The sequence below is a fragment of the Myotis daubentonii genome, chromosome 2, assembly GCF_963259705.1.
Source record: "Myotis daubentonii chromosome 2, mMyoDau2.1, whole genome shotgun sequence".
Classification (NCBI taxonomy): Eukaryota; Metazoa; Chordata; class Mammalia; order Chiroptera; family Vespertilionidae; genus Myotis; species Myotis daubentonii.
This window is the reverse complement of record NC_081841.1, coordinates 86,501,480-86,573,568: the sequence shown is the minus strand read 5'-3', so window position 1 is coordinate 86,573,568 and position 72,089 is coordinate 86,501,480.

The window sequence follows — 72,089 nt, the reverse complement described above, 5'->3', positions numbered from 1 at the left end:
CTGACCATGTTCCTTATGCTGTACTTTTCACCCCCCTGACTATTCTGTAACAACCAATTTGTACTTCTTAAACCCTTCGCCTTTCTCACATATTCCTCCAACCCCCCTCCCACCTGGCAACCATAAGAATGTTCTCTTTATGAATCTGTTTCCGTTATGCTTGTTCATTTATTTGTTTTTTAGATTCAATTGTTGATATGTATTTATTGCCATTTTACTGTTCATATTTTTTATCTTGTTTTCTTCTTAACGAAGACTCTTTAACATTTTATGTAATACTGGCTGGGTAGTGATGAACTTCTTTAGCTTTTTCTGGTCTGGGAAGCTATATATCCTTTGGTACTAAATGACAGCTTTGCTGGATAGAGTAATGTTGGTTGTAGTTTGCTGCTTTTCATCACTGGCCAGTCCCTTCTGCCCTATTAAGTTTCTGTTGAGAAATCAGCTGTCAGTCTTGTAGAATCTCCCTTGTAGGTAACTAACTGCCTTTCTCTTGCTGTTTTTAAGATTATCTCTTGGTCTTTAACTTCTTGTATTTTACTTATGACATGTCTTGATGTAGGTTTCTTTGAGTTCCTCTTTTTTGGGACTCTCTGCACTTCCTGGACTTGTATGTCTATTTCCTTTACCAGGTTAGGAAAGTTTTCTGTCATTATTTTTCAAATAGGTTTTCAATTTCTTGCTCTCTCTCTCCTCCTTCCCATATCCCCATAATATGAATGTTGGTATGCTTGAAGTTGTCCTAGAGGCTTATTACACTATCTTCATAGTTTCGGAATCTTTTTTCTTTTTACTGTTCTGATTGGATATTTTATGCTCCCTTAAATTCCAAATCGCTGCTTTGACTCTCAGCTTCATCTTCTCTACTTTAGATTTTCTGTAAATTATTTTTTACTTTAGTTAGTATATCCTTCATTTTGGACTGGTTCTTTTTTATGTCCTTTTTCATACTATTAAAGTTCTCACTAAGTTCCTTGAGCATCTTTATAACCATTATTTTGAACTCTGTTTCTGGTAGTTTGTTTGTCTCTATTTTTTTAGTTCTTCTTCTGGAGATTTCTCCTGTTCTTTCATTTGAAACCTGTTTCTTTGTCTCCACATTTCTATGTATTAGGTAGAGCTGCTATGTCTCCCAGACTTGGTAGAGTGAGTGGCCTTGTATATGCTGTAGGGCCCAGTGTCATAGCATCCCCAGTCAGCCAAGATAGGCACTCCAGGTGTGCCCCTTTATAGCCTGTGTGTACTTTTCTGTAGTAGTTGAATATTGATTGCTGTTGGCATCACTGGGAGTGATTAAACCCAAGGCATCAGTAGGGGAAGTGAAAGGGCTGTAATGTGGTGTGGTCTGAAGCTGTCCACCAGGTGCCCTGAATCTGGGGCCTCCTGGGAGGTGCAAGGTTGTCCACACCTTTGCCCTGCCTGGGACCACCTGGCACAAGCTGCAGAACAATCTGCAGATGACTGCTATTTGTGCTTGACTTAGAGGTGCCCAGGAGAAGCCAAGCTGCAAAACAATGTTAGCTATGACTAGTGCTGGGCCTGGGACCACTTAGCAAGAGGCCTGGGACCACAATGCAGAAGCCAGATTCAGCTTGTTTGAGGGATTTTAGGAAAGTCCAACATATGAGGCAAGAGAGGCCATTTGTACGGAAAAACCACTGGAAATGGTTTGGGTAAGCCTGACGTTTGGGTGAGCCCCAGGAAATCACCAGGGCAAGGCAAACAGTGTGAGCCAGGTTGATGGAGACTCAGATATGGCAGCCACATGCTAGTTCTGTGGGAGAAGGGCTTAGAAAAGGAACAATGGCCTATGCTACCAGTTTTGTCTGGTATAAAGCTGCTCCACTCACCCCCAATTCTTGCCCTGATGCCAGGCAATTCATTTCCTCCTCAAATGTCCCCAGTTCATTTCAAGCTGCTGCCCAGCCCTGGAGCTCAAAGGAAGTTAGTCTGAGTAAATCCACAGGTGGGCCCTTTAAAAGGAACTGCCTGGGTGTCCAGCAGCCCTCCATCTCACTCAGCCACAATCCCAGCTGATTTTTATAGCCAGAAGTTATGGGGACTTCTCCTCCTGACTCTATAACTCTGGGGTGGGACCCATGGATACTACTCAAGGGGACCTCCACAGCCAAGATAGCTCTCCCCATTTTAAACCACTACACATGGGTGTGGGACCAGCCCATTCTACATCTCTCCCCTCCTACCAGTCTCAATGTGGCTTCTTCTAATTCACTAGTTGTAGGAATTCCACTCAGCCAGATTTCAGATAGTTCTGAATGATGATTGTTCTGTAATTTTGTTGTAATCTTGATGTGGTTGTGGGAGGATGTGAGTACTGGGTTTACCTATACCGCCATCTTGACTAGAACTTTTCTTTTCTTTTTATTTTTTACCCTCACCCAAGGAGTGAGGATATGTTTTTCCATTTATTTTTGGAGAGAATGAAAGAGAAGGAGGAAGGGGGAGAGAGAGAAATATTGATGTGAGAGAGACACATCAATTGGTTGCCTCCTGCTTGAATCCCAACTGGGGCCAGGGATTGAACCTGCAACTGAGGTACCAAGAATCAAACCCAGGACCCTTTGTGCCATGGGTTGGTGCTCTAACCACTAAGCAAAACTGACCAGGGCTCAGTTATATTCTTAATCCCACTTTTGTAGTCCCGACTCCATCACTTTATAGTTTGACTAATGCAATGATCTCTAAAATGATTTTGCCATCTCAAGACTCGTTATGCTTTTCAGCATCAAAATTTATCTTTCTTTCTTTCTTTCTTTCTTTCTTTCTTTCTTTCTTTCTTTCTTTCTTTCTTTCTTTCTTTCTTTCTTTCTTTCTTCCTTCCTTCCTTCCTTCCTTCCTTCCTTTCTTTCTTTCTTTCTTTCTTTCTTTCTTTCTTTCTTTCTTTCTTTCTTTCTTTCTTTCTTTCTTTCTTTCTTCCTTTCTTTCTTTCTTTCTTTCTTTTTTTTGGGGGTGGGGGTGGGGGGGGAGGAAAGGCAAGAATTTTTTAATTAGGACACAAAAATCACTAACCATAAACCAAGAAAATAAAAGGCTTGGTTTATAATAAAACTAAGAACTGTTGTTCATAAAAACATACAACTAAAATAATGAAAATTAATTCACAGAGTGGAAGATATTTTCAATATATATGTGATAAATGACTCATATCCAGATTCTATATAGAACTCTCATAAATACAAAAGACAAAGACAAACCATCCAATAAAAAAAGAGTCTTGAATGGACATTTTACATAAAAGTATATTCAAATAGTCAATAGTGTGTAAAAAGTAATTCAACTTGATTAGTCACCACAGTATCAAATTTATCTTTCTTATACATTACTTAAAGAACACCTTCCTCTCTGAATTTCCTCTCACTGGATTGAAACTAAAACCTCCAGTCACCTCACTTCATAAATAAGGAAATATATACTAATTAATAACAAGTCACTTATCCAGAACTACACAATTTAAAAACGAAAGAGATGGATTTAAACTCCGGCTTTCTGATTTTCAATCTTACATGCTTTCTACTACATATCTTGCCTCTTGAATAATGCCCAAGCTCTTTATCTTTATTCCAAGCTTTGCCCAATTTAAATCCTATCTATCATGCCAATCTTCTCACTAACTCCCATACTCAATCCTGTCAACACATTATTCCTGAAAGAGCCATTCATTCAGCCATTGTACAAATGTGTATTAGACATTCTGTTTGATGCCTAAAGGGACTAACTTTCACAGGCTATGTGTGAGATGTAGATGGTGGCCAACATACTGACAACATTGAAAGTCAGACTAGGAGTTTGAGATTTCATTCATTAACAGGGTAGTACAACAGACAGCTTTTGATTAAGAGTGTGAGATGACAAGTCTGGCAGAGTGTGCAGAACACATTGAAGTCAGCGGAGCTTGGAGAAGCCCTGAGGTTGCAAAGTGGTAGTGCCTGAAAATAATAAAGACTACAGATGGTTTTCATTTGTCTCACATGTTTGTGCTGTGTTGTGTGTATTTGTATGTGTTTGTTTAAATAAAATTAGTTGTGGATGTTTAAAATTTAACAAAACTTACATAACAATCAATATTTAAATATTCTCTTTAAAAACTAGATAATCTGGAAAATAAAACATGTGTTCCCATGTTGCAAGAATCAAAAGAGATCGATGGGGAGCTCACTAATGTAGGCAGGGCATACTCTTAATCCATAGCTGGATTCACTCATGTATGTTACCTGCCTAATATTTAAGGTGTTGAAATTGAGATTCCTCCTCTAGAAATAAAACTATTTGAGGTAAGGGCTGAGCAAGAGAGTAGCATTAGAAATATCAGTGATGGATTAAGTCAAGAAAAAAAGAGAGAATACAGATATAATTTGCATATGCTTGCAATACCCTTGAAGATGCACTGTAGGCAAACTTGATAAACTGAGTTAGTTCAACATCTTCCCTCTGTGAACATTCCTTATGCCTACTATTTCCTTCTACATTGTTTTCTAATGATCTGTTTATGTGTATTTTCTAGGTTAATAAATAGTGTTTCCCTTGCAACCTCATCTAAAAGAAAACTAAACTAAAAAGCTAGAGATGAAATGAAATTTAGATATAAGAAATAAAGTTTAGCTATAGAAAAAAATTTATGGAACTATTTGTGAGAAAATATTTTTGATAAAAAGAAATCTTACTGTACAAGACTTGAAAACCAGAGTGCACATGTTAGACACACACACACACACACACACACACACACAGAGATTTTAAAACACTGGCAAAATGTCAATTCACAGGAAAAAACACACATCTAATCAATAAGCATGAATAGCTGCTCAATTTTACTCAAGAAAGGGCAAAGTGAAACTATAATCAAATATCAATTTTTTTCTCTTCAAATTTCAAAAATTTAAAAGGGAAGTTGTAACACATAAGTGCTGAAGAGGATACAGGGAAAGTCACTTTCATACATTGCTGTAGGAGCATAAGTTGCTACAGACTTTAGAAAAGTAATATGGCAATGTGTATTAAATTAAAAATGATACACCTTCTGATGCAGTGATTCTGCTTTTGATAATGTTTTCTATAGAAATGTGTGTTCAAGGATGTTCCCTACAGCTTTATATGAAATGTCAAAGCCCTGGAAACAACTTGAATGTCCCTTGATAGGAGAATGGTAGAATAAGTTATGGTATATTTATACTGTGACATACTATATAATAAAAGGCTAATATGCAAATTGTCCTCTCAGGAGTTCGACTGGGAGACCAGGAGTTCAATTGTTCGCAATGATGTGCGCTGACCACCAGGGGGTGGTGCGGAACATGGCCAGTGACCAGCAGCAGTAGTGGGGTGCTGAGGGAGTGAGGGAAGGAGGAGGCGGGGAGCCGGCCAACATGATGAGCCCCGATCGTCAGCCAGGCCTAGGGACCCTACCCGTGCATGAATTTCATACACTGAGCCTTTAGTTGTATGTAATATTAGGTGAGAATGCTGAAATAAATAGAAAAATATTAGCTAGACAGATAGATAGAATGACCTAATTACTAACAATAAACTGTATGTGGTATACGAAGCATAGAAAACATGGAGGAATGTAGAGAAAGGTGTAGAAGTAAATGCAACAGTTCATTGAGGTGGTAATGGGAGAGATTAGTGTAATGGAGGGAGATTATTTAAACTCTTTATTGAATTTAGTACCATTTTACTTGTTACGTGTATGTACTCCATTATCATTAATAAAAATAAAGACAACTTTGAATAAATACTTCATCTTACACTCAGGCAGAGGTGCCCACTACTTGCCTCATAAAACATGAATTTGTCTGTTTAGATAGAAGAAATATGTCATCAGATTTACTACCTATACTACGCCTTGCATAATCCTTTATTTGGTATCTTTCTCTCCCAAATTACCCCACACCTTAGAAATACTGTCTGGAAGCTTTGATGATGAGACGACATGTGAAGAGGTGGCACATTGCAGGGGTGATGCCATTCCTGGCCGTGCTGCGAACAGACAGCGCCAACCTCACCACCAGCTCCTGCCAATCCTGCTATGGTCACAGAGAACTTGTCAACACTGGTCTTGAGGCTGTTGCTACCAATCAATCAGAACTGAAGATTGTATGGTACCCATTTACCTTTCTTGGTAGAGTATAAAGAGCACATATACAGTTTTAAACCAGATATTTATTTGTGAACTGAAACATATTAATAAGCCGATCTGGGCTTTAGTTTCCTATAAAATTGGGCATTGCCTCATTTATAGTTTTCTTATGAAGAATGAGTAAAATCTTCTCCTGGCTGTAAGGGCCCTTCATCATCTTTCTACATTTGCTTATATCCAGTGAAAACTTTTGGCTTAAAATGCTGACTGTTGCTACTTTGCTCTTATTTATGCTTGGTCTTTGTATTTGGATGTACTGCTGAGTGGAAGATATTGATTCATTTTGATCTGGAAAACAATTACTCATCTTCTGTCCATTCTATCCATTGCCTCTAGGGCAAAGGCAGGAGCAGTAGCTCTACTGGTTAGTCTGCTTTCCCAAAACTCATGGTCCATCCAGAGTCAGTTTCATCAGGTGATACATTGTTTTCCTTTCTGGTCAACTGTCACCCAGATATTACTCTTATTTTAGTTTCATCTTTTGCTTTCTTAGCAGATTTTAATATTTTAACTCTTTTGTTGTTGTTGTTTTCAATGTGTAGCATACAAAGACTTTGGCAACTGTCCAAAATATGTGATCTGGGTTCCATGAAGAATACCTTCTTGAGTTGATCAGGGACGTGAACCAATCCAGAACAGAGTCTAGAAAATGTCAAGATATAATCCATCCATCCACCCATCCAATGTTTATGGAACCCAAATTCTGTGGTAGGCCTTGCAACAATGCAGGGATTTAACAGGCCAATAAGACTAACAGGTTTCCTTCTCTAATGAAGTTTCTAGTGAGAGAAGATGGACAAAAAATATTTGACATTAAAAAAATAAATAATGTGATGTTAGGTATTACTAAGTACTACGAAGCAAAGCAGAGAAGGTATGGAAACCAGAAGACTGTTTTTAAGCCAGAAGGTGAAAATGCTTGAATAAGAGGTCTAGAAAACAGGACGTCAGCAAGATTGGGAGCAGTAATCAGGTCTCCGGTGATTGAAGATAACAGAGTGGCCAGCAGAATCCGTGGAAATGAGCCAGATGCAACTGGATGCCTACCCTCAGTCTCTCTCTTCTATCTTAGAAGGAACCTCTCTCAGGATCTGAGCCAACAGACGGACGGGCATGGGGAAAATGGCTTTAATTAAAGAAAGACTGTATGATCGGTAGGAAAGATTTTTTTCTTTACATATTTTGCAGGTTTTCATAATTTCTTAAATTTCAACGAAAGATAGAAGATCGGGTATGGTTATTGCACAAAAGTTAAAAAAAGAAAAAATTCCTTCCTCTGGAAGTGTCAGGATGGAGCCCCTTACAAATTCTTCACACAGGTTGCAGACTCCAATACAATGCTGAGACATGTAATTAAACTACAACAAATTAGGTGCAATTAAGTATTTTCAACTCTCCCACATACCTGATACCAAAGCTGTGAAAAAAGGGTGTATCTCAGGTAATTAATTGCCAAGAAATATTTAATAACCTCTCCTGTGCTACATTTAACAGGAGGCTTGAGTGCTGCGTTTCAACTTAATCAGAAAGTCCCCTGGAGCCATGGGCATGTTGCTGCGGCACACTAAAGGAAAACTCTCAACGCAGGCTTAGTTAATTTGCAACTCTTGCCACACCACTTCACACCTGAATTCTTTATCCTTTGGGCACACATAATATAACCACAATGCACTGTAGTAACATTCACTTTATAAGCAGAACTTTCATCTACCCACAGTTTCCTCTTTTTTGTAAGACCATTTGACCGACTGTCTCAAAATGACACCAAGCAGGCTTCTCTCTTTGTAGCCTGCTGGCCTGAGGACCCTGAAGAACCCAGGAATACTTTCATGCATCATTTTGCTCTAATAACAGAGTGGAAACTCCTTTAATGTGAAGGTTCTCTAGAGAAGGACATTGTATTAAAAGTATTGACTCGGAAGGAGCGTAGGTACCTGGCAACTTTCAGAGTGTGTAATGCGCTGTGCCAGCTTCCTCCCCCAGGCCCTTCCCGCTTACTTAGAACAGGATGGTGGGCAAATGTCAACCTCAGTTGCCACAATTTGCAAAGACGGATTTCCTTGGCTTTAGAGTTAGCATTCTAGATGACAGTGGAATGGGTGTGTTATTTGCACTTAAGGAAATATTTGCTGAGCCAGTTGGGTTGGGTCTGAGGCTTCTGTCCAATTTCTCACAGAAAGGAGGTTAATCCCAGCATCAAAGTTGGAAGGGGCCTTTTAAAATTGAGCTTTGTCAAACCTAAACTTTTTCAAAAATTGCCTTAAAACTGAAAAAAAAGGACATGCATTTTATTTTGTGCTGTAAGATAAATTGGTTTTCCCCATCTCAATGCATTTGGGTATAACTCTGAGAGCTATTTGTTATCTATTTGACTTGAAAAATATAAGAAATATATCCGATTATATATACTTTACCCAGTGCTGCTGGCCAGAACATGAAAAATTATGTACTTTGCTGGTATTTTCTTTTCGACTCCATATACCAGTTTTTCTGGCTTTTCTTTTCACCGGCCTCAGACCTTCCCCGCCCAGCCCCCCCACCCCCCCACCCCGCCCCTCTGTCCCAACACAAATTCTCAACAGAGACATGGATTTATCATTCAGTTTGGTTTCACATGATTGCCCTCAGGACCACTCTGGTTTGTCCTTGGCCAGGGACAGATTTCTGTGTTTGAAAATACTCCAGCCATGAAAATCTTCCGAACTTGCCAGAGAAGATACCCTTTTCTTTCATTCCTCCAGACGCTGATCTGGGAAATTCAGAGGACTGATCCCTATTCTCAGAGCAGAGTATTTCACAGGATGGACCTGGAACCAGTGTCTGCTCCCCAGGAGAGAAGGTGGCATATCTTGGGTTGTGTGAGGACAGGTGAGTTCTGTCCACCAGCATTTAAAAGCTCAGTGATGTGTACGTGAAACAGGCTTTGCTTAAGATGCCAGGCTTGCCCTTTGTCATTAAGACTTGAAATCTTTATGGATTCATGTCTTCTGCGAAGAAATCCAATCCATGTGTGCAGAAGGACACACTCGCTGGAGACTCTGAAGGTTCTCCATTATGCAGTTTTAGAATTTGCAGTTTTGTGCTGCAAAGACCACCAAGCAGTCCTGTTGGGAAACTTGTTACTTGGCGGGCTCCTCTGGGGTTATTGATTCAGAAGTCCTGACAGACGTAAATACCTGGGGATTTCTTTAAAAGTATAGACTCCTAGCTCTACTGCAAGGAAGTTTGATTTGGTTGTTCTGGAATAAGGCCCAGAAATTTATAACACACAGAAAAAAACCTCCCTAGGTGACTAATGCTTTTCACAGCCAGGTTGGGGAGGCCATCGCTCTTGTCACGCTAACCAGCTTGTTTGGGAACTGAACCCTGACCTTAGCCTCATTAGTACCACACACTGGATACCACAGCTAACTGGTTCCTTTTGGAAATTTATAACCTTGTCTCTGATCTTGCTAGAGGGCATGGATGTGAGAAAATAACCCTCACCGTGATTTGCTAGCACATCTCAATGTGTGATTTCAATACTGCCTTTAGTTCCCTACTATACAATTTCAAAAGGTGTTTTAATCTTCAAGAGAATATCTACATTTGAATGGAGAGTAAAAGAAAAGCTTGGTTTAAAAAAATGCCTTTTTCCAGTAAGAATGGTTTTATACATTTTAATGACCCTCTCACAAAATCTGAATTTAAATATTTTTCCTCCAAGCAGGAGTGACATATCTTTTCATGACTTACCACAACTTTTAGAAAGAAATATCCTTTTTTTTGTATTTATTAATTTAGTATGAGGGGTAAGTAAGTAGGTCCTGGACAAAGGCTGTGTGCAGTGCACTCACACACATACACACGTGTGTGTGTGTGTGTGTGTGTGTGTGTGTGTGTGTGTGTGTGTGTGTGTTAAACAAAGTCATTAAACACTGTTCTTTTTTTTTTCAAAGGCCGGCAGACCTTTGAAGAAAAGGCTGATTTTTTTCTTCAAAGGCTGATTCAACTTTGAGATCATCTCATTGCTTGCAATGATGCAAGTTTCTGTAAATGAGGCTTGTTTTTGCACTCTTATGACCATTATTAACGGAGAAAATTAAAGAATAAAAGAACACTTTGTACCAAGATGAGACAAGTAAAAGACGATGACAGGTCAAGAAGAAAACCTCAAAACTCTATTCCCTAAACAGTGAAAACAATTTTAATGAGCCAGTTGATTTATCTAAGTCTACACATTAACCAAAATGGTTTACTGAGTAATCTCTCTGAGACAGAACGCAGTAGCAATTCCAAAAAGCATCTGGGAGCTGGAGAAAGCTCTGTGCTCAGTGAAGCTGTGCGAGGCCCTGAGCTCCAGATGGAATCAGTGCACACTGATTAGAATCAATGCCACAGTGATAAGGAATGGACCCTAGGTGCTGTGGCCTGCACTCTGAGTCATTGGTTCTCAAACTTCAATGTTCTTGAGTGCCCGTGTTAAAAATGCAGATTCCTCGGCACCATCCACTGAGATCCTGATTCGTTAGGCCTCAAACCAAAATAGTAGTAATGATAAAAATTTTAATTACTTAGCCCTGTTATTTAGATCACACTTTGAGGTATACTGGTCTACATAATATATTTGGTAAAAACGAAATTAGATTTAACAGTAGATATTTTCCCCATGATTGTTGTGGAAAATATGGAAGATTCAGGAAAATAGAAGAAAACAAACTGCTTCAAATGCCCTTAATTTGACCAATCCATGGCAGTGGCTGCTAAGATCTCTCCTTTTCTCCTTTTTTTTGCAAACTTCAGTGGTTTCCCTCCTTGGGCTTCCCAGTTAATACCTGTGGGTGGAAGTTATTCTCCATTTTAGCATGTTCAAGTGCTAGTCTGTCCTTGAGTTGTACATCTCCAACTTTCCTTTGACTAGTCCCACTTAGATGTCCTACAATCAAAAACCAATACCAGCTGAAACCGGTTTGGCTCAGTGGATAGGGCATCGGCCTGCGGACTGAAAGGTCCCAGGTTCGATTCCGGTCAAGGGCATGTACCTGGGTTGCGGGCACATCCCCAGTGGGAGATGTGCAGGAGGCAGCTGATCGATGCTTCTCTCTCATCGATGTTTCTAACTCTCTATCTCTCTCCCTTCCTCTCTGTGAAAAATCAATAAAATATATTTAAAAAACAAACAAAACAAACAAACAAACAAACAAAAAACCCAATACCATTTTTCATCACCAAAGCTGACTCCAATTCTTTTTGTTAAAAGAAACAATATTCTCTCTAACAACTGCTAGAAGCTTCTTTAATACTTCAATTTTTCATATCATAGTTTCCTAACCAGTTGCTAAATTCTCCTAAAGTCACTCTTCCCATATGATCTTTGCAGTCACCCTTTCTATCTAAGGCAGACCTCAGGTTGTACTGACTTTGAATTTTTTTCTTCTACCTCTGCCCTGAGCCCCCTAAGTGCACACCACCACCTGGCCACCCTATCCTCTATTCTGGACCTCCCCAACATCCTCACACCATCTAGCAGGCTAAGGTTCACACTTGACCCTGCTTCAGGAGCCCTCCAGAACTCATGTTCAGCCAGAATCTCTACAGCTGGTCACTATCCATGCTGCTCAGGTTGTTAAATTTATTCATTATCACTCTTGCTTTAGTTCAGTCCTGTAGCCCACCCTAGAAGGACCCTACGTACCCAAATTACTAAAGCCATGACTTATTTCATGCATCATTACCACATTCACCTTCCTACAAATCTGCTCTCATATCAGTCTCCCATACTCTGAAACTTTATGAAATGTTTATCTAATTCAGTTCCAGAAACTCTAAAGAGCACACCAAACATTGGGGCACTTGAAATTACAAAGATCACATTGTGTGGTCACTAGATAGGAAATTGAGGATGTTTAGTATAAACAGCAATAAGGACAAGAGAAGGTAGAATGCAGTAAGAGGCATGGAATCCTATATAATAAAAGGCTAATATGCAAATAGACTGAACGGTGGAACAACCAAAACAACCGAACCACCAAACAACCGGTCACTATGACATGCACTGACCATCAGAGGGGCATGTGTGGAACATGGCGGATGTTGGCCATAGAGGGATGGGGGATGGTGGAGCAGGGGCGCCAGACCAATGTGGAGCGCTGGTCACTGTCATTGGGGCAAGCCTCTGGTGGTTACTGAAAATTCTTTGCTCCCACATGCCATGGTCCCACCCGGTGCTTGCACCTGCTGCCAGCGCCAGCCCTGCTCACACCCACAGCCAGTGCAGGCCCTGCTCACACCTGCAGCCAGTGCCGGAGCTGCCGCTTGCACCTACTGCCAGTGGCAGCCCCACTTGCATCTGCTGCCGGTGCTCCGGGACAGTCCAGATCACTCTGCCCCTGAGGGCTTCTCCACCTCCCTGTGCTCCTGAGGGGTGATCAGAGTAGCAGCCGCAGCCGCCACTCACAGCTGCTTACAGCGCCGGCCCCACTTGTACCCACTGCTGGTGCCGGCCCCAATTGCTCTGTAACATCAGAGAGTGTGAGTGGGGCCAGTGCCATCAGCGCATGGGAGTGGCGGTGGTGGGAATGGGGCTGTGAGCAGACAGGGGACTGGGAGGGTACAGGCGGGGGCACGGAGGATGGGCTGAGACCCGCCCCTGTGCCTACCATAGCCTTGCAGCCCACAGTTCTTTTCAAGGTGCACGAATTTGTGCACTGGGCCCCTAGTACTATATAATTCAGGTGGAAAATTTTGTTCTGAATGCCATTTGATGTTCACTGGGGAGATGAATATTTAGATACAAATATATATATGAACTAGGGGCCCGGTGCACGAAATTCGTGCACTGGGTGTGTGTTGGGGGGAGTGTCCCTCAGCCCAGCCTGCCCCCTCTCACATACTGGGAGCCCTCAGGTGTTGACCCCCATCACCCTCCAATCGCAGGATCGGCCCCTTGCCCAGGCCTGACGCCTCTGGCCTAGGCGTCCGGCCCAGGCAGCGGGGACCCGCAGTTGCAGCGGCCCCACTATCGTGGGCTTCGCTTTAGGCCCAGGCAAGGGACCCCTAGCTCCTGGGACTGCCAGCTTCGCCCGTGCCCAGCTCCCATTGCTGGCTCCACCCCTACTTCCTGCTATCACTGGCCAGGGCGGAAAAGGCACCTGATTCTCCGATCATGGCTCTTAGCTCCCCCCTGGGTTTCTGATCACTGTCAGTGGCAGGGGGCTTCTTCCTGCTTTCCCTTTTGCCTCCCTGCATTGTGCCTACATATGCAAATTAACCGCCATCTTGTTGGCAGTTAACTGCCAATCTTAGTTGGCAGTTAATTTGCATATAGCCCTGATTAGCCAATGAAAAGGGTATCGTCGTACGCCAATTACCATTTTTCTCTTTTATTAGTGTTGATGTGTGCATGCATGTGTATGTATACATCTCTTTCCTACGTGGTTTTCTTTTTATAGCCACATTCTTCTTTGTATTCTAGTAACATCTCTGACTTTCCTTGCTAGCTACAGCATTTAGCCCTTCTTTCCCCCATGGAAATGGCAACAGTTTCAGTGAGCAATCAAATTTCTTTGACAGTAGGAAAATTAAAATTTTCTTTACCTTTAAACCTTTTCGTTATTTGTAATGAGTATGGTGCTATGGTGTTTTAAAGCTTATTATGTATTGAAAAACATTAAAATATTTATTACTTTGCTTTTTCTATTATTTAAATTAATAAGTAAAAATCCCCCTTTTCCCACAAACAAAAAATATACCATTTTTATTTTTAATCTATTTTTAATTTTTATTCTATGGGTATTTCTACAACTATAAGACTATGGAAACATTACTTTATAGTGTCTTGCTAAAATTAAATAAGAATTTTCTTGTTACTAAAATTCAGTTTTTAATGTAATTATTACCATTATAACATTCACTTATATCTCAAATCACTTAGTCATTCCTTATTGTTGTGTACTAGGCTGTTTCAGTTTTTACTACCATCCAAACAGTGCTGGATTGTCTACAACAAGCATTAGTGTGCATAAAGCTATGTCTCATATTATCATAATATATATTCCAAGAAGTGTGTGTATGATGTGTTTAAATCATTTAAGATTCTTATAAAATGCAGCCAAATTACTTTCCAAAGGGTATTTTTAAATCAATTTTTATTACTAGCAATAAAATAGACAATTTCCATTTTACCACATTTCCTCCACAACAGATTTTATTACTGAATTCATAATTAAAAACTGTATCATTTTTTATTTGATTACTATTCAAGTTGAATATTACTTTTTTTTTCTATTTGGTAATCAGTGGTTTTTTGTTTGTTTTTTAAGAATCACTACAACATCATTACAAGTGGTAGTGATTCTGTCTTGAACCAAAGTTGAAAATGAATGCTTCATGTTATGGTGGCCAGGAGTCAGGAGAAGAAAGTTGTTTGTTTTGTTTTAATCTTTATTGTTGAAAGTATTACATATGTCCCCCCACTTCCCCCATTGACCCCTTCTAGCCCACCACTTCCCTTTGCCCCATGTTCTTCTTCTTATTCTTTTTTTTTACTTTAATACCAACCATTAGCTGTTGACCATGGACCAGGACTTAACCTGTCTTTGCCTCAGTAAAATATGGGAATGATTTTATATATATATATATATATATATATATATATATATATATATATATATGTCATGAGGGTAAAAAGAGATAATTGATGTGGAAGTGTTTGGGAGAAAAATTAGAAATAACATAAAATTTAAGTTGATATTATTTTTTGTTTCGTCAATTGATTGACTACAACAAATATCCCTGACTAATTTTGCATAAAATTTGACAGCCATATTAATTTTATTTTTACCTACATTTATTGGTACCATCTATATGCCAATGAGACAGTAGTTATGAAAGTTAAACAAACTTGAGAATCTAGAAGAGGAGAAAGATAACAGAAATTAAAAAACAAGACACACACATACACACATGCATGTACATACACATTCATACATGTGTATGAATGTAAATGCAATTTAATAAATGTTATCATTAGAATATGTAAAAATATTGTGAAAGCAGAGAAGGAAGAGCAAAAATTTGGGGAGAGTTTCCATAGAGTAGATATTTATGCTTAGTTAATAGGAATTTGCTAGGTAAAGAAAGGAGGAGAGGGAAGGGGGAAACAAAATCCAAAAAAACATTGAGGTACAAAAGACCAAGGAATATTGAGAGATTGGTATTATTGGTATATTTAGGGTGTCTGTAGGAGTATAGAGACCAAGAAAGCAAGAATCTGGTTATAAAGGTTTTATATAACTTTTTAAAGAGTTTTACCTAAATATATTCTAATTTAGTCTTAATAATGAACATTTCCAATGCCCAATATAAAATGGAAAATGTTGGCAAAGACATAGGTATCCCTTTTACATCATTGTTAGTTTAAAAAAATATATCAGGTGAGAGTGCCAAGATGGATGCTTTATCAATGATGGTCTCTGCTTAAATTCAGGAAGCAATCATCAATAAGCATTGATTCAATTATTTATTCAATAATTATATTGATACTAAGTGTCTACTTAGTATAAGGCTTTGTAGATACAGTGAGATTATCATGCCTTTATGGAGATTACATTCTAGTGGAAAAGATAGTCATTAAATAAGTAAATAAATAAGCAAAAAAGGAACTGTAATAAAGTCTTTGAAGGAAATAAACGGGGGATCTCTATTCATTCAAATATATTTTGAATGCCTAAGCACTGTCTTAGGTTCTGGCAATTTAGTGATACACAAAATAGATAAGGTCCATATGCTCATGAAGTGTTCTTTCCACTGAGTGATGAATTAAAAGAGTCAAGGAAAAATTAAATTTAAATAGACTGATAATGGAAGATCCCTCTAAAGAGAAGCTTTTTAAGCTAAGAACTGAAAAGTTCAAAGAACTGCGGGAAGAGCATTCCAAGCTGTAGGAAAAATAAAGGTAACGGTTTTGAAGCAGATAATGACTTAGTATACTGGAGAAACAAGGAGACCAGCATGGCTCTGATACTATTGGGAAAGTCTAAAGAGATGAGGTAGGAGATGCTAAAAAACCCCACTCCAACTGTTGAGTAGAAAAGTGGGTTACAGAAAGGAGAATAGAAACTAGACAATTTAATTTAGTAGGCTATTGCTATTGTCTAAGTGAGACATTAGGGTAGCTTTGAAAGGTGATGGCAGTGTGGATGGATGGATTTGAATGTATTGTGGAGCTATAATTTGTAGTGATCTACTGATGAATTAGATATAGGAATTAAAGGAAAGATAGGAGACAAGAGTGTTTTCTACATTTTTGGATTGAACAACTAATTGGTGGATGTTGATGTCATTTAACAAGACCTGAAAGAGTGGGAAAAATTAAAGGTTTGTGGGGAGGGGATCAAGAGCACCATTTGAGATTCATGTGAACATCAACACTAATAAAAGAGAAAAATGGTAATTGGCGTACGAGCTACCCTTTTCATTGGCTAATCAGGGCTATATGCAAATTAACTGCCAACTAAGATTGGCAGTTAACTGCCAACAAGATGGCGGTTAATTTGCATATGTAGGCACAATGCAGGGAGGCGAAAGGGAAAGCAGGAAGAAGCCCCCTGCCACTGACAGTGATCGGAAACCCAGGGGGGAGCTAAGAGCTGGGGGGCAGGGCAAAGGCGGCCCTGGGGCCGCCTTTGCCCTGCCCCCCAGCCATGATCGGAGAATCAGGTGCCTTTGCCGCCCTGGCCAGTGATAGCAGGAAGTAGGCGTGGAGCCAGCGATGGGAGCTGGGCACGGTCGAAGCTGGCAGTCCCGGGAGCTAGGGGTCCCTTGCCTGGGCCTAAAGCGAAGCCCACGATTGTGGGGCCGCTGCAGCTGCGGGTCCCTGCTGCCCGGGCCGGACGCCTCAGCCAGAGGCATCAGGCCTGGGCAAGGGGCCGATCCTGCGATTGGAGGGTGATGGGGGTCAACGCCTGAGGGCTCCCAGTATGTGAGAGGGGGCAGGCTGGGCTGAGGGACACTCCCCCCCACACACACCCAGTGCACGAATTTCGTGCACCGGGCCCCTAGTTTCAAATAAGCACTTAGAAGCCTGTGTTTGATACTCAGAGGAAAGATTGTTTCTGGAGGCATAACTTGGAAGAGTCATCGGCTTCATGAGTAAATTTAAACTGTAGACCTAGGAGAATTCTAGTCAACAGCTAGGAAGAGAAAAGAAAAGAGGACTCATAACAAAGCTCAGAGTTAGTGAGACACTTGAAGGTAAAACCAATAAAGGAGACTAAAAAAGAACAGCCAGGAATATAAGAAGGAAAAGGAGAGAGAGAGTGGAATGTTATAGATGCTATGATACATGTGTGTTTTTTTTGCTTAGTTTTAGGTTGAATATTTTTCTCTACATCTCAATCCATGCAACTCAGGTGGAGCTGATTCTCTCCTAACACGTCTCTCCTTACCAAATCCAGGTTGGATGTGGCAGCAGGTTTGCTCAGTTGAAGCTTTTCCATGACTTCTGCGAATACTCATGAAAAAGAGTCATGGTTTTCACACCCTTAATTAAGACCAGTAAAGGGAAAAATGATTGATATAAGTCTAGAACTACCAAGAGCCTTCCTTGTTGCCACATGAATTGACCTGCCTAATAAACAAGATAACAGCGGAAATGTAAGATAGAGAAAAATAAATAGATTTCTGATAATATTGTAGATCCAATGGTGCCTAAAGTCAGTATCATTCTTTGAAATTCCTGGATTTAAAAAAAAAGGCCAATAAATTCCTTTTATGTTTAAACAAGTTGGTTTGAGTTGTGTTTCTATTACTTGCAACAAGAAGAGACATGACTATTACAGAAGCCTATGAGACTATGAGAGAAGGTGTTTCAAAAAGGGTGAAGTAGTTAACTGTGTGAAAAGCCATTGGAAGATGAAAAAGATTAGAAGTGTTCATTGAATTTGGCAACATGGAATCATTGATAACCTTAATGAGAGACTTTAGTGCAGTGGTGAGTTTGGATGTCTGTCTGGAGTGGAAAAAGACTAAATTGGAAATGGTCAGGTGGAGACAGTGAAGATGAAAACTTACTTAAGAAGAACTTAGATGAAGATAAGTAAAGAAATAGGGTTGCTAGAGGGAATTATGTTACAAAAGGAGAGGCAAAAACTATCTGATATATTTAATTCTGATCACTCATTCATCAAGTATTTATCAAAAGATGACTATATGTTATGTCTCGTTAGTCCTTAAATTTTTTTAAAAAAAATCTACCCTCACCATTCCTTGATTCCCAGATAAGAGTGGTGATAACAGATTTTTAAAAATAAAAATAATATAAGGAAAGTCCATGCAGGTGGCAAAAAAGTGGTGGAAATAAGATCACCGATATCTAACTCATAATATTTTATATATCTGTAAAACTTTCCTCAAAAATTGCTCAAAATTATTTGGTACACCTTGAGGTGGACCTGTCTTTTCCAAGGAAAGAGAAATGCTCACTCTGGGATGATGCATTTAATGAAGAACTATTTCAAGTCAATTACATCATCTTTGATCAAGTCAGTTTTCTTTGGTAAGAAATGGTAAACAGCTGTAAAGCCTCAATTTAAGAAAAAAGAAAAAAAAAACCTTAGTGCTTATGATGTGCCAGATACTATGAAGGGTAGTGAGAATAAAGAAATGAAACAGATTCATATATATATAATTTAAGAAATCAGTATCAAGTATGGGGGCAGATAGAAGCAACTTAAAAATTGGTAAGAATCAAGATAGAAATAAACCCAAGACTCATAGATCTTTGGAGGGGTTTCCACATTTGAGTAGAGTCTGTATCTTTCCAAAAGAAAATGGAGTTTAACTGAAGTGGTAAGTAGGACTTCAAAAACACAGTTGAGCTCCCTTGCATAGCAGTTTATTTGCTTCTCATAGTATGACCCAGCTTGTTTGCATGCAAAGCTTGTTTGCGCGCACTAAGTGACACACAGGAAATGCTCAGTAGGACTGACTGAGCAATAATTATCAATAGATTACTATTTCTATATAGATATACACAAATAATAAGTTAATACTGGTTACAAAGAGGCAGAAATCATTAGTGAGAAAAGACCAAAACTTTAGAGTTCAATAAATTAAATTTAAAATGTACCTCAGCTCCTTATTAACTCTGACTGTATTAGTTTACTAGGGCTGCTGTAAGATAATACTACAGACTAGCAGTCTAAAACAACAGAATTTTATTGTCTTACAGTTATGGGGGCTAGAAGCCCAAGATGAAGGTGTCAGCAGGTTTAATTTCTTCTGAAGCCTCTTTCTCTGGCTTTAGATGGTCCCTTTCTTGCTCTGACCTCACATGGTCTTTCCGTGGTATCTCTTTGTGTATCCAGATTCCTATAAGGGTACCAGTCAGATTGAACTAGGGCTCATCTTAATGGCCTCACTTTAGACTAATGGCCTTTTTAAATACAATCTACATTCTGAGGGACTAGGGAATAGGGCTACAACATATGAATTTGGAGGGGATAGGACTTTACCCATTTACAGTGATGTTGGAAATTTACCATGGCAATCACTCCGAAATTCAGTTTCCTCAGCCATAAAAGAAAGGATAGAGCAGGGTACCCTAGCCTATCTCTTGATAGGTTTCAGAGTCTAGCTGTCTGCAGCACTAGTGGGCTGGTGACCCACTCCTGTTTCCTGCTGGCTTAAATTGAAATGCATTGGTATTGTTTGGCAAGTGATAACTGGGGGAGGTTTTCTGTTGTTTGTTTTGGTAGTGATTTTTGAGTTCTGTCATTTGAGAACAATAAATGATCTGAAAGCCATTGTCTCCTTGAAATGACATGTAAAGTACTGATAGGGCTGCAGTGATTTATTTCAGACTCTGGGTCCAAGCAGTGCTCCTTGGGACAAAAAGAAAAAAAATTCTATCCAGCATTGTTGAGGGCTATTCTTCCCATTTTCCTAAAAAAACAAACAAAAAAAACCAAAACGCTGTTCTTTTATTTTTATTAAATTCCTACCTATTAGTCAGCTTTGCTGCAGTAACAAGCAAACTCCAAATCTCAGTGGTTCACAAAAACAAACATTTATTTATTGCTCAAGTTACATGTCAGCATTTGTGGATCAGCATTTGGCTCTGCTTGGCTCAGGTCCAAGTGGCTTCTCTTTTTTTAAATTTCTTTATTGATTAAGGTATTACATATGTGTCCTTATCCTCACATTATCCCCCCTCCCACCCCACTCTTGCCTTCACTCCCCTGTTGTCTGTGTCTGTTGGTTAGGCTTATAGGCATGCATACAAGTCCTTTGGTTGATCTCTCCCTCTTACCCCCATCCTCCCCTACTTTCCCTCTGAGGTTTGATGGTCTGATCAATGCTTCTCTGTCTCTGGATCTGTTTTTGTTCATCAGTTTATGTTGTTCATTATATTCCATAAATGAGTGAGATCATGTGATATTTATCTTTCTCTGACTGGCTTATTTCACTTAGCCTAATGCTCTCCGGTCCCATCCATGCTGTTGCAAATGGTAAGGATTCCTTATTTTTAACAGCAGCATAGTATTCCATTGTGTAGATCAGTGGTACTCAACCTTCCTAATGCTGAGACCCTTTAATACAGCTCCTCATGTTGTGGTGACCCCCAACCATAAAATTATTTTCGTTGCTACTTCATAACTGTAATTTTGCTACTGTTATGAATCATAATGTAAATATCTGATATGCAGGATGTATTTTCATTGTTACAAATTGAACATGATTAAAGCATAGTGATTAATCACAAAAACAATATGTAATTATATATGTTTTCTGATGGTCTTAGGCGACCCCTGTGAAAGGGTTGTTCAACTCCCAAAGGGGTCGTGACCCACAGGTTGAGAACGGCTGGTGTAGATGTACCACAGTTTTTTAATCCACTCATCTGCTGATAGGCACTTAGGCTGTTTCCAAATCTTAGCTATGGTGAATTGTGCTGCTATGAATATAGGGGTGCATATATCCTTTCTGATTAGTGTTTCTAGTTTCTTGGGATATATTCCTAGAAGTGGGATTACTGGGTCAAATGGGAGTTCCATTTTTAGTTTTTTGAGGAAACTCCATATTGTTCTCCACAGTGGCTGCGCAGTCTGCATTCCCACCAGCAGTGCAGGAGGGTGCCTTTTTCTGTGCATTCTCACCAGCACTTGTCCTTTGTTGAGTTGTTGATGATAGCCATTCTGACAGGTGTGAGATGGTACCTCATTGTTGTTTGATTTGCAACTCTTGGATGATTAGTGACTTTGAGCATGTTTTCATATGTTTCTTGGCCTTCCTTATGTCCTCTTTTGAAAAGTATCTATTTAGGTCCATTGCCCATTTTTGATTGGGTTGTTTATCTTCCTTTTTGTTAAGTTATACGAGTTCCCTGTAAATGTTGGAGATTAAACCCTTATCAGTAATAATATTGGCAAATATGTTCTCCCATTCAATGGGCTTTCTTGTTTTGCTGATGGTTTCTTTTGCTGTGCACAAGCTTTTCATTTTGATGTAGTCCCATTTGTTTATTTTCTCTTAGTTTCCATTGCCCTAGGAGCTGTATCAGTGAAGAAATTGCTTCGGCATATGTCTGAGATTTTGTTGCCTGTAGATTCCTCTAGTATTTTTATGGTTTCCCTTCTTATGTTTAAGTCCTTTATCCATTTTGAGTTTATTTTGGTGTATCGTGTAAATTGGTGGTCTAGTTTCATTTTTTTTGCATGTATCTGTCCAATTTTCCCAACGCCATTTATTGAAGAGACTATCTTGCCTCCTTTGTCAAATATTAATTGAGCATAGTGGTTTGGGTTGATTTCTGGGTTCTCTATTCTATTCCATTGATCCATATGTCTGTTCTTGTACCAGTACCAGGCAGTTTTGATAACAGTGATTTTGTCATATAGTTTGATGTCTGGTACTGAGATCCCACCTACTTTGTTCTTCTTTCTCAGGATTGCTGCAGCTATTCGGTGTTGTTGTTTTGTTTTGTTTTTGTTTTATTCCAGATGAATTTTTGGAAAGTTTGTTCTAGGTCTGTGAAATATGCTGTTGGTATTTTAATGGGGAGTCCATTGAATCTATAGATTGCTTTGGGTAGTATGGACATTTTAATGATGTTGATTCTATCAATCCATGAACACGGTATGTTCTGCCACCTGTTTATGTCTCCCTCTATCTCTTTTTTCAGTGTCTTGTAGTTTTCTGCGTATGACATGATACTGTACATAGAAAACCCTAAAGACTCCATCAAAAAGTTATTAGACTTAATAAATGAATTCGGCAATGTAGCAAGATACAAAGTTAACGCCAAGAAATCTATGGAATTTCTATATACCAATAGTGAACTTACAGAAAGAGAGACTAAAAAAGAAATCCTATTTACCATCACATCAAAAAAATTGAGATACCTAGGAATAAACTTAACTAAGGAGGTAAAAGACCAAGTGGCTTCTTATTCCAACCCCTTTATGGGACATGCCATTTGCACAGCTTGGGAAGAACAAAAAAGCTAATGGAGACAAATGATGTACCCTAAAGTTTCTGCTCATACTTTGCAAATAGCATGTCTTCTCTCAGGTCATTGGCTGGAGCAAGTCCAATGGCTAAGCCTGATGTCAAAACTGCAGGGAAACATGTAACAACTACAAAGAGGACAGCAATGGGCTGAAATATAGGATCTTCTTACAGGTAAAGAGAAGGTGGGTATTGGAAATAATAATACAACCTAACACAGGCTGCTGTTGGCTGCTCATTTGAAAAAGCCTAGCTCCCAGCCATACAGATAAAGAACTATGCTAGTTCTGTAACAGAATGAAAAGTTTCCCCTCTCTGATGGCCTGCAGGCTAATAGCTCTTGCTACCAGTATGCTAATCAATTGGAGAAATTTTGCTTGAGGCTTGCATAGCCCACTTGACAGCACAGTGGTGGGGAAATATTCACCACATGATGACTGTTTTTCAAAGATTCACAGGAGTCTCTATAACTGGACTCAGATCAACAGGGCTCAATGTACCAATGGGGGAGCAAGGGGACTGAGAAAGTCGCACTCTGCCTTTGATCTCTTTCCATGCCCACCTGTCTAGGGCCAGCACTCCTTGTCTTGCCCTTCCTACCTTCCCTTGACAATAAAAGATGCCTGGAGTCCAGACTCTCTTGAAATGGATTTGAGAATTAGTTCTCCCATCTTCTGGAGCTAGGCCTTCTCAATCAATAAACCTTTCCTTGCTCCAAACTCTTTACCTGTTGTGTATTGGCCTTTTTTTTTTTTTTTTTTTTTTTTTTTTTTTTTTTTTAAGCATCAGGAACACAAACCTTGGGCCCGTAACAGTTTATCTGGATAAATCATGTTGCTGTTTTTCCCCAGATTGCTGATTCATTACCCCAGTGATTCAGTTCACTCTCTCTGTCATTTGGAACCATGTACGCATTTGGAGTTTTCATAGAAGTAGAAATATCAAGTCAATATGCCAAGCAATCTTCTTCAAAACCAATGACACATCTATAGTGAAGTTCAAACAAAGGCACAGGTGTGTCAGCAGAAATTTTCTGCTAAGGTCTGAAGCAAAACAAGTCCTACTGGCAGCATAGGTTTATGTGAAAGTGGTTTACCTGTGTTGGATTTTGATATATGCACATTTGTAAAAAGATTTAAACACTAAGTTAGATTTTTAGAGCTTGAGGCTGCTACACATTTTAATTACATAACTGACATCCCCTGCTTTGTTTTCATGGAAACTTCTCATTCATCTCTCATTCATTCATTATTTCATTCATAGATTATCAAACATTTATTAAACACTGAGTAGGTACTGCATTTGGTATGGGAGACACAAAAATGTATAGTCATGTCCTAACCAGGAAGAACTCACAGAGATGTAGACATGTAAAAAAATAATTATGATATATACGATTAGTGCCAATTGTAGCCCAGTGAAATGGAAAAGGAATGTGCTCGCTAAAGCCAGATCTGTGCTCAAATCTTAACTATTACGAAGTGTGCGACCTCAGGCACTTTACAAAAGCTCCCTGTGCCCCAGATTGCTTTAAAGATTACTGTACCTACCTTATCAGTGTTTTACAAAGATTAGGAATAACATATGTAAAGCAACAACTACAGTTTCAGAACATAACATATGCTCAATAGAAGCGTTGTTACTTATTATATTTATTGGAAGAATTACAGTAACTCAAAATAATTCATTTGGAGTAAAGGTACATCTGGACATTTTTCCCCCTAAAGGTGACAATTGAAAGGGAAATATATTCAAGGCAGAAGACAAAATGACATATGGGAAGGAACAAACAAATTAGTGAGTTTGGGTTTCGCTGGCCACAGAATGCATAGAGGTGGGAAGAAGCTGGCAAGATGTGAGCACGTGAACACTGAATGGGGCAGAGTATCAAGTTTATGTGCCACAGCAAAACATTCAAATTTATGGACTCATTCTTTATAATTATAGCTTGATAACTGTAGCTGTTTTTTATAACTACAGTTGACCTCCACACCCCTCCTCCACCTTAGCCTGTCACCTATACTTGGTGACAAATAGTTCCAAAAGCCCTCTACTGTGGTCTTTAGGAGATTAAACATCATCATTCTCCCACTCCCACATTCCTTCCGACAGCCCTACACACCCCATCCCTTCTCCTGGGTGCGTTCTCACCTCTGCCCCTAAAGATTTACCTCTCACCAACTGCCTGGTTTGTGAGACATTCCTCATGACTTCTCTACTTGGTCTCGAGGTTTCTATTTCTAGAAGCTAGTTAAGGATCTTTTGAATGAGCTCATCCTCAGACCAGTTGTTTTTTATTTTGAAAATATAGACCTCTTTTGAAATTGCTTGACAAAATATTTTCCTGTTTTGCTTTTTAGACACTTTGCTGCCTTCCCTTCTACCATTTTCTTCGCTACATTCTATTTTAAAATTGCTTATTTCCATTTTTGAACAAGCTTTTCTCTTCAGCAAAGCATTCCAGTCCTCCAATCTATCAACATGGGCAGGTGGAATCTGAAGCTTGCCCTTCACAGAGCACCTCTTGCCTTTAATTCTGAAACATTCCCTGAAATCCATTCAGCTGTAAAACAATTAAGCATTGTTTGAACTTTGACACAAGCAGAGAGATTTGGCATCCTTTGAAGTTTGCCCTGTTGTTTCAGAAAAGAACAAGAAAGGCCCAAATCAAGGAATCCATATCCTGCCCCTGGAATCTATACATAATTAATATGCAGGAAAGTGGATTTAGAAGCAGCTTTACAAACTTCACTATGTGACAGTGTTGAGGACCTTCAATTCATCTTCTCTTTCCATCCTTTATTTTTCCTATTTCTATTGCTCAGTCTTACTCCCCATCCGATCTCTCTCAATTTTTAATTGCCCTACCTTCAAAATTCCCCATGATTTAATTTTCCAATTGTAACTTCAATTCTATGCAAGTTCCCTTTGTCCCACATGTTTATGAACTATCCTTTATGATTTCTGCAACTTTTTTGGAGGGTTATTACCTTTTATTTTAAATATCATCAACCTAATATTTCACCTTAGACAACCTCAGGGACCTTTAAATAATGCATTTATTATTCAAAAAGTCTGAAAAGTCTGCTCTATTTAGGTATAATTTACATAAAATAAAATTCAGCAATTTAAAGTGTCTAATTTGATGAGTTTTGACAAATGCATATACCTATGTAATCACCAGTCAAGATACAGAACATTTCCATCAACCCAGAATCTTGCCTGCTGCCCCTCTATAATCAATCCTTTCTCCAAACCATTTCTCCCAGTTATTGACCTGTTTTCTGTCACTATAACTTTACTTTTTTGAAAATTTCATATAAATGGAATCATATGGTATACAGAATTTGTGTCTATCTTCTTTTACTTAACAATATTTTAGAGATTAATCTATGTCATTGCATATATCAGTAATTTATTCCTTTTAATGGCTGAACAGTATTACATCGTATGGCAATACCACAATTTGCTTATCCATTTAGCAGTTCATTTACATTTGGGTTGTTCTGAGTTTTGGGGTGATATGAGCAAAGCTGTCATGAACATTAAGATACAAGTCTTCATATGAACATGTTTTCATTTCTCTTAAATAAATACCTAGGAGTAGGATTCCTGGGTCATATGACGCGTAAGTGGCTGAACCATTTTTCATTCTCAACAGAAATCTATGAGAGTTCTCTGTCTTCATCATCACTTGGCATAGTGATTTTTAAAAAAATGTAGCCACTAGTATACACTGATAGTTAATTGTGGCTTTCTTTACAGTTTCATAATAACTAATAATATGGAACATATTCCATGTGCTTATTTGCCATTCATACATATAGTTGTTGATGTAAGTATTCAAATATTTTGCCAATTTTTATAAGGTGGTTTGTCGTCTTCTTATTGGCTTATAAGATTTATTTATATAGTTTGTATACAAGTCTTTTATAAGTTATCTCTGACTTATCTTTTCATTTTCTTAAAAATATCCTTTGAAGAAAAAAATATTTAATTTGAAGGAAATTTATCAATTTTTTTATGGTTTGTGTTTTTTTCTTACTTAAGAAATTTTTGCCTAACCAAAGGTCACACAGATTTTCTCAAATTTTCTTCTAGTGGATTTATAATCTGTTTTTGCATTTGGTTCCTATGTTCCATGTATATACTGAATGTTTGCTAAAATTTTTGAATAATTTTTTTGCATTGATGTTCATGAAGGATACTTAAATATCATTAGCCTAACATGTTGATGTAGTGTTCTTTCTTTTTAATCTCTTCAATTGAGGAGGAATATAGGGGGCAATCCAGGGTGGGGGAAGGGGTAGCAATCTGAATCTGTGCCAGTGACCGGTGTCCTAGTGCACATTCTTGTTAGCCTATAATGAAGTCACTGCCCTTTCCTTAGGCAATAGTCTGTTTTCCTGCGTGCTCCCAGTTTGTAGGGGCCACAGGTCGGGAATTGGCAGCTTGGTGGTGGTGGTGGTCGGGGCGGGGCGGGGGGCGGGGGGGTTGGCTGGTGTCACCCAGGCCAGGCATTTAGATACAATCTAATTTCCCCATTCTAACCCATTCAGTAGGGGCTGTGAAAGCCCACCACAAAAGCCCGGTAATTAGGAAACAAAGAAATTTAGGAATATATATAAGGAGTAATCTCATTGTATAGGAAGTTCAGGCTTTGGATCTTCAAATTCCTTAAGCCAGTAGCGCTGCTTTAAATAACGGGTTCTTCTTGAATCTCCAGTACTCGTGTATTTTCTGGTTGCCTGGTAAATTCTGCAGCACAATCTGGTTTTGTTATCAAAATAATACCAGGCTTTACAAAGTGAATTGGGAAGTTGTCCCTTCTCTCCTGTTTTCTGGAAGAGCTTGTGGTGTATGCATATTTTTTAATCCTTAAGTATTTGGCAGAATTCACCAATTAAACCATCTAAGCCTGGAGTTTTATTTTGAAGATGATGATTTCTTTTTTGCCAAAATATTTTCTTATATATTTTTTTCTTCAATAAATATAAGACTTTTTAGGTTATCCTTTTTTATTTCCGCAAGTAAACTCAGGTAGTTTTTATTTTGGAAGGAATTTGTCCTTCCAAAATTTTCATAATATCCCCCTTTAAATAGTTGTAGGAGCTATAATAATGTCCTTTCTTTCATTTTTTTTATATTGGTAATCTATGACCTATTTCTCTTTTGTTTCTTGATAATGCTGTCTAAAGTTTATCGATTTTATTGAACTTAGTTTGGATATAGCATATTACTATTTATACCTCTTAGCATCCTAACCATGTAGGTATTTTGCCGGGGTCCAACCCCAGCAGGTCCAGGGGTCCCCAAAGGTGTGGACGGAGTCGGCGAAGAAGGAATGACACGGAGACAGCGTTCAGTTGATCAGCAGCCTAGCCAGGATCTTTAGCCAGGATCTCTAGCCAAGTTCTGTTCAGGATCCCCAGAGAGGTTCTGCTTCGGATCTCCAGAGAGGTTCTGCTTCGGATCTCCAGCGAGGTTCTGTAGCCATGTTCCCTCGCTAGGTTCTAGTCAGGTTCTCTCCAGGTTCTCCAGGCAGGTTCAGTCACCAGGTTCTAGTCAGGTTCTCTTGCCAATTTCTGTAGTCAGGTTCAGTCCAGGATCTTTTGCCATGTTCTCTCCAGCGAAGTTCTTCTGTCTATAGGTTCTGTGTAGGTTCTGTCTTCTGAGTTCTGTGTCTTGCTGTCTTGTTGCATCTGTATTTATACCAGTTGATTCCAATCCTATCAATCTCTATTCCAAAGGTTAGGGCATTTCTTATCTCCATTCCAGGGAGTAAAGATTATGTAGCTTAAGCATGATTGTTCGTAGTTAAAATGATTAATTACCCACCTGGCACTTAGTTAAGAGGTTTTATTCCCTCCCTAACTTCAGGGGAAAATCCCTACCTGGGGAAACAACCTTTCTCAGCGACCTTGGTTAAAACACATAGTGCCAAGAAGGTGAGCAAACATATTAAGAACAGTATGCCATATATGCCAGGTCCCTTGAAACAGCAAGCATGGACCGGCTCCCGGCAGTATTTTTCCTCATTACTTAAATAACTTGTAATAAATTTGGAATTTATAGTATTTTTATTTTTTTATATATATTTTATTGATTTTTTACAGAGAGGAAGGAGAGAGATAGAGAGCTAGAAACATCGATGAGAGAGAAACATCGATCAGCCGCCTCCTGCACACTCCCCACTGGAGATGTGCCCGCAACCAAGGTACATGCCCTTGACAGGAATCGAACCTGGGACCCCTCAGTCCGCAGGCCGACGCTCTATCCACTGAGCCAAACCGGCTACGGCTATAGTTATTTTTAAAATGCTAACATTTGTGTTAAATCAAAACAATCTAATAGATTTGACATGAAAGCAAATGCCAGCTCTGAAAATGAAGATAACTTTACTAGTAACCAGTGCTACTTTTATCAATTCTGAATAGAATTTTACAGGTTGCAGGCTCTTCCATTGATGTTCATAAGGAGTGTGTATGAACACCCTAAAGACACTCTTGTGTAGAAAACTTACATATGTTTCTTATTCGTTCTTACCTGAATGACTCAGTTTATTTCAGAGGCTCCTGTTGATTAATTTGTGGTAGTGGGGTAGGTGTGATTGACAGGAGCAATATTATAAAGTGGAAAAAGCATATAGATATATATTTTTTTTAGCTTTACTTTGGTGGGAAGATTCTAGCAAGTTGAGAGCGACAGATATTTAGATCTTCAGGGAATAATGAAAAATCTGAAAGATATTATTATCACAGAATAGATTTTTGTGTCATTTTTGGTTCTCACTATAAAGAAAGATGTGAATATGTGGTTTAACTTTAATACCTCATTGCCTAAGATATTTTATGGTTTAAACCCAGGGGAAGTTTTTGTTTGTTTGTTTTTTGCACCTATTTCACAGACTCTGAGACCTAAGTGATCATTAAATGAAAATTACCTTTTGATTTTATTTGTTATATCAAATTTTCAGAAAAATGCTACTAACATATTCTATGATAGGTTGCTGAATCCCAAATGCTTTTTAATTTGGGATTAATCTTATAAAATCAATTTTAAATTGTGGTTGGAGATAAATCTTGGCAATCTTTGATAAATCTTTTTAAATGCACATTTGCACCATAATTAAACTGTTCTAAAATTGATAACTATATCTCAATCACTTTTAAATGGTATGCATGAATTTTTAAAAGATGATATACTTTTTATCATCACATGAATGCATTTCTTTGGAATAGTTGTGGGACCATAAATGCCTTTTACTGCAGGGATATAAAAAGCAATCTTTTCTATACTGATATATCCAAACTGCATGATGCTTAGTATATTTGTGAAATAACCTTTGACTTGGCTTGTGATTTTTGTTTGTTTCCTTGTTTTTAAAAAGTAGCTTCTAAGCAAAATAATAGAGTTTATAGTCTGTTTTCAGAGTCTGAAGTCTAAATCAGTGATGAACAACCCAAGACTCATCTAGCAAATTTTAATTGCAAATTTTTATCTTGTACAAGGCACTGAGATTAAGAACAATATAATAAAAATCCTAGAAATCAGTTTTAGGATTTTTTCTCAAAAGCTGGTTGTAGGTGATCACTGAGTGAACCAATAAGTAGCTATGGGTTCTATGAGTCCCATAGCAGTTTGGAAATTCATTGAGCTTTGCCGAGTGAAACAACCATGGGCTCTCTAGTTGTCTAGGAATGTAGTGGTCCTTTCAGTCCATTGTGCTGCTCTGGGTTTAAAACTTTCTACCTACAGTGGGCAAAGTGAGAAAGAAAATTCTACAAACATAGGAGGAAACCCAAGATAAAAGACAGAGGTCTACACCTTACTTATCTTTGCATCTTCAGCGCCATTGAAATAGGAATTTTAGGGGGATATAGGCAGGTTTAGGGAATTTTTAGAATTGGGGGTTTATGGAAAAGACACACAGCTACAGACTGGGAGAAGTTACATTTCCATAACACAAGGGAGCAGCAACAGTTACATTTACATAAGTCAAGGGAATTGGGAGTAGCCAAAAGGTTTATATTTACAAAATAAAGAAGAAGGAAGAAAGCCCAGAAGGAATAAGAGGACAATGAGGGAGGAGGGCCTTGGGAGTTACTATAGTAACCAATTCAAAAGGGAATATTGACTAATCAGAAGGGATATCAGGAAACAGGGACTTGCAGACTTTATACACCATGGAAACAGGAAGTCTATGGGACTCTTTCTCTCGCCCCACATGGGATCTCTGCTGTGAGATTCTTTCCCTTTCCCCACGTGGGAGTCTGTACTTGTTCTTCAATAAATCTCAACCTTTGCTATAGCATCTTCAGTCTGTGGATTCATTTTTCAACTCTGACTGACAAAGAATTTGGGGCACACAGTGTGTTCCAGTCCAAAAATCACGTATCACCATTGACAGCATCTGGCACAGAATGAGCATTCTATTGTGCCAGTGGAGTGAACTAATTCTAGTCCACCTCTGACCTTGACTGGATTACCCTGAAACAGCCTGGACAATTCGCAATAGCTTACTGAAACCCAGGTTCCCCAGATGAGAAATGGAGATGATAATTCTTATCTTAAGGGGATATTTTGAGGCACTAATGATATAATGCATTTTAAAAATCTTTATTGTTGAGAGTATTACAAATGTTTCCTCCACCACCACCACCATTTTTCCCATTGCATTGCCCCCAACCTGCTAGTTCTTGCCCTGCCCCAGGCCTTCATCACACTATTGTCTGTGTTCAAGGGCTATGCATATATGCATATAAATTCGTTGGTTAATCTCTTCCTGAACTCTCCCTGACCTCCACTTTCTCTCTTCCCTCTGAGATTCATCAATCTGTTTCATGTTTCCATGCTTTGGGTTCTATTTATTTATCAGTTTATTTTCATTAGATTCCACATATAAATAAGATCAAGTGATATTTGTCTTTCTCTGATTGGCTTAAAAAAAAAAAAGTTTGCTGCTGCCCAGCTGGTGTGGCTCAGTGGGCAGGAGGTCACAGTTCAATTCCTGTTCATGGCACATGCCTGAGTTGCAGGCTTAATCCCCAGTAGGGTGAGTGTAGGAGGCTGTTAATCGATGATTCTCTGTCATCATTGATATTTCTATCTCTCCCTCTCTGAAATACAAAAAATATATATTTTTTTAAAAAGTTTTGGGACCTATATATTTTATTTTTCCTGAATGGGACTATATATAAAGAAAATTGAAACATGCTGACAATTTAATTTCCAAAAAGTATAACTCATAGAAATATTATTTTATATTTTATAACAACCCTTTACTTTTTTATAAACTTACTAGAGGCCCAGTGCACAAATTCATGCATGGGGGGGGGTCCCTTCAGCCTGGCCTTCACCCTCTTGCAATCCAGCACCCCTCGGGGGAAGTCTGACTGCCTGTTTAGGCCAGGCCTGCAGGGATCGGGCCTAAACTGGCAGTTGGACATCCCCTGAAGGATGTAGCAGTATGCTGAGCAGCAGGTGGCCAGGAGGGAGCCCGAGCCAGCACCCCACTGTTCATGCACATCCTAGCCCAATGTACCTGCCGCTGCTGCTTGGTAGTGCTGCCGCAGAGTCGGAAGAGGCTCCCGCTGCCACGGCTGTGCTCACCAGCCATGAGCCCGGCTTCTGGCTGAGTGGGCACTCCCCAGGAATGCACTGACGACCAGTCGTTCCAGTTGTAACAGTCACTTAGGCTTTTATATATATAGGTTAGTGGCCTGGTGCATGAAATTTGTGCACATTAAAAGGGAATTAATTGGAGGAAATATTTTAATATTGCTATTTGCTCTGTCTCTATAATAGAAATGTCAGAGATGAAAGAAAATTAGTAAAATGTATATGAAAATCTCCTGCCTGTCAGAGTCTGGGGCGCGCCGCGGGACCTAGAGTCAAGTCCCCACCCACACACACTTGGAAAACACAGGAGACCCAGACCTGGCCGGCCCCAACCCCATTGGGTGACACCCAGACCTGGCTGGCCAACCCCCATTGGGTGAGAACCAGACCCAGCCAGCCCCACCCCCGTCAAACCTCTCTGGGCGGGGGGCATGGACTGAGGTCCCTCGCCCTGGCCAGGTGCCGTGCAGCCTCAGGTCCCCGCTGTCCGGTCATGACATTACAGAGTCCTGGCTAATTTGCATATTCCTCTATTATATAGATAGATTATATAGATAGATGCTTACATATGCATCCTTATTTGTACCTCCTAGTAGCCTTGTGATATAAAGCTGAGGTGGCTTTCTTCCAAAAGATGCAGCAACCCAAAAGACAGAATAACTAGTGATTGCTTTTCAAATGCATCAGAAAAAGAAGTAGTTATAGGCTGTGAATTTATCAGGCTCTGTAAGCTCCTCTGCTCCCCGTGAAAGGACAATATTAGGAGGGAATGGTGCTCCTTGGAGCTCTGGCATCATCTGAAAATATTCTTTGTCTCTCAGGTGTGCCAGACAGGGACACATTTTGGGGCCCATAGGAGGAACCTCAGAACTAACACTTAGTGAGACTTAAGAACCTATTCACTTTGTGGCATATCTCATGTCTCCCAACGATACAGAATCCTTTAAGTAACTGGAAAGTGGTCTTTCTAAACTCATAACCGATAGTATTTCTCCTCTCAGGCCTTTGCTTTCCTATTGTTCTCTTAAATAACATTCTCCTCTTAAGACATCCACATTCCTTAAAATAACTTTATTACCCAACTCCTGACTCAGCCTTGTTATTTCTCACCCCTATCCTATCAACACACACACACACACACACACACACACACACACCATGCTGAACTATACACAGCAGACTGAACTACTTCTAGTTTCAGGAAAACTTCCTTCTGTACCTATATTCACACGTTCACACACACACACTCACCCAATCCCCTGGTTCTTGGCTAACTCCTATTCATCCTAAGGTTCCAGTTTTGTGGGGAGCCAATATAGGGTTAAGCCTGGGACTGACCTGTTGGCAAAGTCACAAACAAGTCCCAGCTTAGAGGGCACAGTCCTCTTAGCATAATTAGGCTTGACCTTATAATGCTCCCCAGATCTTATCTGGGAAGCTAATGGGCTGAGGGAAGTGCAGGAAGTGGCCAAAACAAGTGAAACTCACAAGAACTGTGTAACTATGGTAACCACTACCTTGTTTACCTCTGACTATAGAATAAAGGCTCAGCTTTCCTTGTGGATCTTTCTCTGTGGCCTCAGCCAGGCACAGGAAGATCCACGGAGACTAAAGAGAGCCAGAGAGTTCTGAACGCTGTCTCCATGTAAAACATTCTTTGCCAACTCTGTCCACACCTTTGGGAACCCCTGGACCCCCGGGGCTGGACCCCGGCACAGTTTACGTGTCCTTTCCCAGAGGAATCCTATCCTGACTGGGTAAGACCGAGTTAGATGTTCCTCTATGTGTTCCCGTAGCTCACTGTACTTAGGTCCTTGTCCTACCTTACCGAATGTCAGTTTACATGCTGTATTCCTCCTAAAATGTAATCTCTCTGAAGGCAGGAAAAATGTCTTATTCACCATTATATCATAGGAACCTTGCACTGTCCTTAGTTGGTAATAAATGCTTAATTTGTGTTGAGCAATAAATGGCTGGCTGGATGCATTATTGTAAGTGATTTCCTTGGAAAATTATGAGTCTGTACTTATATGTCAGCTAAACAAAGGGTTAATTTTAAATAATGTCCTCATACCTTATAGGTTGCAGAGGAACTAAATTATGCCTTATTTTTAAAATGATTTTAGGTTTTGATAATAAAAATAATTTTGAATCTTTATACCTAAGAATTCCAAGATAAATCTTGATAAATGGGAATTAGCAAGGAATGTTGCAAAACTGGATTAAATATAAATATGTTTAATGAGAGCCTCATCAATCTCTATAATTGAAGAATTAAAAGACATTGTCAGAAATAGTGACTATAAATCTAGAATATTAGAGCTATATCACATGGAATTTCTTTCTAATTAAAATATTCTATGTTGAAACTAGGTCTTTCCCATTACTTAGGAGTATTCAAACTCTGACAAATAATGTTTCTCAGGGGAAAAATTATGTCTACCATTTTACGTCGTTTGAATTGGGACAAACATGAGAAAAGAAATTCACGAAATGGTACATGTTTGTGCAAATATTAACAAAAATGTAAAGAATGTAGCTTGCTTGTTTAGCAAAATAAATTCAACTGCAATTGCCTGTATTGTGTTAGAGGGTCATAATTCTTAAGAAAATGATCAATTATATTTGTCAATATTAGCACATATAAAAATTTATTGTGAGCCAAGAAGCCATGGCCAAACAAGTGAATATTCTCTGGAAGTACTAAGTTGAGGCCAAGAATATATTTATCAGATTGATTCAGTCGCAAAAGCAGAATTATTTTGCCTGATTTGCCTTGATTAGAAAAGAAAAATAATCATGAAAGTTGGGCTCCATCTTCAATTTACCAACTGGGTGTTTTGGAGTCACACACACAGGGGCTCAGTGTTACCCTAATATGGATATGCCCAGTGACTTTTCCTTTGGGCACATTCTGTGTACGTTCAAATAGTGCGTGTAAGGTTAGAGACACACAAACAAATTCTTTAATGGGAAGAATCAAAAACTTTGGTTGAACAGTCAGTGTCTCCACTAAATACATGCTATTATGTTCTTTTTAATGTTTTCCTACCACCTATTCATTCTTCATGATCTACTTATAAATATAATTGCCAAAGAATGGCCAGAAAATGTGAAATCCCCCAGATATTCTGTACTAAGATGAGTTTGGGGTTATTTTTCAAAAGAATTCTCTGTAGTTTGATGAAGAAAGGACAGGAGCAACCCCAAAGCGTCAGACAATGATGGTCACACCCCAGCGAGGCACATGGAAGTTGACTTGCCAGGCATTTTAATAGAGTCAAGAACATGACCATTCTAATCTCTGTAAAAAATCAGAATGATTAAAGCAGAAAATGTTGGAATTAAATCAAGGAGATTTTTTTGTTTTGCAGTCCCCAAACTTTAAAATATTGAGCCTTCATGCCAAACCAGATTGGCCATTTAACAAATGTAACAACACAATGTTTGGCAGTTACTTAGGCTGTACAGCTGGTGGCATTGATCTCTTTCTGTGATTGGCTGAGCTGATCTTTTTTTAAAAAAAATATTTTTTCTCTTCTTTTTTCATTTTCACGCCAACTAACAAAGATTTAGTTCTGGTGGTGAAAAAAGCCATGGCCTGGGTCTAGAGATGGACTATGCTTCCAATTTTGACATTAAGTGGCCTTAGACAACATGTTTTTTGTGTGTGTGTTTTCTGTGCCTCTCATCTTCATAAAGTGTAGTCAAATGGCCATTGAGCTCTAAAACTTTCATCTTGTCAGTCAGTCAGTCTTTGAGTCAGGTAAAACCATTAGAGAAATTAGCCTTTCTGTTTTACAGTAATGGTGTGTCTAATTTCATATAGTAGAACAGATATAGACATTGTATTTGAATCCAATGGCACAGGCATTGTTAAAACACTGAGTGTAATATGCTCACCCCTATGCTTTCTGGGTGACAGAGAATAAACTGCCCTTGTTCTTACAAATCCGATAAACCAGGACTTGCACTAGGAAAAAGGGCTTTGAGCAGAGCAGGAAAGTTAAACAATGGGAATATTAATACAACTCTTTTCATGTTTCTTTCCTTCTTCCCCAAGAAAAGAAAACAAGATTCAACATAAACTTACGGCTTACAAGGAGCTGACAATTGTAACAGCAATCATTTATTGAGCCATAATGTGTCAAAAACTTGTGCTAAATGATTCAAATATTGCCTCATTTAATCCCCACAATAATCTTATAAGATCTCAACCTCATGAGATAAGAAAATGAAAACACAGAAAAGTTATAACTTGTCTAAGATTACAGATTTGATAAAATGGTATTTCCAAGACTATTCCAAGTCCTATGTTATTCTTATACAACACTTAGTTTTCATGTAAACAAAATTAGGAAAGGATAATGAATAAATATGACCTTATATTTGAACTGGGTATATAGCAATAGTAACCAAGGCCACAACAACCATCATTGAGAATACCCTTTTATTTTTATTTTTTAAAGATGCTAAAAAATAATAGCAAATATATGTAAAACATACTAATATTCATTTGCTTACGGTCATTATTTAATTTTTGCATATTCTCTACTAAGCATATTTCTTAGGTAGAGGCATTTCTTATTCTTCTTTATTAAAAAAAACACATTAATGGACCACTTACTCTGTCTGTCAGATACTATTTTAGCCCCTAAACATACAGCGGTGATCACTGAGCAAAAGTGCCTTTTCTGCCTACAAGTGGAGCCATGCAGTTCAGAGCTGTGTTGTTCAAGGTTCAACTGTAAATTCACATAAATAGAACCAACAGTTGTCATGTTTGGTTTTTACACTGAAAAGTAAGCTGTTTAGGGACAGAAAAATATAATAACTCTTTGATTCCCAAAGAAACTAGCTCAGTTTTGAACAGTACCATATAATTTTGAAGTTAAATATTGGAAATTATCTGATTTGCTAAACTTACTTTATGAGTAGGAAAATGAGCCCAGAGACACTTTTTTCCAAAGTCAGACGGCTTGATTTGTTGAGATTAGAGCAGAGGTTGCTCATTAGTGGATCCAGGATTTTGGAAGCACTTCTTGAGAGTGATTTATACATTTCTTTGGTTCTCACAAAATCTACTATTAAAATGATTATAGTGTTTTTAAAGGGTAGAATTATTATGTTGTGATTTCTTTAGAGTTTTTTTCTTAATTGAGGTGAAATTCATAAAACATACATTTGACCACTTTTAAATGTGCAATTCAGTGGCTTTAGTACATTCATCTCTCTCTCTCGTTTCAAAATTTTAATCAACCCAGAAGACAATCCAATACCTGTTGAGTAAACACTCACCATTTACCATTTTTTTCCACCCTCTGGCAACCACTGATGTGACTCTGTCTCTATGGATTTGCCTATTCTGGATATTTTATATAATAGAAATCATACAATACATGACTGTATCTAGCTACTTTCACTCAGCATAATGTCTTTGAGGTTCATGGTGTGGTGTGTATAGGTAGTTCATTTCTATTTGTGGCAGAACAACATTCCGTTGTGTAGATATGCCACAATTTGTTTATCCATTCATCCATTGATGAAACTTTTTTCCTTAACAAACTAAATATGTTTTTACCTACTCAAAGCTTGTGATTTCCAATATAATCTCAGATCAGATTAACTAAATTTAATTTTTTAATCAATTTTTCCCTTCTTAATATTGATGGGTTGATGGTTCACTGTTGCAGTGTTTTCCTATTACATATTTTAACAATTTCCCAGTATTACCATTTTTGAAAAATGTTACTACATAGAACCCTAGTTTGACTTCTACTTATATATTTTAATTAACTTTTGACTGTCATTTTCTACTGAGACCAGAGGATTTATGAAATATATTACCAGGTAAATGAATCTTACAGTGTTAAGCTGAAAATTACTCCCCAAAGATGTTCATGTCCTAATCTCCCTAATCTGTGAAACTTGCCTTATATGGCAAAAGGGACTTTTCAGATGGGTTAAATTAAGAATTTTCAGATTAGGAGATTATCCTAAATTATCTAGGTCTGATGTAATCACAAGTATCCTTATACAAAAGATTGGAAGAAGTAGTAGGAAATATGACCTAATGCAACGGATCACCAAGAAATGAAGTCAGTCTTTAAAGGTTGTAAAAGGTAAGAAAATGAATTCTCCTAAACTCTAAGAGAATAAATGTGTGTTAAGCTATAAATTTGTGGCCACCAGAGGAAACCAATACACTTCACACTCAAGAGATATAATTTTAAGTTTATAGCCACCATATTCATATATGTGTTTATATATGTGAGGCCCAGTGCACGAAATTCATGCATGAAGGTGGGGGTCCCTCAGCCCGGCCTGCACCCTCTCCAATCCAGGACCCCTCGCGGGATGTCTGACTGCTGGCAGTCGGACATGCCTCTCACAATCTGGGACTGCTGGCTCCTAACTGCTCACCTGCCTGCATGCCAGATCATCCCTAACTATCTCTGCCTGCCTGCCTGATCACCCCTAACTGCTCCCCTGCTGACCTGCTCACCCCTAATCGCCTCTGTTTTGGCCCTGCACCCGGAACCCAGGATTCCTTCCTCTGGCCAGCCACAGGCACCCAGGACCTGGGCTTCCCTTCCTCTGGCTGGCCGCAGGCACCTGGGACCCAGGCCAACTTCGCCCGGCTGGCCACAGCCACAAGGGACAATGGGCAGGTGGCTTCGCCCAGGCCGCATTTTGGGCTGCAGCCTCGGGCACAGGTGCCCAGGACCAGGGGTGGGTGTCTTGTCCCTCTCCCGGGCCACAACCACAGGCTCTGGCACTTGGGACTGCGGGGCAGGCAGCTTGTCCCAGGCCCAGCTTTGTCAGGAAGGACGTCTGGAAGATGTCTGGTCTAATTAGCATATTACCCTTTTATTAGTATAGATATCATTACTTATAGTATTTGTGGGTTTGACAATATATATATGCCACTCAGCATAGCTTCTATGTAAAAATAAAGAGTTAGATAAAGTTGTTACAACACATGAGACTGATAATAGCAAATTCTGCCTGCTTTACCATTAAATAAAGCTCTTAACAATTAAGAAGAAGAATACTTTTCTAAATATGTTGAAATATTAGGTTTTTTGATTCTTTAAAGGTCATGTGTATGTTCTTTAATAATAATAAATTTTATCTTACCATATTGTGTTTTAAAATATTCATGTCCAATGTCTAGATAGTTTTAAAAATAGTTCTTTTTTTCTGTCCAAATATTCATGTGGCTCTAGAAAAAGATAGATATTGTGAACTAAGTGTGTGAGTTTTAACAGTGAACTCTGTAGGGAGAAACTGAACCTCTCAAAAGCCTCATAAACAAGAAGAAAATGGTATAGTTCTTTTCTTTACAGAATTTAAAACACAATAAATTATATTAGAGAGCATTTTATTGCCCTAACTGGTTTGGCTCAGTGGATAGAGCGTCTTCCCACGAACTGAAAGGTCCTGGGTTTGATTCCGGCCAAGGGCATGTACCTTGGTTGCGGGCACATCCCCAGTGGGAGATGTGCAGGAGGCAGCTGATCCATGTTCCTCTCTCATCGATGTTTCTAACTCTCTATCCCTCTCCCTTCCTCTATTTGAAAAATCAATAAAATATATTTTTAAAAAAGAAAGTATTTTATAAAGACTAATTATTTACTGATTCTGAAAACAAAACTCCAAGCTTATTTACTTTGAGTTTTCTGAATATGCCTCTCACTCAGTGATGGTGAACCTATGACACACATGTCAGAGGTGACACGTGAACTCATTTTCGGTTGATTTTTCTTTGTTAAATAGCATTTAAATATATAAAATAAATATCAAAAATATGTCTTTGTTTTACTATGGTTGCAAATATCAAAAAATTTCTATATGTGACACGGCACCAGAGTTAAGTTAGGGTTTTTCAAAATGCTGACACGCCGAGCTCAAAAGGTTCGCCATCACTGCTCTAACTCTTACTATATATCTGATCTTTTAGACAACTGGGTGGTCACAGTTCATGCACCTCTAAACACAGTAGCTTCCTGACACTTCTTTTCACTACCTCAAGGGCAGCTTCTCTTCAATGACGTTATGTTTCCTTCCTGACCTTGGGAATACCATTTAAATGCAACTTTTTCCAGCAAGTAAAAAGCACAGGTTCTGAGTCTCAAGTCATGCTCCCAAAATAGTTCATTAAACTGTGTTTTCAACTTGGTTATATCGTAATGACTCAGGCTCCTCCTGTGGACTGTGTTGATGACTTTTCCCCACCTTTATCAATTTCAGTATAAACGTGCACCGCCAAAGGCATTAGGAGGGAACTAAGGAAATCCTATAGGAGAACAATGACAGGAAATTGACACAGCCATTAAGAAGTCTGGAAAAATTATCTTAGAAGAAAGCGGGGTCTGGCTTATTGCCATTTTTGGAATAAGGAAAGAACTGCAGGCAAAAATGACTTCAGAAAAATAAGCATCAAACTTTGAAAAATAAGCATGACTGTGTGTAAAGTGTATTGAGTTAAAAGATAGTAAATTTTAAAATATTGCAATAAAGATAGAAAAGTACTCTTTTTTTTTTTTTTGGCGGGGGGAGGTGGGGACTAGGTCATAACCATTGTAAATTTGAGACTGATTTAAAAATCTTTTTTAAGACAAAGATTTCCTGGGCTTGGGACCAAAGGATGGCCAGACTTCTCAGCACAGAGCTGATTCACTGAACTGGGGAGCTCATGAAAGGAAATATTTGTTTTCCTTAAATATCTGTAAGGAAATATGTTGTTAAATATTTATAGGTTTAAAGAGCATTCTATAATTACAAATCTTAGATAAATAAATGTAATGTGTTAGGATCTGGTAACTTGGAAAAAATTACCTCATTCAAGGTATGATACAATGGGAAGCAATTTTTACATTTATTTTAGAGGAAATTCACCGATGATTATTTTGACCTCATCTCCACATTTCAGATGCTCATATCTAAAGTCAATCAGGGAAATGAGTAATAATGAAAAAAAATCTCTTAAATGACTAGATGAGACACAGGAGAACAGATCATGTCTAAATTTATACTTGTGTTGTATAAAGCTCTTTCTTGTTTTTTGCCTATTGATTTTGAACTATTTTCTGCCAGACTGAAAGAGATTATATAAAGCAAAACTTTATCTCTAAAAAGAGTTTCTTGATATAGTAAATCAGCGAGATCGTTAACTTCAGAGATTTTTCAAAGTTGGGAGAGACCTTCAAGAAAATCTAACATGATTCTTTCATTATAGAGTTTAGGAGCTGAGGCTGTTAGCACTTAAGTAACTTATCCAAAGTCACACCTCACTAGAATAAACAGATCTAAATACCAGACTTCCTGATTCCCAGCCCAGTGCTATCAGAGAAGACTTACTGGACCAATAAATCCTTCCCTCTATTAATTGATTTTGAATCCTATAGCCAAAGAATATGAGTCAAGTCTATCACTTATCATCGTCAAGGCTGTAGTAGATAGACAATGGTCTCATGTTAAGTAGACAATGGCTAACTGTCCATACGCAGAAAAAGAAAAAGTTCTGTGACAGACCCATTTCTGGGACTAATAACCATGGTACAGTCAGATGGTCAACCAAATGGCCATGATCCCTTGTCACTTGGATTTTGTGGGCCTTGGGACTGTCAACTGTATCTGCCTGATCCTTTGATGAGTTTGATCTACCATTGTTCAAACCTTTATTTATATTTCAAACATAACGCAGGTAAAGAAAAAAGTATAAACCTAGATTAAAGAAAGAGAACCCTGTTATTTATATTATGCCAGGTTCAACTGTCTGCCCCATGCAACAGGGCAATGCTAATGCTCCTACTCTGCAGTGAGATCAGGAAGCTTCAGGAAGCTCCTAGGAGCAGCAGTAGTTTATCCCAACATCTAGAGCAGGAGCATTTTCTTATTCTGTGTCTCCTAATCTCAGCCAGAAGTAAATCTAATAACTAAATATCTGGTTGCATAAGTTCGTGCTTTTATTTAAAAACATATATTGACTGTAAGATAGTAAATCTTTAAGATTTTTGTTTCTTATCTAAAACTAGAGGCCTGGTGCACAAATTTGTGCATGGGTAGGGTCCCTTGGGGTGGCCTGTGGGGATCGAACCCCAGCTCACACTCCCAGATTTGCAGCCCCAGCTTGCATCCCCAGCCTCACAGCCCTGCAGCCCTGCCTGGCACCGTGCCTTGGCCTTGCTCCCCACCCCCACCTGCTTCACCATCCTCTCTGCAGAGCGATCGATTGAGGCCGGGCACCTTACCCGACTCCCTCAGTGCCTGAGAGCTGGGCAGTGGCCCTGCCCCCCGCCGCTGCCACTGGTCACCATCTGTGGGGCAATCAGCAGGGTGCTCAGGCCCCAGCTCCCACCCACCTTGGCCTTGTGCTGCCCACTCACCTGCTCCACCATCCTGCCTCAGTCCAGCTCTCATCGGGCCCATCAGGCCTGGCAGCGCCTCCACTGCTGCCTGCTGCCAGCTCTGCATCGCCAACGCCCACCATGTCCGTGCTGTCCCCTGGTGGTCAGCACACATCATAGCAAGCAGTTGAACTCCTGATCTCCGGTCGACCTCCTGGTCGAACAACTGCCTGAGGGGACAATTTGCATATTAGCTTTTTATTATATAGGACTAGTGGCCTGGTGCATGAAATTCATGCATATTAAAAGGGGATTAATTACAGGAAATATTTTAATATTGCTATTTGTCCTTTCTCTATAACAGAAGTGTCAGAGATGAAAGAAAATTAGTAAAATGTATATGAAAATCTTCCTCCTGTCAGTCTGGGGTGCACCATGGGACAGAGTCAAGGTCCCGCCCATCCATGTGTGCCTCAAAATCGCACAAGACGCAGACCCAGCTGGCCCCCCACATTGGGCTAGATCCAGACACAGCTGGTCCCACCCTTGTCAAGCCCCGCTGGGTGGGGGCGCATGGCCTGAGGTCCCCCGGCCTGGCGCCAGGGCAGAGGGCATGGCCTGAGGTCCCTGCTGATTGTTTGTTAAGGCTCCTTACGGGAACTCGGCCTCCGCTGTGGGTGCAGCCATCTTGTGTTACGGAAACCCCCACCTCCGCTGTGGGCGCTGCCATATTTGTGGCAGAGTGATGGTCAATTTGTATATTCCCTCTTTATTATATAGGCTAGTGACATTATTAGGACCAGCTTCCACTTTGTTGTGAGGAGTAGATGTGCTTGCATGCAAAGCTTTGGGCACAGTGCCTGCTCATGGGAAGTGCTTAAATATCAATAATGATGATGCTGAAGGACAGTAGGGGGTGGGGGGGGATCACAACGTGCTATTCCAGACACCAAAAGCAGCATTCACAACCTTTGACTAAAATGTGATCCTCCAGAGAGAAAGCCTCTTGTTGTGTATAGCATGTTTTACAAAGGAAAAAAAAAAGTAGACCATTTTTGGATTATTTAATTTAGATAATCTTCAAACTAGACTTGTTGGAGGTGGCCTCCTAATAACTAAATCTAGATGAATATTGATTTTGCGAAAGACTTGAATTCAGGATAGGTTTTATTATTGTCAATATGAGAAACATTCAAGCCTATAGAGAACAATTGTCAGATAGCAAAATCTCACCAGATTGAGCTAATGCTCGAGAGAATGGCAGTTTTGCATCTTATTTTATACATTACAATCAAAAGAGCAGATGCAAGTGGATTACATGAAATTTATTGGTGATAGAGCAGTAGGAGAAAGCAAAGTGGGCAAACCTCTGGGATTGCATAAGAAGTAAAATGATAGACACATATATCTTTTACATAGGTGGATACAGGATAGTTAACAGTCAACAATTAACTCAATAGCAATAGATTTGTGGTCTCCACACCTTTGAGGGGGTCTGGCAAAAGGAAAATTACTTTGACATTACAAAGAAATGTTATCATAGATGCAAATAGACAAGCTCCGTTAAGGTAAAGATTGACCTTTGTTAGGAAAGATGCCAACCTAGGACACGACTACCCACCATAAACTGCTTTTAGTTCAAATGTTTTAATTTCAGACCATCATGTGATTACTTTAGGTCTTTGAGTTTTCAAGGCCCTCACACAGGCCTTCCCTGAGCTTTCAGGTTAGCATGTGGCCCCTTGTCATCCACATTATTATTTACTCACTTCCAACAAATTATTTTAAGTAATTTACAATAAAAGGCATAGGCACCGTAGTGCCATGAAAACAAGGATTAAAGTATAAAGGCCAGGTAATGTGGGAATGAAGCCGAAATGTAGGGTTTGAGTCCAAGTTTGTTGTTTCGTGAAACTGAAGAATGGATTCAGGGGCAAAAACAATTAACGGAGGCAAAGTTTACTGAGAGAAGGCAGTCCTGGAAAAGGTAGAGCTGGGGTTCCAGGAGCAGGCCAATGTCCAGAGCTTCTTTCTCATTGTGCACCAGGGAGAATAGAGAGGATTAGAAAAAGTGGCATGCTTTTTAGTCTAGAAGGTGGATACACCCTTGCTAGCTCCTGATTGGTCTTTTCAAGTAATTCTGCCTTAGCAACATCCTTGGGACTGGTTTATACGCCTCATTGCCTTGTGATTGGTTATCTGCAAACTAATTGTCTTAGCAACATCCATACATTTTAAAGTTTGTTTCCTTTGCATTCCATTCTTTCCAGCTGGGTTGCCCTAGCAATTCTGCCTAGTTGGGTTCCCCAGTTTTACTTCCTCTTCTTCCCCACTCCCCTATAGTCCAAATTCCTGACTACCTAGCTTCTCCCTGTCTTCTCAGGAAGATGCTTCAACCAAAGAGCCTTGGTTAAGGGTGATTACTCTGGTGGCATGTAAAACTTATGGCAGTAGTTCACGGCAGTTAAGATCAAAACACTTAAATAATTCTTTTTATAAATAAAATAAAGCATATCCATTTATATTAGGTAGATTTTCCTTGGCTTTACACTCTAAGGGGAATTTTTTTTAAGCAATTGTTTAAAAAATATTTTTATTGATTTCAGAGAGGAAGGGAGAGGAAGAGAAAGATAGAAACATCAATGATGAGAGAGAATCATTAATTGGCTGCCTCCTGCATGCCCCCTACTGGGGATTGAGCCCACAACCTGGGCATGTGCCCTTGACTGGAATCAAACTGGGGATCCTTCAGTCTGCAGGCCAATGCTCTATTCACTGAGCCAAACCAGCTAGGGCCTGAGGGGAAATTTATCTTGAACTTTGACTATTATAGATTCCTCATGTAAGTGGTATAATGTAGTATTTGTCTTTTTCTGTCTGGCTTATTTCACTTAGTAAAATGTGCTCTAGGATTAGGTATGTTGTCACAAATGGCAGGATTTTTCATTCTGAAATCTTATTAATCCTACTTCTCTCCATCTCCTTGCCAACACCCAGGCAGGGTGCTACCATCTCTCACCTGGAGTATTCGAATAGCCTTCACCCCAGTGAAGGCTATCTCTGCTTGCATTCTTGGGTCCTAGCATTCATTCTTTACAAAGCAGCCAGAGAAATGCTCTCATTAAAGCCCACCTAATTAATAACATTTTACCTAAGAAGAACTACCAAGAAAATCCTTAGTTACTGCAGCCATCCAACAACAACAAAAAGCAAACAAACAAACCGACAACATATTGGAGCTAAGGAAAGTTTTGTAATCAGCAAAACCCAGGATGATTGATACAGGTCTATAAAATCAACATTTATAAATAGCCACTTAAATTTTAAAACCAATAAAGGTTGATTTGCAAACTTTAAATGAAGGTAGTCGATGTAACAAAATATGTAAAATATTTTGCCTCATTAGATCACAATAGCAGCACAAAAAAGATGAAAAAAATGGTTTAGTAGAATAGTCATTTGTTGATTTAGTCTGTTCTAGAAGAAGATCCTTTTTAAAATTTCTCTTTGGTGTGGTATGTATATTTACTATATTTTATTCTTTTCCCTGAATCCTCTGCCATACATGAGCCCTTACATAATCATGCCAGCCTCTTCTGCCAACGCAGTACTTTGGAATGCGGCTCCTGGGTTGGTGCAAGACTTCTTTAGTTCTGTATGGCGCAAAGTCAAAGTGTGGAATGGGGACTGGTCTCAGAGGTAGCAGAGGATAGATAGGTCACATTCCTTTCAAGTTATGTTAAGGAATTTACAGTTTATCCTGAAAGCAAGAAGTATACCATTGCTTCTCATGTAACAACTTGCATTTGTTCTTAAAAACCCTGCTGCTAACCGAAAAACCATTAAATGGGAAAAAAAATCATTACTTTAATGGGATTCGTTATTAGGTGTTCCATTCCAAATTAAGATATATAAGCAATTTTCACACATAGGTAAGTATGTATCACTTGAACACTAAAATATTGTTATGAGAATGGATATTCTGAACCCCAATTTTCCATATATGTGGAGGCTTCTCCACACTAATAAGAAATGCTTTGATACCAGGAAGATTTCCTACAATTCAACTTAATTGTAACACTATCTACCTGGAGATAGCATCGGGTCTCACAGGTTAGGGTTTCAGTCCCATGAGATTTTTCCCATCCCCCTTCAGATACCAATCACAAGCCCAGGTTGCCGCCAGAGCTACTGACCAACATGGTATAGATTGGGGCTTACAATGACTGACTCCCTCCTTGGACAGGGGCCAGTCACAGTCCAAGTTGTTACCTGTACAAGTTGTAGAGCTTGTTAGCACATAAATTTGTCAAGATGTGCTGATTGTGTGAAAGAGGAGAATGCCTGGGAGAAAGAAATTGATGAGTGACAGTGTGCTTACTGAGAGAGCATCAGGATGGGGAAAGAGTTGACAAAGTTGACTTAAGGCCTGTTGGTTTGAAGTCTCCACAGGGAAATCTAAGTGGAGATGACCAGTAGGTAGTCACATGAGTTTGGGGTCCAGGAACGAAATCTTGACTGAAGCTAGAGGTTTGATAGTCATCACCATATCAAATTGTATTTGAAGCCAGATGATTGGATGAGATTGCTTAGGGACCAAGATTAGAGGGGGCACAGGAGAGAGCTTAGGTGTCACGAAAGTTTAAAACAATGGGCAAAAGTAAAGTTCACAAAGCACACTGAATAGCAGCTGATAGAGAGAGAAAGCAAACCAAGAAAGTATAAGGTCACAGAAGTTAAAGAAAAGAAAGTTTTTCAAGGAGAAAGGGTCAAATATTGATAGGTCAAATGGGGTAAGACTAAAAAATGTTAATTGAATTTGCATATTATATATTAAATTTGGCAACAGGAGAATCACAGGTTGTTTTGGTGAGAAAAATCTCAATGGAATGTTAGGATCAGAAGCTATTTGAAATGTGTTGAGGAATATGTTAAATTGGAAAGTAACTTGAGAAAATCACCTGGTAGAGCTGACATCCTTAAACATAAAAGTCAGAATATTACGTTTGGAAACTCCTTTGGGAAGGTCTCATAACATCTATTATTTCCTCTATACACTGCTCAGCTGCACAATGAGAGATGAAAACAGCTATTAAATTCATTTCACACCCTTTTTTACTTTCCCCTCTAAAAAGTGGCTAAAATGGATTTTATGTTACCAAATTTACTTTTAAAATTAACTGGAGTCCTAACCGGTTTGGCTCAGTGGATAGAGCGTCCACCTGCGGACTGAAGGGTCCCAGGTTCGATTCCGGTCAAGGGCATGTACCTTGGTTGCGGGCACATCCCCAGTGTGGGGTGTGCAGGAGGCAGCTGATCGATGTTTCTCTCTCATCGATGTTTCTAACTGTTTATCCCTCTCCCTTCCTCTCTGTAAAAAAATCAATAAAATATATTAAAAAATAAAATTAACTTGATTTTTAGTATGTTAAATATTTATGTCCTTATTTAGTAAATCCTTTTGTATGATGGGAATAATTTTACATTCCAGGCAAGTTGGTCCTGTCCCCTGATAGCTTCACGTAAGTGGATGCTGGGAGCACTAGGAATTTCTCAATCATCCACACTCATGCTCGTGGTCACTTGGACAGAGTTTAAACAAGGATGCCAAGTTGTTGTTGTTTTTTAAAGCAATTCTAAACAATCTCAGAAAAGACAGAAATTATAGACTTAAAACAAATTGCTCCTTTGTAAGACTCACTGTTTTTGTTGATGGTGGGTTGTTGGTTTTCTTGTTTACTGACAGAGATCATGTTCCTAAATTAATATTGGATGACTTCAAATGTGACTTATATATCACTCTACATTTGAAAAATAAATTTTGTTATACTATTTTATTTGATTCCTTCAATAATCATGAAAAGTAGATAATATCTTAAGTCATTTCTTTGCTAGTAGTATTATTTGCACACTTAGTAAGTAGAGTCAGAATGAAAATTTGATATTAAGTGTTCTGATGTTCAATTTAGAAACACCTGGGCTTCAATTTATGTACTGATGGCCCTGGCTGGGTAGCTCAGTTAATTACAGCATTCATTCCCATACACCAAGGCTTTGGGTTCAATCCCTGATCAGGTCACATACAAGATTCATCCAATGAATGCATAAATATGTGGAACAACAAATTGATCTCTCTCTCTTTCTCTCTCAAAATCAATCAATAAAAATAAATAAATAATATTTTAAAAATGAGTTTTATGTATTTACTTATAAGCTATGTCCTAAAGAGAATTTCACGTGGCTCAGAAAAATGCAAATAATAGCAATATACAATAATTCAAAATAAATTTTAAATAATTGAAAAGAAAATTAGGGCAAAAATGTTTAATAGAGCTATAATAGTTTTAGGTCATTAGACTAAATGCATGCTACACCAACATATAAACTTTTCAAGAGAAGGCCATAAATTTTTTCTTTTGTGAAAATGAAGAACTATAACTTATATAAGTACAAAAATCTTAAATGTACAGTTCAATGAGTATGCTTGTATGTATGTATGTATTACCATCTTGATCAAATTGAAAAACATTCCCATCATTCTTCATGACTCCCTCATTCTTTCCCCAAGAGTAACCACTATGCTGACTTTATCATGTATTAGTTTTACTTGTTTTTGGACTTCATATAAACAGCAATATACAATATGTGTCTGATTGCATTTACTCAATATGTTTGTGAATTCATCTGCATTTTTCTAGTAGATGTTTGGACTTTCCTTTCATTACCATGTAGTATTTTATAATATGAATACATTACAATATATTTATGCATTCTACTATTGTTGAAAATTTGTTTAACATTTTGAGCTATTACAGATAAAATTGTTATGAATATTTTTGTACATGGCTGTTGGTGGATAAAGCCATTTGCTTTGTTGAGTACATTCCTAGGGGTAGAACTATTGTATCATATTTTAGCTTTAGCAGGTCTTGCCAATTATTTTTCAAAAGTTGTTTATACCAATTTGCTTTAACTAGCAATAGAAAAGAGTTTTCATTACTCCATATCCTAACCAAAATTTTGTGTTTTCAGTTATCTTAATGTCTGCCATTTTGATGGGAGGATCATAGTATCTTATTTTTTTTTAAATTTGCATTTCTCTGATGACTAATGATGTTGAGCACGTTTTCATATGTTTAGTGTCCATTTTGACATATTTCTTTGTGAAATGTCTCTTTGAGTCTGGTCCATGGATAAATTAGATTGCTTTTTAGATGTATCTATTAGAAAAATTTTCTCCCAGTTTACAGCTTGTCTTCCCATTCTTTTAATGGCATTTTTTGATGAACAAGAAGTTCATCAAAATGAGGGCGAATTTATCAGTCTTATCTTTTAAGTCACTGTGATTTTTGTATCCTGTTTAAGAATTTTTTTGCCAATGTTAATGCCATGCAGATCTTATTATAGTTTATTTTTCAGGCCATAAAATTGACTTCAAAAATTTTTAGTAACCAAACAAGAAAATAATGCACAACCACATACAGAATTCATAGTTTATAAGGTAAAAGCAAAATAATGTTCAGGAAATATCCTGATAGTAAGGTCAGAGTAAAAGTTCTCTAGGATTATATGTGGACTATAATGATCAATATCTTCAAAAGCATCCTTATAATATTAACAGTGATGAGTTGCTTTCCACAATACCCCTTGATATAGCTAATGGTTCATGCTAAAAGGCAAATGAGTAAAAACACTTCTTGCCTCAATATAGACAGATTTAGTTCTAGGGTAGATCACTGAATATCTAGGCCAGTGGTCAGCAAACTGCGGCCCCTTGAGTGTGGCTCTTCCACAAAATACCACGTGTAGGCTCGCACGTACAGTGGAATTGAAACTTTGTGGCCACACTCAAGGGGCCAAAGAGCTGCATGTGGCTCGCGAGCTGCAGTTTGCCAACCACTGATCTAGGCAATTTCCATGGATAGTATTTTCTTCAATAAGCTTTTGAAAGTTTTTGAGCAACTGTGAGTGTAAGATTTTACTCCCAAAGATATATTGAAATCCATTTATTTTATGCTGCCAGTTTAGTTTATTAGGGACCATGTGCTTTAACAATTGTGAAGCCCAATAAAGACACAGTCCTGTGTAGGCAGATAAAACACTGAATGAAGCCTACTTAGTACAGTGCATGCAACTGTGAAAAATTTCTTTGAAATAATTTGGTATTTCCAAACAGGTACTAAAATCATTTACTATGTGAATAGTCAAAACTTGGATGGACTAATATATTTTCACTTTACTTAAAAAATAAATTGGCCCTTGCTGTCTTGGCTCAGTGGATAGATCATTGGCCTGTGGTCTGAAAGGTCCCAGATTTGATTCTGGTCAAAGGCACATGCCCGGGTTGCAGGCTCAATGCCCAGTGTGGGTCATGCAGGAGGCAGCCGCTCAATAATTCTCTCTCATCATTAATGTTTCTCTCTCTCTCTCCCTCTCCCTTCCTCTCTGAAATCAATATATATATATATATATATATATATATTTTAAATCAAATAGGGAGAGGGTGGCACCAAAAAAAAATTTTTTTGCTTATGTCCCCGAAAGTTTGCCCTGTCTATAGGTCAGAAGTAACGCCTTTTAGTATTATATGGTATTTGCTTCTGATTTTAAGAACTACTGGTAAATAAGGGTCTCCTTTAACACTTACCCAAGTCTCATTTCTATCACTCTGTCTCTAGAAGTTACCACTACTGAGTCTGGTGTGCATAATTATTTGTTCCTCACTACATTATATTTATTTATTTATTTATTTATTTATTTATTTATTTATTTATTTATTTATTTATTTGTTTATACTTTTTAGAACATTTGTAAAATGAAGAAAAATAAAATAATAAAATAATTTATGATTGCATAGTTCAGAGACAACCCCTGCTGTTTGAAGTTTCCTTCTAGTTTTTCTCTATGCACACTATATAAATGTTTACAACAAAACATTCCAAAATGTTTCCACAAGCAACACAGCTTAATGTTTTAGAGCAGAGACTTTTGAACTAGACAGCTTGAGTGTGAATCTCCTCCATGTACTCCCCTGACCCCCAACACACACACACCCACACACACTCCACCCCCACAAACACGCACAAAATATAATAGTACTGCCCGGGCCTTCTCTTAATTGTGGTTTATGCTCATTCCCAGCATTTTACAGATGAAGAAACTAAAGCACAGGATAGTTAAGTAATGCACCCAAAGTCACACGTTAGCAAAGGACTGCGGGGAGGAGGGCTGCAAAGAGGATGTCATAAGCAAGGAAGTCTTCAAGAAATGTTTGGGCCTGATTTTTTTAAATAGACCTGTTATTTTGGAATAATTTCTGTTTTACAAAAAAGCTAAAAAGATAATGCAGAGTTCCATTACACCCTTCCCCTGGTTTCCCCCACTGTTAACATCTTACATTAGGGTACATTTGTGAAAACCAAAACTAACGTTGCTTTATTGACATTTCCCCAGTTAGTCCATCAGTGTCCCTCCTTTTGCTCTGGGACCCAATTCAGGGCACCACATTGCATTTAGCCCAACTCTGTTTTGAAGATGAATAGTGATTGGATGTACAAAGGGAAGGAGAGAAAGGCCAGAACATTATGGTAGCTCCAGAGCAATGCAGGTGAGAGTATGGAGCAGGACTGAGCAGTGAGACGTGGGGTATAAAGATGGGACTGACTTGACCAGAACAGCCTGAGTAGAAGGTAGAAAGGAATGGGAAAATTTGGAAAATGATTTTGAAAGGAATGTCATCGTTAAGCAGAGCAGTTGTGTTTTCTGGGTGTTATAGGGAGAGGAGACAAGGGAACAAAGGTGTTTAAGAAAATTGGGGAAAGAGCATGATTTACTCAGATGTGCTGCTGGAGTCAGAGAAGAGAAATACCTGGAAGGGCATTATGTTATCTACTTTTCACAGCCACCTCTTAGGTACATGTTATAATGCCATTTCAGAACAGAAAATTGAGGTATATGAAGGTCATACAGTTTGCATAAGGTCGATAGCCTTATGCAGAAAATTGTGCTAGAAATTGAACCAATATCTGACTGACTCCAAAGTCTGTGCTTTGTTGTCTAGTTCAATCTAAAATTTTCTTAATTATACTTATCAGAGTTCAGAGTGTAATTCTCTTCTTCTTTCAAGTGGTTGCTAAGTGTTAGACTTTTGCATTTCATCAGCTTTTTCTGAAGGAATCCACTTGGGACTTTGATGTCCTGACCTTCTTTTAAGGCTAAGAACATGTCTCTGTTCTTTCATGGATAGTAGTTACACAATAAGTAAACCTTTTGAGGGGATCAGTCATTTGAGTAATGGGGAATGGGGTCACCTTGGTGGGGTAATTAGATAATTTCAAAGTTCAACTGACCTAGGGGTTTTGATCATGACCCACATTGCTGTCTAGACTTTAACTCCCACATTTTGGCTTGGGACCTAAACCAGAATGAAGACAGGTAACCTGAAAAGTGGCAGGAGGCAGCTACAGGCAGTAGCAATAGGAGTTTTCAATATGCAACTGAGAGGAATGGAAAGCTGTATGCATATTCCTTTTCCCTGCTTGGATTCTCATTTGAACATTAGTGTGGATGAGCCCTTCTGGAGACAGTGACTTCAGGCACTCACAATGGTCCAGCGTTTGACATATCATTGGAGGCTGTCCTACAGTAGCCTCTAACAGCACCAGGCTGTCTGAACCCCTGGTGACAGAATTGTTCACCTTTATACCAAGAAGGTTGGAAAAGCACAAAAATCTACACATTGCTCGTGCCCAGGCAACTTTGTGGAGTTCTGCTGTGAGACCCAAAGTTCTAATGAGGTGGTTGAAAACAAGCAAACAAACAAAAACAAAAACATGTCAGCAGGGCCTGTGGTGAATCCATGTTGCTGAAAATGTCCCTGATAGGACCAAGCGTGCATTCCTTGTTGAGGAGCAGAAAATCATTGTGAAATTACTGAAGGCACAAGCACAGAGTCAAAAAGCTAAATTTAAAAGAATGAAGCTATTTTTGAGTAATAAAATCAAAAGGAGGAAAAAAAGAAGAAAGGCATTAGTGTGGATGAGACGGGAAATATCTGAGGCGAAGTCTGCAAAGCACCTCTCTCTGATTTCGCCTTCCCTTAGCCCTCCTTTTCCATTACCAGTTCCTTTCGGAATTCCAGGTTTTTTTCCTCCTAAACTTTTCAAGGAAAACAATACTCATCACAATTTATTGCTAAAATAGTTTTCATCTTTCAAAATCTTTGAAAGATCAGCACTGGCTCTATCACAATACCAACCCTCAATACTGATGAGCTGACATTTTCTTGGGATTCTGTTGAGAGTGTATTCAGAATTTTTTTTTACCAATTGACTCATCTCTGAATTATAACTAATTGTCTTTCAGTTTTTCCTGGTTTTCCTTCTATCTCCATGGTTCTATAGATACTACTCACACCTTCCTGTTGACTCCTCTTGCAATTGATAAATATGAAAGTGTTCCTGTGTTCAGTCTCTGACCTTCATCCCATCCCAGCTATAGCTGTATAGGTACCCTCTGCTTTTCAAAAGTTCACATTCCCACTTTGCTCTTACCAAAGACCTAAAATAGTACCTCTTTTTGCTAATGGAAAGAAATTCAAAGAGGATTTTCGCTTTTACGAAAACAGGAGGAAAACAAAAATAGCATACAGCGTTTGTTTTGCAGCAAGCATTCAGAGATAGAATGGGAAAGACACTCAGCATGTCAGCAGCCTCAGCCCCAGAGCTCTGAGCTGAATCTGGGAGCATCCAGGCTTTATCTCATTTTCTTTTGTGCATCTGTTAGCAAGATGTGTCCTAAGGTATCAGAGAAGCCTAAGAGACTTTGTAAGGGTGTTATGCTTAATGTAAAACTGGATGTAATTAAGCATTTTGATTGTGGAGAACAAAATTAATACATTGTATGTATTTTGAATTTGGGGTCTGAGAACACTCAATTTTTTTCTATATGCATTAATGGGAATTGCTTCTTCACTTTACATCATTTCGGCTAGGAAAGGTTTCATAGGAACGCTCTATCTTCAGATGGCAGAGGCAGAGGAGGTGAAGGGACCTGTTTCCTGTCTTAGATGAATTGTCCAGGCCTGTGGTGTTAAAAACCATCTAAATGTTGCTGACCAACAAATCTGTGTCTTCATCCTTGACTAATTCCCTCAAACTCAAGAGCCATGCATCTGATCGACTATTTCACAGCATCTCTTCTTGAATGTGTAATTGTCACGTTCACTTTACCAAGTTGAAAACTAAGTTCTTCAGACCTCCTCAAGTTTTCTTTCCCCTAATTTTTTCATCACAGTATGCCAACTTTCTTGGTATAAAGGTGAACAATCCTATTACCAGGGGTTCAGGCAGCCTGGTTCTTTTAGAGGCTATATTGTAGGACAGCCTCCAATGGTATGTCAAACGCTGCACCATTGTAAATGGTCCTGTAGCTGCCGGCAGCTGCCTCCGCCACTTTTTAGGTTACCTGTCTTCATTCTAGCTCAGGTCGCAAGTCAAAATGTGGGAGTTAAAGTCTAGACAGCAATGTGGGTCATGATCAAAACCCCAAGTCAGTTGAACTTTGAAATTATCTAATTATCCCACCAAGGTGACCCCATTCCCCATTACTCAAATGACTGATCCCCTCAAAAGGTTTACTTATTGTGTAACTACTATCCATGAAAGAACAGAGACATGTTCTTAGCCTTAAAAGAAGGTCAGGACATCAAAGTCCCAAGTGGATTCCTTCAGAAAAAGCTGATGAAATGCAAAAGTCTAACACTTAGCAACCACTTGAAAGGGGAAGAGAATTACCCTCTGAACTCTGATAAGTCACAATCAGAGTTTTGAGTTCCCTGACTCCTCTCTTTAATCCATAATCATGCCCCATGGCCTTTATCTAAATCTGACCACTTCTCATTTTCACTGCTACCACATTTATCTAAACCTTCTCCTATTCATATTTAATACAGCAACAGTCCACTAACAGACCTCCCTCCCTCCATTTGTGCCCACTAACTATCTATTTTCCACATAGCAGCCAGAGTTGCCTTTTAAATGTATAAATGAGATCTGTCACTTTTCTGCTCAAAATTCTCCAGTGGCTTCCTATCACACAAAAAAACAAAACAAAAAACTCCCAATCATTGTCTAAAAAACACATCACAATTTGTTTCTGCTTTCCTTTCTGACTTCATATCTTACAATTTTCTCTTGTTGACTGACCTTCTTGGTTTTCCCCAAGCAAACCAAGATTGTTCCCTCCTCATATCTTGATACTTGCTTTTTCCTGTTTATGATTTTTCTTCCTGCCTCCCTTACAGCTGATTCCTTCCCCTGATTAAGTGTTTGCTGAATGAAACCTTCTTGGATACATCTTCTTTCACCACCCAATCTTTATCAGTCATTTCTTGTGCACAAGAGCTAAGTAAAACTGTGCATTGTGTCCTTATGCACTAGAACATAAAGCTCACAGATTAAGGAACCTCTTCACTTGGCACAATATAATCACTCATAATTTTTTGATTGTTTGAATAAATGTTTCTCTCTTTCTTCTTAAATGTTCCAATTCTAAAATTCTATAACTCTTGAATTGTACAAATGTTTATTTTCTGTTTTATATAAAACCTTTGTAATTTGTGTAGAAATAGAGATTCACAGAAAGTCAGGAAAGCCCAATTTAGTTTTTACAAGGCATCTATTGAAACCAGCAGCATGATTAATCTATTTTTTAAAATCTCACCTGAAAGATGTTATACAATTATACATACCTTATAGCTAAAAATCTGTATTTGTGTTTTCATTGACACAGTTGATGAATAGATTAAAAAAAGAGAGAGAGGCCCTAACCGGTTTGGCTCAATGGATAGAGTGCCAGCCTGCAGACTGAAAAAGAGAGAGAGAGAAAGCAAAGGAGAAGGTGACCAGTAGAAAGAGACAAGGAGACTAAAAATTATTGAGCACCTGCAATGTGAAGGTCATTTTGTTGGAAATGCGTCATATCTTTGTGGTTTTCCCTAAAAAACTTCAAGGTATATTTTCATAAATTTCATTTTTTTCTGATAAAGAAAGTGAGGTTGATTGATTAATAATTTGTCTAAGGTCAGATAGGTGATTTGTGGTGGAGTCCAGAATGCTAGTTCTGCCTGGCCAGCATGGTTTAGTGCAGTGGTCGGCAAACTCATCAGTCAACAGAGCCAAATATCAACAGTACAACGATTGAAATTTCTTTTGAGAGCCAAATTTTTTAAACTTAAATTATATAGGTAGGTACATTGTTACTAACTTAATTAGGGTACTCCTAAGCTAGCCTTTGCTAAAATAATAATAAAGCCACCAACACAAAAGAATTACAATTCTTAAATTGATGACAAAAATACCTGTAGGATTTGCAGCTGGTTGAAAAAATACAGGTAATTTTATGCTTCGAGTAGGTACTTTTGTCACCCGCGCGCAATTTGCAGATGCGACTAGCACTAACCACTGCACAATGAGGCTGCTGACTGGCCTCCCCGGTGCTGCCTCTCCCATCGCCCAACCAACCAACACCCCCCACTTCTTCTCACCACTTCTTCAAAATAGACTCGCCCAGGCCGGAAACCGACTTCTGCGCAGGGGCCACGAAGTTTCAATCGCACTGTACTTGCGCCCCCGCACATGGTATTTTGTGGACGAGCCACACTCAAGGGGCCAAAGAGCCGCATGTGGCTCGCGAGCCGCCGTTTGCTGACCACTGGTTTAGTGCTTGAGTGTTGACTCATAAAGTAGGAGGTCATGGTTTGATTCAATTCCTGATTCTGTTTAATTCCCGATTCCCGGTCAGGTCACATGCCTGGGTTGTGGGCTCAATCTTCAATAGGAGACTTGCAGGAAGAAGCCAATTGATGATTCTCTCTTATCATTGATGTTTCTAACTCTCTCCCTCTCTCCATTCCTCTTTGAAATCAATAGAAACATATCTTTTTTAAAAAGAATGCTAGTTCTGTTCATTTCAGAAGCTAAAATATTTTGCACTATATTAGCTTGCACACCCAGAGCTCTTTTGAATATTCAAGTATATTAATCCTCTGGAAACACAGTTTTATTGAGCCATAAAGTTTTAGAAGTGACTCCATTAATATTTGTTTCCTGTGTTATTTATGGACTTATTAAATCCAACTGCTATTTGATCCAGACTCAGTGAAGTTGTTTTTGGTGGAATGGTCTTTTTATAGATGGTGGTAGTCTAACATTCTAAAAAGTACATCCTATAAAACAAGACACACAAAGACAAAGAAAACTATTATAATAAGTGGAGATGAGAAAGATAAATTATTCTCAGGTATATGCTTAAGTTTTGTCTTCAAAGTAACACCATCTAAATTAGCCCTGCAATTAATCTCATAAATGTCTACTAAGCATTTAATAAATACTTGGGGAAAGGAGAAAAGAGAGCAAAGACAATTATGCCTAAAATATTGTAGAAGTCAGTGCTCTTATGCTTTTTCTTTTCTTTCTTCCTTTTTTCCTCTGTTTTTTGTTTGTATGTTTTGGGGGTTTTGTTTGTTTGTTTGCTTTTTAGTTAAATGAACAGGTAATTCCAGGGACAATAGATTACACTGTTTGCAAATTGGTACCTATATATGTTTTAAAATATATGTTTTATTGATTTCATAGAGGAAGGGAGAGGGAGAGAGAGATACAAACATCAATGATGACAGAGAATCATTGATTCGCTGCCTCCTGTACGCCCCCCCCCGCTTCTGCTACAGGGGATCAAGCCCATAACCTGGGCATGTGCTCTGACTAGAAATTGAACAGCGATTCCTGGTTCATAGGTCAATGCTCAGCCACTGAGCCACACCAGCCAGGCTATTTTTAAAATCATTTATTGACATTTTTACTCCTTAGCCAAAATAATAGCTTTGTTGGTATCCAAAACAATTGCTTTCATTGGTATGATACATTATGATTTGCAAAATGCCTTAGATATAACTTTATATCTGCCTTCATAAGAGCCTTTGATTGATAAAGAGCAAAGAAGTGAATAATGAAGTTTCTGGTACCAGATTATCTATGTTTGACTCTATCATGTATTAGCTGTGTGACTTAATGTCTTTTTGTCTCAATTTCCACAACTGGAAAATAGAGATATAGACAGGTAATACATATTTTACATGATTAGTGCATTAACACTTAATATTAATAATAATTATCTTTATTACTTCTAACAAACATTTTAGAATATTCTAAACAGACAATATGGTTTCTCCTCATGTTGTGATTTAATTGGCTTCCCACTTTCTAATAGCAATTAAGACAAGACTCCTCAGTATAGGAATCAATTGCTTTGTGGGCTGTGACATTCTTCTTCAATATGGAAGACGTGGGAGTAGAGGGGGAAACTGCAGGGAGAGGTTGCCCTGAGGCAGGATGAGCAATTCCAGGGCTTCCTCAATGTGGGAATACACTGTGTGCGTCCCTAATAGGTCCGTTCTTTCTTTCTTTCTTTCTTTCTTTCTTTCTTTCTTTCTTTCTTTCTTTCTTTCTTTCTTTCTTTCTTTCTTTTTGTTATTGTTATTATTATTTTGTTAATCCTCATCCAAAGATATTTTTTCCATTGATTTTTAGAGAGAGTGGAAGGGAGGGAGGAAGGGGAGAGAGAGAGAAACTTCGATGTGAGAGAGACACATTGATTAGTCTCCTGCACACACCCTGACTGCCTGCAACCTGGGATGTGTCCTTGACCAGGAATTGAACCCACAACTGACCTTTCGGTGCCCCAGCCCACGATCTAACCACTGAGAACACCTGCCAGGGCTTAATTTTTGTTTAATCCTGGTATGTTTTAAACATTCAATTGGAAGCATAGAGTTTGATTTCAAAAATACTAAGAATTATTCTGACTAATGGTTTCTTTGGAAAAAATTGAATGGTGACAGCTATATGAATAACATAGTATAGGTTAGAATTTGCTCTTACATAAATTAGTTTATGCATTGTACATAAATTGATATGTCCTTTTACATATAAGTTAAATAAGATATAGAGATTCACTGATTTCCATTAGTTCACATAAGTGAACTAATTTCTATATGCATCATAGGGTACTAGATAGAATGTAAATTCAGCCATTAGTATTTCTTGACTGTAAACAGAATAACTGAGACCTATCTACTTAGTGGATTATTGAGAGGATTAAACAGATAACATGCCACAAGAACCATTCCAGGTACGTGGTAGATGTTAAATCAGTTGGTTGTGCTAATTTTGGATAGATGAGATACCAGCCTTGCCATTTCAGTGGAACATTTAGGATATATCGCCTATAAATTAAGCCATGGCAATGATTTAAAAAAAAAAAAAGTAATACAAGATTTTTCTTTTTTTTTTCTCCTTTTTCTAAATATTGCATTGCTGGCCCAACGAGTTTTACTTAAGATCTTGTTCCTAACATGTCTTTCCAAAAATTGGTGTTTATGATGATTTCTGTCCTCACAGTCATGTGACCACTTATTAGAATCCAAACCAAGCCCCCAAAGGCCCATTTTGAACTATAGTAATTCGAGATAGTAATAAAGTTTACATGAGGTCAATACCCTCCTGGGTGGCAAGGAGGGGGGCAGTTTGCAAAGGGTACAGTAGAGCAGTTCCTTCAGTGACAGGAGCAACAATGGCTCAACTTACAAAGACATTGCTTTTTGAACCCCATACAAAAAGTGTGAATTGTAATTTTGAGTTCCTTGGCAAGATGTGACTGGGTGATTCAAAGATAAAAGGTATAAATGGTCTATAAAGTGGTTCAAAGGGGCTATGCAACATCAAAGTACTATTAGTAAATAAAAATTTGGTTGACAATGAGTCAGAAACTTCAGAGTGAAATTTTACTTAAAATGAACATGGCTCTGAAACATTCTAAAAAGCCATTAGACTGGGTTTCTTAAAAACTCAGAATCAAGGATTTGTTGAATGCAAGCCTAGATTTAATCCAATCCTGCTGATGTTAAAAATGAGATTTCATTGCGGCAGGGGAAGCCGTGCGACAGCACAGCCCAGAATGAACAGTGCTGGGTTTTGATCCTGACCTTGAGCTACCAGGTACCCTTGAGAGGATTAGGTGCTCTCTCTGAGCTCAGTAGCCTCATCCAGATAATGAGGATGGTTATAATACCTGCTCGGTCTGCTTCCTACAGAGTGGATGTAAGGATCAAAGGAATAGATGAAAAAAGATATTCTGAACTTTATGATGTTGCACAAATGTTAGATATGAATGTGAAACAAAAATAAATAACACTATAGGTTCAAAAAGAACAATACATTTACAGATTTGACTTAAAACAATATAAACCAAGCTGTCTCTTTGGAAAACCATGTGTATTATCTATTAACTGTCGCTATCTATTATCTACTGATATGCAGCAAACCACCTCAAAGTTTACTATCTTAATTTATTTCACCATGATTCTGTGGGTTCCCACTTTGGGCTGGGTTCACTTGGGCAGTTCTGCTTTCCCCACCTGAGTTATTCATGTGACTGCAAAATCTGGAGCCTCAGCTGGGATGGATGCTATAAGGTGGTTATGTTTCTGGTGATTAATGTTGGCTGCCAGCTATTTGGTCTAGGGCAGTGGTCGGCAAACTGCGGTTTGCAAGCCACATGCAGCTCTTTGGCCCCTTGAGTGTGGCCATGAAGTTTCAATCGCACTGTACATGCACGCCTGCCCGTGGTATTTTGTGGAAGAGCCACACTCAAGGGGCCGCAGTTTGCCGACCACTGGTCTAGGGGCTTCAGAGGGGAGGGTTCTATTTGCTCCATGAGGCCTTTTGGCCTCTACTTGGCTAAATCAGGCTTCTTCTTCTTTTTCTTTTTTTAATATGTTTTTATTGATTTCAGAGAGGAAGGGAGAGGGAGAGAGAGAGAAACATCAATGATGAGAGAGAATAATTGATTGGCTGCCTCCTACATGCCTCCTACTGGGGATTGAGGCTGCAACCCATGCATGTGACCTTGACTGGAATCGAACATAGGACCCTTCAGTCCACAGGCTGAAACTTTATCCACTGAGCAAAAATAGCTAGAGCAAGGCTCCTTTAAATAGTAGTCTCAATGTGATGGTTCAAGAGGGTGAGAACAGAAGCTGTAAGGTCTCTTGGAGCCTAAGGTCAAAATTCTTCCATGGCTCTGGTTGAGTGGCTCAGTTGATTGAAGTGTCATTACATACACCAAAAAGGTTGCAGGTTCCATCCCCAGTCAGGGCATGTATAGGAAGCAACTGACTGATGTTTCTCTCTCTCTCTCCCTCTCCCTTTCCTCTCTCTCTAAAGTCAATTAAAACATATCCTCATGGGAAGATCTCTCTCTCTCCTTCTCTCTCTCTCTCTCTCTCTCTCTCTCTCTCTCTATATATATATATATATATATATATATATATATATCTCAAATTAATATATATTCATTTGAAAAAATATATATACACACTAATATATATATATACATATATATATATATATATATATATACACATACATACATACATATACGCACAAAAAGTCCATACATTTAAGAAAAATAAGAAATATTTATTTTGCAGTAAGAGTGGACACTCTGCATTTTGTATACTTTCTGATCTATTGATTGTTTTAAAGTGGGAATTAGATAGTTGAGAGTGATTGTGTGGTGGTTAGGGTGCATTTGAGATATAAAAGGATCCTTTTTTTCATCCATAAGCTTTGCAGGGAGTATTTCATTATTATAATACTGACAATATATAAGACTGCCTTTGATTTACAGTGGCTCATTTGGTGAATAAGAAACCTTAACCTAAATTTTTCTTAAGCCAAGTTTATACATTCTTAGTCTTTTATTAGCTGGATAGAGAAATCTTTTAGATTTTAGTCTTTATTTGTAAGGTTACACTTGAAAACATTTTAATGAAGATTATATCTCTGAGACACTGGTATATTTAATAATAACTGAAAAATCTGCATTTCACTTAAACAAGAAAAGGCTCCTAATTGGAATTCTTCATCTCATAAGCGAATAACATCAAAAATTTTCCTCAACCTTGATGTATTATAAAAGACGTGACTCTCCCACTGAGATGCTCTCTCTTCATGCTTTTTCTGAAAAGCATCAGTTTCACCTGTGCCACCAAATATAGACTGTTAGATCTACACAATGGTTTCAAAATATCCATCAGACACACTGGTGTCCAGTTCAAAGGTTTATTTTAAACAGGGCAGTTGGTGGCAATCTGCAGAAACCAAATTACAGAGCAAATTGGGTTGGTTAATTTTTTTATCTTGTCATAATATAGCAAAAAAGTATTTACTGACTACTCTGTTTTTTTATGGTATAAAATTTATGCATAAAATATGACCCTGGGAGAAACCAAGATGGCAGCATAAGTAAACACCAATATTCACTGCCTCCCACAACCACATCAAAATTACAACTAAAACACACACACACACACATACAGAAATCATCATTTAGAACCACCTGAAATCTGGCTGAATGGAAGTCCTACAACCAGAGAAGTAATGAAAGTACATTGAGACTGGTAGGGAAGGTGGAGGTGTGGAATGGGCTGGTTTGACACCAACAAGTGGATTTTTTTTTTCAATCAGAAGAGATATCTAGGCTGCAGAGGCCTCCCATGAGGAACCAGGGGACCCAGCCCCACACCAGAACTCCAGCCCATGGTTCCAGAGCTGTGAAGAGAAGTCCCCATAACTTCAGGCTATAAAAACCAGCAAGGATTGTGGCTGAGTGACATGGAGGCTGCTGGAAACCCAACAGTTCCTTTTAAAGGGTCAGTTCATGAACTTACACAGTCTCACTTCCACTAAACTCCAGAACCATGTGATGGCTTTGGGGGATCCAGGGACATATGGGGAGGAATGGGACTATCTGGCATTGGGACAGGAACATGGGGATGGCTTTCTCCCAGATGGAGGTGCTCACAGGGGTCATTGTTCCTGTGTTGGGACCTCCCTGCTGTGTAGCTGACTGGCAGCCATATCTGAGTTTCCATCAGCATGGCCTACACAGTTTACTTTGCCCTAAGACCCTGCCCCATCCAATTTGCCTGACCATCCAAGCTGTTTGCAGCGGCTTTCCATATGAATGTCCTGTCCCTGCTTAGGCTTTAGACTTTGCTAAAATCTCTCAAACAAGACCCAGCACTAGCACCAGCCTGCCTTGCTTCACAGCTGGGCCTTGCCTAGGCACTTCAAAGCCTAATACAAGTAGCAGCCATCTTCAGATCTCTCTGTAGTTCTTGCCGGGTGGCCCCAGGCAATGGCTGACTTTTTACCTTTTGGGAGGCCCCAGAACCAGTGCATCTGGTGGATGGCTTCAGTCCATACCAGATTACAACTCTACACATCCAAAAATGACACACTTAAGCCCCACTGAAGCAAATCCTACTCCATAGAATGTCTCCTGCACATCATCTCTTCTTCTGTAGTTGCAGCTGTTCCTCACAGCCAATTGGCCTGGAGGTCAATTTTTCCCAGTGATGCTAACAGTAATCAAGGCTCAACTACAAAAAGACTGTGCACACTGCCCAGCTCAGGTGACTGGGGAGGCTGAGCCACTGGGTCCTACAGGACACCTACTATACAAGGCCATTCTACCAAGTCCAGAAGATAGCAGATCTATCTAATACATAGAAACAAACACAGGGATCTATCTAATACATAGAAACAAACACAGGAGACAAAGAAACATGTCACAAATGAAAGAAATGGAAGCAAGCAAAATACTGAATACAGAGTTCAAAACAATGGTTTTAAGGTTGCTCAATGATCTTAATGGGGGCTTCATGGGACTTAGTGAGACCTATACGAGTCTTACTGAGAATTTCAAAGACATAAAAAAGGAACAGTCAGAAATTAAGCATACACTAACTGAAATAAAGGCTAATTTGCAAAGATTAGATAGTAGAATAGACTATTCTGAGAATCAAATCAATAATGTGGAATATGAGGGGAAAAAAACACCCAATCAGAAGAGCAAAAAGAAAAAAAATTCAAACATATGAAGACAGTGTAAGGAGCCTCTGGGACAACTTCAAGCGTACCAACACTTGCATTATAGGGGTTCCAGAAGGAAAAGAGAGAGAGCAAGATATTGAGAACCTATTTGAAGAAATAATGACAGAAAACTCCCCTACCTGGTGAAAAAAAAAAGACTTATAATTCCAGGAAGCGCAAAAAGTCCCAAATAGGTGGAACCCAAAGAGGCCCACACCAAGACACATCATAATTAAAATGCCAAGAGCAAAAGACAAAGAGAGAATATTAAAAGCATCAAGAGAAAAGTATTAGGTATCTACAAGGGAATGCCCATAGGACTGTCAACTGATTTCTCACAGAAACTTTGCAGAGCAGAAGGGAGTGGCAAGAAATATTCAAAGTGCTGTTTAGCAAGGACCTACAACTAAGATTACTCTACCCAGCAAAGCTATTATTTAGAATTGAAGGTCAGATAAAGAGCTTCACAGACAAGAAAAGGCTAAAGGAGTTTATCACCACCAAATCAGTACTACATAAAATGTTGAGAATACTCTTTAAGAAGAGGAAGAGGAAGAGGAAGAGGAAGAGGAAGAGGAAGAGGAAGAAAGAAGAAGAAGAAGAAGAAGAAGAAGAAGAAGAAGAAGAAGAAGAAGAAGAAAAATATGAACAATAAGCTGGCAATAAATACATATCTATCAACAATTGAATCTAAAAAATAGAATCAGAAGATGGAGCTATGGAACAGACTGACACATCTCAGAGGGAACAGGGTAGAGGGGGTGTGAAATAACCAAAGATCTTATATGCATACATCTATTACCTATAGACACAGACAATAGGATGGTGAAGGCCTAGGGAGGGGTGGTACTTGGGTGGAGGGGAGCAATGGCGGGGGTGGGGGGTGGGGGCGGCGATGGGGATATCTGTAATACTCTCAACAGTAAAGACAAATGTGACTGAATTTAAAAGCTCATGGTTGTAGAACTGACATGGTCACATAACTTCATACTATAATCTGTATTTAAGATAATACATGTAAAAGATAAAACAAAACACCATATTTATAGTATAGCCTCTATAACTGTTACTATTAATATCAATTTTTCTTAGTGATACAATATGCACATGAATATTTTGTGGATTATGATATTTTATTTTTAAAAATATGTTTTTATTTATTTTTTTTAGGGAGAGGGAGAAAGAGATAAAAACACCAATGAGAAAATGACATCAACATCAATTGGCTGCTTCCAGCATGCCTGCTGCTGGGGATGGAGGCTGAAACCCAGGTATGTGCACTGAACAAGAATCAAACCTGTGACCTTTCAGTGCATGGTCCAATTCTCTACCACTGAGCCACATCAGCCAGGCTGGAGATTATTTTAAAGAGCTTTTCTCTTGCAGAAATACATTCTTATTAAGAGAAATAAAGAATAAATTTCTCTGTATTTGATATTAAAATTTTGTTCACCTGTGTAATATGACATAGTGAAATAAATTGTTGTGTTATACTATACTGTCATGTAATAAATATTGTTTGAAAGAAATATTGTTTGTGAATTCATTTTGCCCATTGCTTAGCTTTCAGTGTTTCCCTGGGGAAATGGTGGGAAAAGAGGATGGGTTTAAACACTGGAGACAATAAAAGATAGTAAGAATTCAGCAAACTTTGCAAATTACTTATTAAATAAGAAAATACAAACTTGAAGATGAAACAAATAATGATAGTCTATTTAATCAAAACACTTGGTTCTCTCACAAGAACAGGCATATAGATCAATAGAATAGAACAGAGAGCCCAGAACACAACCTATGCCTTTAGGGTCAATTAATATTTGACAAAGGAGGCAAGAACATATAATGGACTAAAAACAGTCTCTTCAATAAATGGTGCTGTGAATATCGGACAGGTACATGCAAAAAAATGAAAGTAGACCAGTGATGGCGAACCTATGACACACGTGTCAGAGGTGACACGTGAACTCATTTTTTTGGTTGATATTTCTTTGTTAAATGGCATTTAAATATATAAAATAAATATCAAAAATATAGATCTTTGTTTTACTATGGTTGCAAAGATCAAAAAATTTCTATATGTGACATGGCACCAGAGTTAAGTTAGGGTTTTTCAAAATGCTGACACCACAAGCTCAAAAGGTTCGCCATCACTGAACTAGACCATCAACTTACACCATACACAAGAATAAACTTGAAATGGATAAAAACTTAAATTTAAATTGTAAGACCATAAAAATCCTAGAAGAAAACATAGGCAGTAAAATATCAGACATCCTAATAATATTTTTGTTGATATATTGCCTAGTGCAAAGGAAACTGGAAAAAAAAAACAAATAGGATAACATCAAAAGCTTCTGCACAGCAAAGGAAACCATCAGTAAAATGAAAAGGGAGCCCACTGTATGGGAGAACATATTTGCCAATGATACAGCTAATAAGGGATTAATTTCTAAGATATGTAAAGAACTCATACAACTCAACATCAAGAAGACAAACAATGTAATTAAAAAGGAGGCAAAGAAACTGAATAGACACTTCTCCAAAGAGGACAGACAGATAGATGCCCAAAAGACATATGAAAAAATGTTCAACGTCACAAATCTTCAGAGAGATGCAAATAAAAGTTAAAATGAGGTATCACCTCACACCTGCCAGGATAGCTACCACCAATAAATCAACAAACAAGTGTTGGTGAGGATGTGGAGAAAAGTGAACCCTACTTCACTGCTGGTGGGAATGCAGACTGGTGCAGCCAATATGGAAAACAGCATGGAGTCTCCTCAAAAAATTAAAAATGGAACTGCCTTTTGACCCAGCAATCCCACTTCTTGGAATATATCCTAAGAATTCCAAACCACCAATCAGAAAGAATATATGCACCCCTATGTTCATAGCAGTGTTATTTATAGTAACCAAGATCTGGAAACAGCCAAGATCCCCATCAGCAGATGAGCAGATAAAAAAGCTGTGGTAAATATACACAATGAATACTATGTGGCCGTAAAAAAGAAGGGGCTCGTACCCTTCGTGACAGAATGGATGTTCCTGGAGATTATTATGCTAAGTGAAATAAGCCAGTCAGAGAAAAACAAATAACATTTGATATCACTTATATGTAGAACCTAATGAACGAAATAAACTGATGAACAATATAGAACCAAAGGCATGGATACAAGCATCAGACTGACAGATGTCAGCAGGTAGGGGTGTGGGAGGAACTGGATAAAAGAAGGTGAAAAGATTAGCCAAAGAATACATATTCATAGCTCATGGACACAGACAACAGTGTGGTGAAGGCCAAGGGAGGGGTGGTGGGGGCTGGGTGGAGATGCGCAAAGAGTGAGAAAATGGAGGACATCTGTAATAGTGTCAACCATAAAGAAAATGACACAAAATAAAAATACTACAAATAAAGAGAATAATTTATCTGAATCTTTCACATGATAGCTGTAGCGGATACTGTCATTTGTAACCACCATTTCACCATCGCCACTCCCCACATACTAGTACCCCACCCCCTTGCAGGTTTTGCTTACCTGGCTGTGTAGGTATTAGCTGTTAAAGGTTCACATTTGCATCTTTCTCTGGAGGCCTGCCCTTGTTTGCTGGGAGCCTACTTCACCAGGAGTTGCCTGGAAGGCTGTAGCCACAGATTGATGAGGCAGGGGTGGAACAGCCCAGCCCTCTTGCTTCTAGGCAAGACAGTTTCCATGATGCTATCTAAGCTCCAGAACACCCTTCCACATCTAAAGGCTAAACTCCTAAAAGCCCATCCTTGCCAAGTGTTTCCCCTAAACTATCTTGCTCCTCTCACATCCCTGTAAGTTTTTCTTAAGAGCTGTTCCTCAAAAAAGTCACTTGTATAAGATCCTCCTCTCATACTCTGCTTCTAAGGAAACTGACTCAAAACAATTACCAGTATCACATAACTGTCCTGTTGTATAGACAACAGTTTTCAATTTTCAGTAGTAAGACTATGTTTTCCAAAACTGTTAACCTACCTTGACATTGCTAAGAAGGTGTCATGATAATTTTCTACCACTTGGTTCCTTTATTGTTTGAATTTATTAACCGACAGATATGTCATCAAATAGAAACTGTATAGTATAGGATAATATATTTGCTTGAGATAAAAATCAAAGTGATGGAGTTGATAATTTTTGCCCAGCAAAGAATATGAGCACAGTAGACAGAATACAGGATTTGAAGCCAGACAGACTTATGTACTAATCTTGGCTCAATAATTTATTAGCCATGTGACGTTGGCCAAATCACATAAATTTTCTGAGCCTCTATCTAATTTCCTTTAAAATTAGAATAATGATGCCATTGCTACTTAATTGTAGTGATGACTAACATCATGATATGTAGATGAAATGCTTAGACTAGTGTCTGGAACAAAGTAGGTGCTCAGCGCATGATATTTTTAGCAATGAAAAAATGGTTTAAATGCATATGTCAGCAATTAAGCCTGAGTCTGCACTCACTCTGCTTCCAATCTCTAGGTCAGTTTTCATAACTAGTGATGGATGTCCCAGTTTAGAAGTTTTCAAACAGGGCCTGTTTAACCTGAACTGTAGTGTAGATGTGAGTATCCTAAGCAGAGCTAGACAGTCCAATTGATGGTGCAGAGAGGAAAATGGGGATACTGAAGCTCCCAATTTGTAGATGTTCTAGGCCAAAAGAAGTAAATTGGTAACCTGTATGGAGGTCATTCATTCAGACAAGTTTTTTTCTTATAAAGTAAATAAAGAGAAAAAGAAGACAGGTGAGTACATTAAATATTGGGGGGTTGTACTTAAAATCCAAATCTGGATTCTCTTGACAAAGTGTAGATCTTCATTTCTACATGACAGCATTTAGCTGGAGCCAAGCAGAAGTCCCCTTCTTGAGGTAGAACATGTGCCCCTTATATTTTAGAGTCAGGATAACCATATCATTTATTGTCAAAACCATCATACATTGGAAATGATAGGGGTGGAATCAATAATTATGCCCGAAAAACAGGCATAAAAGGGAGCTAGCTTGGGAAAACTAGGATAAATCCTATCATAGCCAGAGTCCTTTTCGCTCCCTATTTCTTCTCACACTGAATCACTCTGTTCTGCTATATCACTTGCCTTTCACATGAAGGTATGATGTGACCCTTTTCAAGAGCATCTGTTCCTTTGAGTAAATTCAAGAATCAGTTAATTTATTGGGTTCAGCCTTGTCATCAGTGAATTTCTAGTAGGTAAAAAATACCTGTAATAAACTCTGACTAGTATACCCAAGATGATATACAACATCCAAATAGTTATATTTTTATCTAAGGTTTTCTTTACATTCAAAATACTTCACAATTAAACATACATTTAACAAATTTATACAAAATTGTACATAATAAAAGCTGCAAGAAAAAAATGGCACAGTTTTCATATTATTGGGATATCAATAATTTCTCCAAGTCTAGCAGGTTTGTGGATTTCATTTGAAGAACATGTTTGATATACAGGACAAAACATCTTTTGAAAGGAGGAATCCATGATTGGTGACCAAAGAAAACAATATATGGAATATAAAGTTGGAGTCATGAACACGACCTGCTTAAGAGAGAAACAATGTGAGTGTATTTAGAATGGATGGCAGGCTTTGTAATCGATTGCACTGGAATTTTAGGGACTTACCACAGACAATGTTTGTTATTGTAGAACATTTAGCTTCCCAGGAGGAAGGAAGATTAACCAAAAGAAATACAACATTAAAAAATACACAGATGATGCAGCAAAATAAAGTCCTAGACTATAAACCACAAAAGTCCCAATATATTTAACTTGGGAATTACTGGTGTGGCCCACAATCTAATGCTTCCATCCTTAGGATGTTTGTAGAAAGAGAAGATTGAGTAATGCTTGCACTGGCTGAAGCAAAGCTCCACTACCACCCCCAACAATCCCTACGCTCTTGTGGCTGCTTAGACTTCTATAATTTTCTTCTGGCACATTGACTTTTTGTTCCCTAAAATCTGGCTTGCCTGTGGAATGTGTGTCAAGAAGCAGGCCTTATTTACTCATTGGGAAACTGACCACTAGTGTGGAGTTGAACATACCTGATGGGTAGGAAGAAAGAAGGGTCATGTGCTCACCCACCCACCACACAGGATAGCCACTTCTGGGCAATGGGCCATTTTGTTCCTAACATCTCAATGAAAGCCGCATGTTGGGCCAATTGACATCTCAGATCTAGAATATGCTGGTTAACTTATCTAGCCAAAAGTCTTCTCTAAGTTCCAGAAATTCCTTCTTTGTATTCTGAGATGTGTGAAATTATTTTCTTTCCCTCAAGAGGATAGTCCCTAGGGTTGTTTTAAAACATTTATGCTCTTTATTTCAACCACAGTTGAGATGGTCAAGTTAGGGTGTAAATAATGTTTTCTATGACATTTAACCTAATTTCTTAACTCAGTAATTACTTCTACTTATTTTTCCTGGTATAGCAATTCCATAAAAAGTGATAAAATATAAAACATTTAATAGCCCTATTTCATGTCAATGATGACTATGGCTGAAGAAGGTAGCATTATTTTTCCTTCAGACTCATGCTAAATACTATTCATTTAAATACTATTATAGTCAAGCCTGGAGGAGTTCATTAGTTGGCATTCCCATAGGTATACTGGCTACTCCCATGCTGTGCTTCTTACTGGCTCTCCACAAAAATGATGACAATAACAAAAACAAATATATAGACTGAAAATAATTATATTGAAAATTCTAACTAGAAAATTCTACATTGAATAGCTTATTTTTGACCCCACTAGAGGCCCAGTGCATGAAATTTGTGCACTGGGGGGGGGGGTCCCTTCCCCCTCTCATAGTCCAGGAGCCCACAGGGCATGTCCTACTCATGGGTAGCAGGCCTAAACAGCAGTCTGGCCACAGAGGCTCAGAGCAGGCGTCCCGTGTGTGTGTATGTGTGTGTGTGTGTGTGTGTGTGTGTGTGTGTTCTCTGAGGGCCTGCCCCTACCTTCACTATGGAGGCTTGGAGCAGGCGCCCCATGTGTGTGTATGTGTGTCCCCACTGGGGTCCCGGATTGGAGAGGATACAACTGGGCTGAGGCAACACCCACCCATTCACAAATTTCATGCACTAGGACTCTAGTATCCTATCTAATAAAGAGGGAATATGCTAATTGAACCTCACACCATTGCAAAGATGGCAGCACCCACAGCCAATAAGGAGGGAATATGCTAAATGACTGCCACGCCCTCAAAGATAGTGGTGCCCACAGCCACAAGATGGCCAGCAGGGGAGGGTAGTTGGGGGCAATCAGGCTGGCAGGGGAGCAGTTAGGCGTCGATCAGGCTGGCAGGGAAGTGGTTAGGGGGTGATCAAGCTGGCAGTCAGAAGTGGTTAAGGTCAATCAGACAGGCAGGCAGGTGAATGATTGGGAGCCAGCAGTCCCGGATTGTGAAAGGGATGTCCAACTGCCAG